The sequence below is a fragment of the Lactuca sativa genome, chromosome 5 (genome assembly GCF_002870075.4).
Source record: "Lactuca sativa cultivar Salinas chromosome 5, Lsat_Salinas_v11, whole genome shotgun sequence".
NCBI lineage: Eukaryota > Viridiplantae > Streptophyta > Magnoliopsida > Asterales > Asteraceae > Lactuca > Lactuca sativa.
This window is the reverse complement of record NC_056627.2, coordinates 96929821-97001909: the sequence shown is the minus strand read 5'-3', so window position 1 is coordinate 97001909 and position 72089 is coordinate 96929821. Positions and strand designations below refer to the sequence as shown.

The window sequence follows — 72089 nt, the reverse complement described above, 5'->3', positions numbered from 1 at the left end:
GAGACAGTGGGAGGCAAATTGACCTTGAAGAGCTTCAAGAGTCAAGCGGTGAAAGAACCTTAAACACTAGCGATCAACCTGAGGAGGAAACTCTTGTTGAGCCGATTGACAAGTCTGTACCTCTGAGGCGTTCTAGTAGAGTTAGGCTTCCACCTGAGTTTTATGGTTTCCATATTACTGCGGAAGGTGATACATTTATCATTGATAGAACACTAGTAAATTTAGATGAACCTAACAACTACAAGGAAGCCATGGCAGGCCTCGAGTCTGCAAAATGGAAAGAGGCTATGGACAGCGAGATCCATTCCATGTATGACAATCAAGTTTGGAACTTGGTTGACAATGTACCGGGTCGTAAGACAGTCAGGTGCAAATGGATCTTTAAGAAGAAGACTGACTTGGATGGGAAGGTACACACTTATAAGGCGCAACTGGTTGTGAAGGGCTTTACTCAAACTCCGGGAGTTGATTATGATGAGACCTTCTCGCCAGTAGCAAAGATTAAGTCTATTAGGGTTATGCTAGCCATAGCTGCATTTTATGATTATGAAATATGGCAAATGGATGTCAAAACCGCTTTACTTAATGGAAAGTTGGCTGAGGATGTTTACATGAGTTAGCCAGAGGGTTTTGTCGATGAAAAGTACCCTAGTAGAGTGTGTAAGCTTGAAAAATCCATTTATGCGTTAAAACAAGCATCTTGTAGATGGAATCTTTGTTTCGATGAGAAAGTCAAAGAGTTTGGATTTTCGAGAAGGGAGGATCAGTCTTGTGTATATGTCAAAACTAGTGGGAGCATAGTTAGCTTTCTGGTTTTGTATTTGGATGACATACTACTCACAGGAAATGACATCCCAACCTTGCAGGAGGTTAAGTCCTGTCTTGGGAAGTGTTTCTCTATGAAGGACCTCGGAGAAGCTGCATATATTCTTGGGATAAGGATATCGAGAGACAGGAGTAAGAGACTAATTGGACTTAGTCAAAGTACCTACTTGGATAAGGTGTTGAAAAGATTCAGAATGCAAAATTCCAAGAAAGGTGACTTACCGATGCAGAGTAATGCCAAAATGAGTAAAGCTCAGAGTCCGAGTACAGAGGCTGAGATAGCTGAGATGAGTCGAATACCATATGCTTCCGATGTTGGCTCGATCATGTATGCTATAACTTGTACTGGCCCTGATGTGGCCTTTGCTTTGAGCATGGTCAGTAGATATCAAGGGAATCTGGGTAAGTCTCACTTGAATGCAGTAAAGAACATTCTCAAGTACTTGTGAAAGACTAACGATTGGGTCCTTACCCTCGGTGGGAGTGATGACTTGAGGGTTGTGTGGTATAGTGACGCCAACTTTCAGACCGAAAAATATAATTTCTTCTCTCAGTTTGGCTGGGTCTTTACTCTGAATGGAGGAGCAATAACTTGGAAAAGTTCCAAGCAAGAGATAGTAGATGAGTCATCTTACGCATCAAAGTAGATAGCAGCAAGCGAGATGGCGAAGGAGGCAATATGGCTGAAGAACTTTATCGGAGACCTTGGAATTGTACCAACTATAAAGGATCCTATGGAGATTTTCTGTGACAGCTAGAGTGTAGTTTTGTTAGCCAAGGAACCAAGGGATCATGGCTGATTCGGGCACATCAACAGAAAATATCACTTAATAAGACATCAAATAGAACAAGGACTGCTCGTGGAAAAGAGGGTATTGTCTGAGGAGAACCCTACAGATCTCCTCACGAAGGGACTGAGTAGGGTTAAGCACTTACAGCATCCAAGGTGCATCGGGCTAAAGGACGATATTAGTTTTAATGATTATATAGCTTTCGAAACTTGTAATAGTTGAAATGTAATTGACATTTGATGCTTAAATAAATAGTGTTTTTTATTTACTAGTATGGTATTGTCTTATGTCAATTGTTTACTATTGATTCATTTTGCATGTTTTGAATTCCAAAATAATTATATTATTCAAACTATCCACAGTCGAGCATACGTTTGAAGTAGGTACTGAAGCAAGACTGTCGTGAATTTGGCTTGATGATTTTTTGAACTGTATTAAACATAACAAAGTTTGTTGCAACGTTCATGTGTTCTCATAAGGTCTGAGTATTAGATTAAACCCACGCTCACTTGTATCACTTCATTGTATTTATCTCGAGTGATCGTGAGATGATAATATCATATAAGTCTTCAAACCAAGAGATATGAGTTGTTGACAATGATTTGGTTGTGTATTGATAGTACGAAACCACTTCAGTAACTTGATGCTATAAAACCTATTGTTGTGTACAATTTGATGAGTAATTAGTACAAGCATATGAGTAGAAGTTTATCTATTCCTTTTAGTCGTTGGAGGATTAAGAGTGATATAATGGGCCCATCGATGATTTTGTTTTGACCTATGTGTCGGGCGCGGTCAGAACTAAATTGATGTGTTCGATTAAGTTCTATGTCAAACAAATTAGAGATAGAGAAACAAACTGTTGGACAATAAGTATGACGTTGTTCCATGTATTTGTCCGGCTAATATCTTGAGAACAGAGGATTATATTGTCACTTATCTAAAATTGAGCATTTCAGTTTGACAGAGGCTTTTAAGAGCTAGGATTGATAGTCGGTGTTCAGTGTCAAAGCCCATAACTATAATTGGTATGTACTTGACCCAAGAGTAGCATGGTCCATTTGGGTTGCATGGCATCAAAACAATTTGTAAGGATGAACTTTTGAGAAGAGGATATTCATGATTTATTAATATATTATAATTTCTAATATATTAATGTGAAATCATATTATTTAATTAGTATTGATCAAGAATTAATTTGGAATTAATTTTGTGATCAAAAGAGACTAATTAAGTATAAGGGGTTGATTTGGTAAATCATTCATTCTTATGGTGTGGGCCAATGATCCATGATTCCTTATGTTGGGCTAAACCCATGTGACAACCCATGGATTATCCATGGAGGTTTAAACCCATGGAGCATAAGGAATGCGGAAGCTTAGGCACATTAGGTTTTACATGGTGTAACCCTAGTTTTGCCACACTATATAAGAAACCCATCGCTCCTAAAATCGGCACCCTAGTGTTCTTGGAAGAGCCATAGCCGATTTTTTAGTACAAGTATTCCCTCTCAAGTCCTCCATTGTTGGTGGTGTTGTGTGATGCATTTGAGGCATCACATTTGGGGTGGGAGGCTCTTAAAGGTCCAAGGAATCAAACTACAAGAAAAAGGTATGTGTTCAAACTACTTTTTGTTATACTAGTACCCATGTTTGTATGCTAGTTAGGGAAATGCTTTGGAAAATCATTTTGCATGTATAATTAGAGATAACATAGATCCAAAGCATTTAGGGTTGTATGTGCACCTTAAGGTTGTTAGGATGCTCAAATCTCTTCGGGTACATGATCTCGCAATCATAATCCTTTGCCACATCCAACCGTCACTGCTGCCGCATATTCAGATTCGGTTGGTCCACCAAGTACCTTAAACTCTTATGGTCAGTATAGACGGTACACCAAACCCCATATAGATAGTGTCTCCAAATAATGAGGGGAAAAGCCACGGCCCCTAACTCCAAATCATGCGTAGCGTAGTTTGCCTCATGAGGCTTTAACTTCCTCGAAGCGTAAGCAATCACGTGACCCCTCTACATAAGAACAACTCCCAAACCCGAAATAAAGGCATCACAATAAACCATGAAATCATCCAAACCCTCAAGAATCGCAAGCCTCACACAATCTCTGCCTTAGAGTCTCAAAAGCAAACTGTTGATCAGACCCCCTTCAAAAAGTCACATTCTTCTTTGTCAAGCGGGTCAAACACGTTGCAATCTTGGAAAATCCTGGATAAATCTCTAATAATACCCTGCGAGACTTAGGAAACCCCAAATCTCAGAAGGGGTCCTCGGAACCTCCCATCGCATCATGACCTCGATCTTGTCGGGTCGACCAAGATACCCTTCTAATTAATGATATGCCCTAGGAACTAAACCTTGCATAACCAGAACTCACATTTGGAGAATTCGGCATAAATCCTCTCCCTCCGCAGGGTCTTCAACACCTCCGGAAAATGTTCCTCGTGCTTTTCCTTGGTCTTGGAGTAGAATAGAATATCATCAATGAATACTATCACATGCTGATCCATTATTGGCCTGTAGACTCGATTCATGAGATCCATGAACGCTACTGATGCATTGGTGAGCCCAAATGGCATCACCACGAACTCGTAATGACCATAAGGAGTTCTGAAGGTTGTCTTTTACATACCATCATCCCTGACCCTTATTTGATGGTACCCCGATCATAAATCAATATTAAAAAACCAAGATGCACCGTATATTTGATCAAAGAAATCGTCAATCCTCGGATGTGGGTAAGAATTCTTCATCGTTAACTTATTCGACTCCCGGTAATCAACGCATATTTTGTGTCAACCGTCCTTCTTCTACACAAACAGAATCAGTGCTCCCCACGGAGAACTACTTAGTTGAATAAAACCCTTGTCTAGCCGCTCCAGAAGCTGCATAGACAACTCCTCCATCTCTAGTGGTGCCAAGCGATATGATGCGTTGGCTATTGGAGCAACATCGGGAACCAGATCAATCTGAAACACAACCTGCCTCTCGGGAGGCACTCTGGCAGATCATCCGTAAATACATCTAGAAAATCCTGAACAATGGGCACTCCACTCAACTCCGCCTTACCCTCAACTCGAGTGTCTGCATCATAAGCTAGGAACCAAACACAACCCTGCTGAAGATATCTCCTGACCCTCGTAGTTGAACAGAGAGTTGGTCCATGCGAGGCTCGCTCACCCAGAATAACCATTTCTCCCCCACTTGAGGTTTGAACACTCACTAACCGCCACTCACAGTTAATCATGGCCCCATTGAGACCCAACCAATCCATCTTAATAATAACCTGCGATCCCCACAAGAGAATCGACACCAAATCAATAAAGTACCTCTCGCTAAAAATATTCAGAGCACAACCATGATGAGCCTTCGAAGCGCTCAGGATACGGACATCCGTAATATCAACCACCATCAAGAATTCCAAAATCCTAGGAACATCACAAAACTTCTTGCAAAGTGTAAGAGATTCAAAGGATCGGGTAGCACCCGAATCAAACAGAACATGAGCAGTCTTTCCATTGACTAAAAAGGTTCCTATACAAGATCAAAATAATCATAAGCATAAATAAGGAAAGCACTAAAAGATAAAGATAATGCACATACCGGTAACCACATCCGGCGCTGAACAGGTCTCATTGGTGGTCAACTAAAATGCCTTAATCTTCACCATAGATGCCTCCGCCTTTTGGTGGCCATCAGTAATCCTTGTGGTGGTTGGCGTAGGCGCAGCCATTGCTCCTTTGGACAATCTCGGACGATTGGCCTATTATGGCCGGTTTAATTGCAATGAAATCAAATTAGATCCCTCTTGGGGGAATCCCTACTCATGTGGCCAGACTGACCACAACCACCATCACTGCTGCCACATATTCAGATTCGGCTGGTCCACCAAGTACCTCAAACTCTTATGGTTTGTGTAGATAGTACACCAAACACCATATAGATAGTGTCTCCAAATATTGAGGGGAAAAGCCACGGCCCCCAACTCGAAATCGTGCGTAGGCTAGTTTTCCTCATGAGGCTTCAACTTCCTCGAAGCGTAAGCAATCACATGACCCCTCTACATAAGAACAACTCCCAAACCCGAAATAAAGGCATCATAATAAACCATGAAATCATCCAAACCCTAGGGAAGCGCAAGCCGCAAACAATCTCTACCTTAGAGTCTCAAAAGTGAACTGTTGATCAGGCCCCCCTCAAAAAGTGACATTCTACTTTGTCAAGTGGGTCAAAGGCGTTGCAATCTTGGAAAATCCTAGATAAATCTTTAATAATACCCTACGAGACATAGGAAACCCCAAATATCAGAAGGGGTCCTCAGAACCTCCCATTGCATTATGACCTCAATCTTGTCGGGTCGACCAAGATACCCTTCTAACTAATGATATGCCCTAGGAACTACACCTTGCACAACCAGAACTCACATTTGGAGAATTTGACATAAATCCTCTCCCTCCTCAGGGTCTTTAACACCTCTCGCAAATGTTCCTCGTGCTTTTCCTTGGTCTTGGAGTAGAATAGAATATCATCAATGAATACTATCACATGTCGATCCATCATAGGCATGCAGACTTGATTCATGAGATCCATGAACGCTACTGGTACATTGGTGAGCCCAAATGGCATCACCATGAACTCAAAATGACCATAACGAGTTCTGAAGGTTTTCTTTTACATATCATCATCCCCGACCCTCATTTGATGGTACCCCGATCATAAATCAATATTAGAAAACCAAGATGCACCCTAGATTTGATCAAACAAATCGTCAATCCTCAGAAGTGGGTAACGATTCTTCATCGTTAGCTTATTCAACTCTCGGTAATCAACGCATATTTTGTGTGAACCATCCTTCTTCGTTACAAACAGAATCAATTCTCCCCACGGAGAACTACTTAGTCGGATAAAACCCTTGTCTAGCCGCTCCAGAAGCTGCGTAGACAACTCCTGTATCTCTAGTGGTGCCAAGCGATATGGTGCCTTGGCTATTGGAGCAACATCGGGAACCAGATCAATCTGAAACACAACCTGCCTCTCGGGAGGCACTCTGGCAGATCATCAGTAAATACATCTAGAAAATCCTAAACAATGGGCACCCCACTGAACTCCGCCTTACCCTCAACTCGAGTGTCTGCATCATCAGCTAGGAACCAAACACAACCCTGCTGAAGATATCTCCTGACCCTCATAGCTGAACAGAGAGTCGGTCCATGCGAGGCTCACTCACCCAGAATAACCATTTCTCCCCCACTTGAGGTTTGAATACTCACTAACCGCCACTCACAGTCAATCATGGCCCAATTGAGACGCAACCAATCCATCCCTATAATAACCTGCGATCCCCACACGATAATCGACACCAAATCAATATAGTACCTATCGCTAAACAGATTCAGAGCACAACCATGATGAGCTCTCGAAGCACTCAAGATATGGACATCCGTAATATCAACCACCATCAAGAATTCCAAAATCCTAGGAACATCACAAAACTTCTTTCAAAGTGTAAGAGATTTAAAGGATCGGGTAGCACCCGAATCAAACAGAACATGAGCAGCCTTGCCATTGACTAAAAAGGTCCCTATACAAGATGAAAATAATCATAAGCATAAATAAGGAAAGAAATAAAAGATAAATATAATCCACATACCGGTAACCACATCCGGCGTTGAACGGGTCTCATCGGTGGTCAGCTAAAATGCGCTAATCTTCACCATAGATGCCTCCGCCTTTTGGGGGCCATCAGTAATCCTCATGGTGGTTGGCGCAGGCGCCGCCATTGCTCCTTTGGACAATCTCGGACGATTGGCCTATTATGGCTGGTTTGATTGCAATGAAATCAAATTAGATCCCTCTTGGGGCAATCCCTAATCATGTGGCCAGACTGACCACAACCATCACATACTGAACCTGATGCTCGACACGCCCCAATGTGCGACTTGTCGTACTTAAATTAGTGGCTATGACCCTTCGAGCCTCTGTCAAGACAATCAGAAGTCTTTGGCCTCTTGTCCTGACCCACCTTTGTTTGTACTTGCTCCGACTTCTGCTTTGTCAGGAGCTCCAACTCAATCTCCTGCTCATAGGCCTTCTCGATCATATCATTCAAGGTCCTTCACCTCGAAAAGCTAACGGACACCCTGATATCCTGTCTCAACATTTCATGGTATCTCATCTTACTCCTCTCCTCATCTGCAACGTATTGCGGAGCCAACAAAGTGCTCTCCCTTAATTTAGTGGTAATCTCCGATATAGTCTCAGTAGTCCGACGGAGGTCCTGGAACTCCCTCGCCAACTGTTGCACATAAATAGCCGGTACAAACACCCTCTGGAACCTCTGAACCAAATCGTCCCAGGTCATGACCGCCACTTTTGCTAAACCTACAACTTGGCTAACCTCTTCCCACCAGTCTCGCGCTCGGTCCCTCAGTATGTTGGATGCAAATCCCACCTTTGCTCCCACAGGGCCAAAATTTGTCCAATGCGCATTACACATGTCAATTACCCAACGTCGACTAGCATAATCCAAAAATCTCTCATCGCCCACCGACTATGCTCGGGGTCAACTACCTGTAACATAAAAAGCTGAGTGGGTCAGGCTTTGGAGCCTGGTGAGCATATCAGGTTTTCAACCCATAGTAATAATAAACTTATTAAGTTTACCAATCAACAATAACCCTGATTACCCGTTCCTGTCGCCTCCTGATTGGACCGCGGTCTAGTCCGAGGCTTCGGACGTGGCTCGTCCTACGAGACTCGGACACGAGGAATGGGACACGTGTCGGACTCCTACTGGACCCCTTCGGATAACTCAGCAGCTCGGATGACTCAGCAGATTTCAGACACGTGGCGCGTTTTGAGCGAGGGTGACGTGGCAAAAACGTGACTATGCGAATTTTCTCGGTTTTTGTGCAAAAATTTCTAAAATCCATAAGTTTCGCATACGAGCTCCGTTTTTGACGTTATTTATATGCACGCGTAGGTAAAATTACGCTCTACAACTTTCTCTTAGAGTTCGTCAGCTAATTTTGAATTTAATTTTTATATTATTATTTTTAACAGACCGGGACAGGAAATCTGTTAAAAATTCATAACTTCTTTATCCGACGTCCGTTTTTGTCAGTCTTTTTACCGTTGTGCTGCTAATGACGAGACCTTCGATTCTCATTTAGGTCGTGTCGGCTAAAAGTCACTCGATCTAAAATTCAAGTTTTTTAGTTGTCTACTGCTAAGCTGAAACTTTGAAAAATCATAGCTTCCTCATACGATGTCAAATTTGGGCGTTCTTTTTATACATACTCTCGGTTTAATGAACACTATGAGTTTCGTTTAGATCACTAAGGCTAAAAGTAGTTTATCAAAAACTCACTTTTTACGACATTTAGTATCGTGTTGGTTTTGTCGCGAAACTTCGACACGTCATAACTTATTCGTTATAACTCGGATTTTGGTATTCTTTATATATTTGTAATCCTTGTCACGCACACTACAAGTTTCTTAATAGATATCGGATTTATCTAATAATTAATTTTGATGCTCATTTTTATTCTTAATTAATTAAACCCTAATAATTAAGCATAAAACATATAATTCACATAATATTCACATAATTCCTTTTCATTTCTTCAAAATGAGTTACAAAGGTTAACCTAGACTATAATGTCAATATTAATGCCTAGCCTAGAAACACGGGCATTACAATTCTCTCCCCCTTAGGATGATTCCATCCCCAGAATCACACATCAGCAAACAAATGCGGATAGCGACTCATCATGTCACTCTCTGTTTCCCAAGTGAGATTTGGCCCATTCGTATGTTTCCAACAAGCAAGAACTAAATCAACCATCTTGCATCGCAACCTTAATTCAGAAATAGGAATTATGTCCGGCACATATCCCGTAAACTTTCTTAAATAACACACATGAAAGGTGTTATGAATACCCTCCAGTTCTTCCAGTAATTCTAGTTTGTAAGCATGATTCCTAATCCTCTGAAGAACTTTAAATGGTCCAATAAACCTTGGACTCAACATCCCCCTTTTACCAAATCTTATAAGTCCCTTCCACGGCGAGACTTTAAGTAAAACCGAATCTGCAACTTCAAAGGATATCGGTTGTCTTTTCTTGTCAGCATAACTCTTTTGTCGATCTTGAGCAGCTAACATCCTCTCTCTAATTACTTTCAACTTTTCAGCAGTCTGATGGACTATTTCAGGTCCCATAAACTGCGTTTCCCCAGCTTCCAGCCAACATGACTGTACTCAACACTTTTCCCCACACAAAGCGTGATAAGGTGCCATCTTGATGCTTGAGTGGAAACTATTATTATTGGAAAATTCTACTAGAGGTAAGTGTTCATCCCAGTTACCTTAGAATTCTAGGGTACATGCTCTCAACATATCCTCCAATGTTTGAATTGTTCGTTCGCTTTGACCATCAGTTTGTGGATGGTAAGTTGTACTCAAACACAACTTGGCACCCAATTCCTCTTGTAGACTCCTCCAAAACCATGAGGTAAAACAGCTGTCACGATCGGATACAATCGTTAACGGAATGCCGTGAAGCCTCACAATTTCCTTCACGTAAGATTCGCACGTTTATCCATAGACCATTTCTCGTTGGCAGCTATGAAATGCGCACTCTTAGTGAAGCGATCAACGACCACCCAAATCATGTTGTGGCCGTTCCTTGTTCTGGGCAGTTTAGTCACGAAATCCATGGTGATGTCTTCCCATTTACCTATGGGTAGGGTAAAGGTTTTAAACTTCCATACGGTTTCTGATTTTGTGCCTTAACCCTAGCACAAGTCACACACTCGGCCACATACTTAGCAACATCGAGCTTCATCTTCGGCCACCAATAATAGGGTTTTAGCTCCCTATACATTTTTGTACTGCCGAGATGAATCGAGTACATGGTCTTGTGAGCTTCTTCCATCAGAAGATCTCCTACTCCTCCCATCTTAGGTACCCAAATCCAATCTTGGAATACCTTCAACCCTTGGTTGTTTGTACCGAATGCTAACATTTAGCCCAAACGTTCTTCCTTTCGGTCATTTTTCTCTAAAGCTTCCTCTTGAGCTTTCTTTATACTTTCCACAATTGTCGAGACAACTTGAATATCTTTAAGGCGAATACTACCGCTGCCAACTCCATATCATGATTGGGTTAGTTCTTTTCATGCACTTTCAATTGCCTCGATGCAAACGCTATCACTTTATCCCTTTGGGTAAGAACACATCCTAACCCAACTCCAGAGGCATCACTATAGACTACGAAGTCATCAACTCCTTCAGGTAACAAAAGAATCGGTGCTTCACACAGTCTCTTCTTTAACATTTCAAAGGCTTCCTTATGCTTTTCATTCCAAGCAGAAATAGCTCCTTTGTGGGTCAAAGCTGTTAATGGAGTAGAAATCAAAGAAAAGCCTTGGATAAGTCTTCGATAATATCCAGCTAATCCTAAAAAGCTTCTAATCTCCATATGACTTTTTGGTTGTTCCCACTTCATCACAGCTTCAATCTTCGATGGTGTTGGGTAGCGTAGCTTTATTTTGTATTGCGTCATTGGGCTCGGTTAATAGTCCAAGTTTTGCACTCCGGTTTGGGCCTGTCCAACCGTGAGCTTGTAGGGTTTAGTATATAATAATGTGCTTGCATGCATGTTAGGTTAACGATTTTAGAGTAACGATTGATAGTTTTACAGATTTCCTTCATCGTTCTTGTAAACCCTAATCCTCTAAAGTAGAAGTTCTTTATCGAGCTCTTCTGAGGATTGTTTATTAATCATTCGACATCGTTTGATCCATTATTGTGTTCTTGCTGTTTACTCGTTTATTTCTTTACCTGTTTTATAGATCTAATCGATCTTCAAGTTAGTTTTTAACTTATCAATTGGTATCAGAGCTGGAGGCTGTGTAATCGATACACTTCTGTGAAAAAGGTTTCGATTAGGGTTATTCCGCAATTACTGATATTTATTGAGCCGTCATCTCATTATTGACGTATCTCGATATTTATTGTTTTGCCCTAATTTGATTTATTACAAGTCTGATCTTTGAACAGGTTATTCGATCAATTATGGACGAGTCGCAATCGAATCCCATCAATATTTCGAACAGCATTGGATCAACAACGAAGATTCCCATCCTGTACACCCATGATTATGAAGTCTGGGCGCATCACTTTGAAGATTACGTTATAGGATCTCAGGATAATGGATACCTCATCTGGGAAGCAATCATCTCTGGACCCTTTTCTCATTCTGCAACTTCAAGGATTATTAAAACTCAAAAGGAGTATAATGATCTTCTGAAAGATGTTAAAGATATTGCGCAAGATGAAAAAGATAAATTTCAGTGCAATATCAAGGCGTTAAGATTGATCAGATTCGCCCTTCAGTCCGATACTTTCAGGCTGGTGAGTTCATGCATGACGGCAAAAGAGATATGGGACAAGCTACGTGAATTGTACTCTACAGACGAAGATCTTGAACACTCTATTCAAACCTTACTCTTATCTGAGTTCGGTGAATTCAAGCAAGGAGCCGAAGAAACGGTGACCCAAACGTTCGATCGCTTCAATCATCTTCTTAGCAAGATGATCAAGCACGACATCGAAAGGAAGCTTATTGAGCAGAAGGTTACGTTTTTAAACGGTCTGAGATCCGAGTGGAGAGTAGTTGTGTCCACAGTTAAAGCGCACGAGCAATTTAAATCCTACTCCTTAGCGAAACTGGTGGGCATCTTGAAATCTCAGGAGAAGATCGTGTTGCAGGAGAAGAATATGGTTTCAAGCCTAGGTTTGTTGGCTCTCCTGTCCAAAAGTAAAGCTGTGATGGATGACGAAGACCTCAACTTGGAGGATTATGACCTCACTTCTGAGGATTATGCTATGATGGTGTCAAACCCCAAGAGGTTCATCAAGAAGAGATTTCCCACCAACAAAAACCGAAATTGGCAGGGGAGTTACAGTTCTGAAAAGGTTAAAGATGAACCGAAGGCTGAAGAATCAAAGAAGGAACCGAAAGCTGAGGGTGATTCTGGAGTAAGCTGCTATTATTGTGGTGGAAAGAACCACTATGCAAAGGATTGTGTCCTCAAAAAGATGGCAGAAAAGGATGAGGAAAAGGATGAAGAAGCTTTATTGCAGAAAAAGCTGGATGAAATTAGGAAGAAGAAATCTACCGCTAACCCTTCTATGAATGCTCTAATTGTGCAGGGTTCGGTTGCTGATGATGAGTTCGGTGGCGTGGAGGTTTGGTCAACCGACTCTGAAGATGATGAAGTGAGGAAGCCTTCTCATGGAAAGGCTTATGTGGCTAAAGCAGAAAGCAGTGGAGGAAGGTTCTTGATGGTGTCTGACGTATCTCAGATGAGGGGATATAATATTGATGGTGGGAATGATGAACCGAAGGAGCAACAGGATTTGTGCTTTACAGCTAAACCGCTCAACATGCAGTTCAACGAACTTGACGAACTGATCAAGAAGGTACAATCCATCTTTGTCTCATTTAAAGTACCACAAAGCTCATATGAAAAAGAACTAAAAAGTGTCAATTCAAGAATCTCTCATCTAGATACTAGTCTAACTCAAACTCGACTCACCAATTCTAACCTAACTGACCAATTAAGAAGGGTGTCTTCGAAGAGTGAGGAACGACGCATGTGGATCGAACTGAAGGAGTCGGAATTAATCAAAACAAAAGATGAAAACATTTATTTACAAAGAGACAATTTAAAGCTTTTGAAACAGCGAAATGTTTTTTGTTTGATTGTCAAACGTCTTTACACTAATATTACTCAGCTTCATTTGGATTGTGAAATAGGATAAAAGATTCATCGCATGATTTTACCCTTCCTTGAGTTTAAGGAAGATGAAATTGATGCTGAAGCGTATAATTGTGAGAGTGTTATTTCATCTGAGGACGTTAATCCGATGTACATGTATGGAATGGACAAAATTGAATCTTTTATTAAGTCCAAGGACCATAAGGACATGCTTAAAAGTCTTTTGGATGAAAATGATAAACTGAAACTGAGAACCGAAACCATACAAAAATTTGACTCTTTAAACGCCAACTTGAGCTCAGAAAATAAAATTGATGTTGAAAATGCATCTGAGCTTAATGAGGACGATAATATGAGTGAAATTTATGTAGAGGACACGGTTGACTGTTCAGAATTTGTCAAAAGCGAACCTGAAAACCACAAGAATCTAATTTCAGAAAATTCAGTGGAGTTCGCTCGTATGTCCCAACAAAAGTCCCCGATTCTTGCAGAGAAGGCCATAGTATATCAAAAGGTTAGAACCACTCCAAATCAGGTGTACAAGGTCACAGGTGTAACCGAACATCAGACTGCTGAACTCACAGCTATTGTAAATGAAGACAATGCTGACGGCTGTGATGAGTTCTTCTGGTCTGCTCCTATTGATAATGCCGATGAGACGGTAGGCTTATCTGAAAGGACCTCATGGAAAAGCAAAGGGAGATACGTACCAGAACCCTTGAATAAACCTGATAACTTCGATGTGCCAAGCACTAGCGGTACGAAAGACATTCCTCAAGAAAAAGGAATTCCAGCAAAAGAAGTCACATCTTCAAGTGAAACTTCCTCAGTTCAGAGTGAACCAGCTAAAGAAAAACCGAAATCGAAAGCTAATATCCATCATCAACCGAAGCAGATGAGAAATCAAAAACGGCAAAGGAATCAGAGATACATGAAGAATCTCTCTGAAAGAAAACAGTTTTGGCAATCTCAGAATGCCTATTTCTCACATCAAGACAGGAACTTAAAGTCAGAGAGAAATCCTGTTGAATCGCAAGAGAGCAACAATAACCGAAAGCAGAGGTTCGGTTCGGAGAGAAACATCAACCGAAAGCAAAGGTTCGATTCGGAGAATGATTCCAACCGAAAGCAAAGGTTCGGTTCTGAGAATCACTCCATCCGAAAGCAGAAGTTCGGTTCAGAGAAATATATCAACCGAAAGCAAAGGTTCAGTTCTGAAATCAAAAGAGATCAAAACTCTAGGGTTGGTCCAACTGATGATCAAAAGCAAAAGGGTCACCTAGAGTCTCCAGTCAAGAAGTCATCTCAATCTAAGCTCTCTCATTCTAATTCTTCAAACCCTTCTAACTCTTCTCCACCTCGTTCTAAATTCCATTCTGTTTCTTCTCAAAAATCTCAATCATCAGCTGAACAAAAGGGAAAACAGAAGGTTTCAATGGTTAAACCAGAGTCAAAACCGAAAGCATCGAATCCCAATAAAATTAAAGTTTTTACCATCAAAAAGAAAGATGAAACAACACCAATAAAAAGAACATATTTAGTTGACATCTCTCTTACTATTCCTGTTCCTGTGAAAGGCTCACGTGGACCCAAGAAACTTTGGGTTCCTAAATCTGCTTAATTTTTGTAGGTTATCAGTGACGAAAAGTTTGACGAAGAATGGTACATTGATAGTGGCTGCTCACGTCACATGACAGGAAGGAAGGAAGAGCTAAGGGAATATAGGTCTCTTTCAAATGGTGGAAATGTCAAGTTTGGGAACAACTCCTTCGGCACCATAAAAGGCTATGGAATGATTACAAATGGTGATTTCACGATAAGGAAGGTTGCATACGTGGAAGGGTTACAACACAACCTCATCAGTGTATCTCAGCTTGTTGGAGGTACCGGTCTCAAAGTCTCATTCGACGATGAGGGTTCTGAAATAATTGAGAAGAAGACGAAAAGAGTTATTCTCAAATCGGAGCGTAAAGGTGAAATGTTTCCTCTAAACCTCAAGCCCATCAAAGGAAACCCAGCTATCTGCCTGTTATCAAAACCACAATCTGATGAAAGCTGGTTGTGGCACCGAAGGCTCTCTCATCTTAACTTTAAGGACATCAACAAACTTGTCACTGGAGGTCATGTTCGAGGTCTTCCACTGCTCTAGTTCGATAGAGATCATTTGTGTGCTGCATGCGAAATGGGGAAGCAGAGTCGTCAAAGTCATCCTTCTATAATAAACACTAAAGTTGTTGAACCACTAGAATTAATTCATATTGTGTAACGCCCCGGGTTTTCTCGGTACGTTTGGTTATTTTAATTTAATTATCCTTGTAAGCTTGGGTTAATTTATTTAACCAATGTCTAATTTCTTATGTTATTGGACTCTTTTGATCATCTTGTAAACTCCTTTTATTGAAGTCCATGGGCTATGGGCCTATTTGCAAAGTCCATCTAGTTAATAGTACTTAATGTGTAAATTGAATCATTTGGAACACACACAAGGAAAACACTCTAAACCCTCCCTCTCTCTCAAAAATCGTCCCTCTCTCTCTCTCTCTCTTTGGGATCAAGAGCAGCCAAGGGGCTGTTTGGAGCTTAATTCTTGTTCATTTCCAGCCTTGATTCGTATTGGTATGAACCTCCTTATCCTTTCTTACAACTTGATTCATAACCTTGTTCTAGTTTTATGATTTCATCTTCACCTCTTCTCCTTCTTATTTTATTTGTAATTGTATGTTATACATCATCTCAAGATCCTATCTTCACCCCATATATGGTGGATGATGGATCTAGGGGATTACATGTGGAAAAAGATCATGGAAACCCTAAAAGGGAGAATGATGATTTTATGTGCTTATGTTTATTTTCATGTTGATTATTATTACATCCTTGAGGCTAAATGAAATCCTAATGATACCTAACCCTTTTTAGTACCACCATTATCATGGGGACTGAATTGGGATGATGAACACATCTTAAAATGTGTTTCAAAAGGAGAAGGATGGATAAGCCAAAAAGGAATCACGGGTGGCTACGATTCTGTTTTCCATCAGATCTGTAGTCATTTTGTAAAAATCATACCTGGAGCTCTAGAACTCAAACGGACCCCAAACCAGTTCCAAAAGTTCACAAATTGAGTTGGCTAACTTTCTTAAGAAGGCCAACATCACTGATAAGGGCTTTATGTATGTGAAAGAATGGCATCTTTGCTGTTAGGTCTGATCCGGGTCTATTCTGATATGTCATTTTGTTTTCATCATTTCTAAGGCTTGGAAAAGGATCCGGAGTGATTCCAAGTTTCTATATGTTCCTTATATTATGAATTTAAGATCTGGAGAATATGGGATGTTATTTCCAATTATAAATTGGTTAGAATGGATCCACACTCCAGGTCAGTGGGCAGTCACCAGCTTTTGCTAGTGCTGTGATTGTCCACAATGTGAATTTTATATCTGGAGTTTGAGAGATGCTTTTCATTCAATTCCAACTCTGAGACTTTCACTTGTATGTCCTTTACTTCTCTTAATTTTCTTTTGGACGAATTCTACTCACAAGTTGGGTAGAATTGGCCAACATCACTTGACTGTATTGTTGGAGACAGAAGTGATACACCATTTTGTAAAATTCATATTTAATTCATCTTTTGGAGTTAGAATGAGTTCTTTATAGTTATGGAATCCTGAGTAATCATAGTTTCCTATAAAATTTAGTTAAAGCTATGTTTCTGTTTTAGATTTTGGAGTAAATCCGTTTTGAACAGCAGGTCTGTTTTAGAGACCTTGCTGTGATTACTCTTTTCTCAACTCATAGCTTCATTACTTCTCGTTTCTAACCTTTAGTCCTTCTTAGGCGAGGTTTTGAAGTTTGCTCAAGCTTGGTAGCATTATTTGATTGTTAGCCATCCTTAATACTCACTCAAGGTGAGTTCTCTCACACCGTTGTATTGATGATTGTGTTTGCTAGTTAGCTCGTGTGTGATTATTTGAATTTATTATAAAAGCATGCTATATAAGTATTGTTTTAATTCGTACATGTGCACTGTATGTAACTAATTATGGATATGGGGACACCACCAAAGGATACGGATTTACCGGTGCGGTGGGTAGGTAAGATCACCAACGTAATACTCTTCGTGAGGTGCGGTGATTAGGGCCAAATGATACGGGATCTTCCCGGTGCGGTTCAAACCTACAAGTCCTTCTTGTAATATAGACATTGATTCGTTCTTTGCCTTTATCATTATAATTGGAAAATGGATTAGGGCTAGTAAATATGAATGTTAGTACAATGTCTGTGTTTGAATTCACTAAGCTTTGTGCTTACGTTTTTCCCTTATAACTTTTCAGGTGCTAAGATTAAAGAGGCTAAGGCTTGACATGGAGCATCGGGACATCGCTACTAGTTATTTTGTTGGGACCTTATTATTATTATTACTTCCGCACTTATTTTATATGATTATTAAGTTGATGGATTATGTTATGACTATTTCAGTTGTTTTAATTTAACTTAAGATGGGTTTTAAAAGTTTAAAATTTTTGCAAAAAAAAATTGGGTGTCACAAGTTGGTATCAGAGCCACAGTTTGAGGGAACTAGGCATCCTTGTGGATGTTCTAGACTCAAATTTGAGGCTCTATAAGAGTTTATTTTCTTTTTAAAATATTTTTCATACTTTCTGAAGACTAGTAGTGAAAGATGTCGCGGTGTACCAGTCAGCCAGCCAAGTAAGCCTTATTTCTTATGTTAAATGTTTATGTTAAATTGTTGACGATGAATTGGATTCTACTAGCCTTAAAATATTAGATTACACACTTAGTTAGTGTTAACATGTGAGAGAGTTGTAAAATTAACGGCTAGAGCGAACTGGAAATTTTGAAACTAGACGCGAATGCGAAATTGGAACTTGTGTGGAAGGTAGTAGAAGGGCCCCTACTATTTGAAACATCGGTGCCGGTTTCGAGTCGGGGCAAGGTTGAAAAATTTTCGGCAAGCTGAGTGTTTTGTCTTCCTAGAAATATCTAGACTGAATTTTTTCTAAGATTTTCCTTCTTCTGTGGATACCAATGGCTCCGCCTGCTCGACTTAATCAGCTCCAAATGGAGCAAGTTAGGGATATTGTCGTTGAGGAATTCAATAACGGTTTCAACGAACTAATCCCGGGTGTGACCAACGACATAATCAACCAATTCGGTGCTCTTCTGGATGAGCGGCGTTACTGTCTCTGCCTGTTCAGGATTCGGCATACTACTTCGAGAAGTTCAACAAGTGTAGCTCTCCTCTTTGGAATGGTGAATCCGACCCAGTTGCTACTAAGCCCTGGGTGTCAGATGTTGAGGGCGCCTTCATAAGTGTTGGGTGTCCGAACTAGTACAAAGCAGTGATCGCCATGAATCAGCTGTGAAAAAGGGGAAAGACATAGTGGAACACCATCACCGCCCTATTGAACGAAGACTAAGTGAGGGCCATGTCTTGGGCCCAATTTGTGGAGAGGTTCGAGGCACAATATGTGCCTAAGGTGGAGCAGCAGCGGATGCAGCAAGAGTTCATGGCCTTACAGCAGACTACTGAATCCGTTAGTGACCTGTACGCCAAGTTCTTGGAGATGCTATATTTTTGCCCCTCGTTTGCTGGGAACGCGGCCTGGTTAGTCAGCCGGTACACGGCCATCCTACGTATCGAGATTCGGGAATTCGTTAGCATGCAGGAGTTCCCGACTCTATCCGCGATCATGGATGCAGCGAGGAGGAGGGAAATCGAGTTGCAGACCCAGACCAAGAGGAAGGCCAATGACACCTCCTCCAAGACATCCGGAGATGCCCAGAAAAAGCAAAAGCAGGGTGGTAAGTCAAGGTATGAGTACAGGCCGTCTTCAAGTCAGGGCGAGAAAAATCCGTTGATATGCTACAACTGTAAAAAGCCAGGGCATAATTGGAAGAATTGTAGGGCTCACCCTGCGAGTGCAGTTCCTCATATTACTTCTGCAGTTCCCGTCTGCTATCACTGCAACGAGACGGGACACAAGAAGCCTGAATGCCCGAAGTTGAAGACTGGTAAAGGAGACAGGGGTACAAATCCTGCAATTGCATCATCCTCTAAGGGAACCACTATGGTGACACGAGGTCGTGCTCACCAGATGACTGTGGAGGAGCCGGTGATTACAACGACACTGGCAGACACTTATTTGCTAGATTCCAAGCCCGATGTTGTTATGTTTGATAGCGGTGCTACCCATTCTTTTGTATCTCACACGTTTATTAATCGTTTGGGGCGTAGTATCGGAAAATTGGCTCACCCAATGGTTGTCGATGTTGTCGACAACCGCACTATTTCTGTCACCGATGTCTATCGGGGTTGCACTCTCGAGTTTTCTGGAGTTGAATTCCCTATTGATCTTATCCTTATTGCGATGCGAGAGCTCTGCATTATCGTAGGCATGGATTGGCTTGATGCGTTTGATGCGGAAATCCACTGTCGTAAGAAGCAAGTTCGTGTTCGAAACCCTAGAGGTGGAGAACTTATTATTCAGGGGGACATTCCCCGCCTGGCTATGGCTTCTTGCTCTTCTGCTATAGCACTAGATGACGTTCCTATCGTTTCCGACTTCAGCGATGTCTTTCCGGAGGAACTCCCTGGCTTGCCACCTGTTCGGCAAGTGGAGTTTCGCATTGATTTGGTGCCAGGTGCGACTCTGGTAGCGAAATCTCCTTACCGCTTGGCACCACCTGAAATGAAAGAGCTCCAAGATCAACTTCAAGAACTAAGTGATAAAGGGTTTATACGGATAAGCTGCTCGCCTTGGGGTGCTCCTATTCTCTTTGTGAAGAAGAAAGATGGATCCCAGCGAATGTGTATTGATTATAGGGAGCTAAACAAGCGCACGATAAAGAATAGGTACCCGTTGGCACGTATTGACGATCTTTTCGATCAACTTCAGGGAGCATCTTGGTTTTCCAAGATTGATTTACGTTACGGTTACCATCAGATGCGGGTTCGTGAAGAAGACATTGAGAAAACAACATTCCGTACTCACCCTCTAACATTGAGAAAACGGTATTAAGGTCGATCAAGCCAAGGTTAATGCGGTTAAACAATGGAAGATTCCAAAAACACCTTCTGAAATTCGCAGTTTCTTGGGTTTAGCCGGTTATTACCGGAGGTTCATTGAAAATTTCTCTAAAATCGCCTTACCACTCACCCGATTGACCAAGAAATCAATGAATTTCGTTTGGGGGCCAGAGCAGCAGCTGGCGTTTGATGAGCTAAGGAAACGATTGTGTGATGCTCCGATTTTGGCCTTACCTGATGGGGTTGAGGATATGGTGGTTTACTGTGATGCATCGCTTCAAAGTCTTGGTGCCGTGTTAATGCAACGAGATAGGGTGATAGCCTATGCCTCCCGACAGCTGAAACCCCACGAACGAAACTACCCCACTCATGATTTGGAGCTTGGGGCTGTTGTTTTCGCTCTTAAGATTTGGAGATACTATCTCTATGGAGTGAAGTTTATCATATACACTGACCATAAGAGTCTAAAATATTTGTTCGAGCAGCGGGATTTGAATATGAGGCAGATCCGAGGGTTGGATATGGTAAAAGATTATGATTGTGAAATTCACTACCACCCCGGTAAAGCTAATGTGGTAGCTGATGCTCTCAGTCGTAAACAATCTGCCGAACTGATTCGAGCTAAGTGTCTCCGGATCATGATGGTGTCGTCTTTGTTAGATCTAATCCGGGACGCCCAAAAGACGACAATACTGGAGGAAAACATCAGGCGTGAGAAGATTGGGAAAGAGTTGCCTAAGATGGAATGAGACGGGCGGGGTTTGCTGACTCGCTACGGTAGGGTTTGGGTCCCATATACCGGGGGAAATCAGAAAACCCTAATGGATGAGTCTCATAAGTCAAAATTTTCTATCCATCCTGGTGCTACTAAAATGTATCGGGACCTTCATGAGGCTTACTGGTGGCATGGAATGAAGAATGATGTGGCTCGATTTGTGGAAGAATGTATGACCTGTCGGAAGGTCAAGGCGGAACACCAGAAACCGCATGGGAAGTTGCAACCATTGGAGATTCCTGAATGGAAATGGGAGCATCTAACCATGGACTTCATTACAAAACTTCCTAGAACTGCCCGAGGATCAGATACGATATGGGTGATTGTTGATCGTTTGACTAAGAGTGCTCACTTTCTGGCTATAAAGGAGAGCTCATCGGCGGAGAAATTAGCCGAGATCTTTGTTCGGGAGATTGTCTCATTACATGGGGTGCCCGTTTCTATCGTCTCCGATCGAGACACCCGATTTACCTCTCGGTTCTGGAGGAAGTTTCAAGAGGAATTGGGCACACGATTACATTTTAGTACCGCCTTCCATCCGCAGACAGACGGGCAGAGTGAGCGGACGATTCAGACCTTGGAGGACATACTTAGGGCGTGTGCGATTGATTTTGGGGGTAGTTGGGATGACCATCTACATCTAGCTGAGTTTTCTTATAACAACAGCTATCACTCGAGCATTAAAATGCCTCCGTATGAAGCCTTGTACGGGAGGAAGTGCAGGACGCCCGTTTGTTGGGGCGAGGTTGGACAGAGGGTACTTGGGAGTACTGATATCGTGCTACAGACCACGGAGAAAATCCAGGTGGGAGATTATGTGTTGCTTAAAGTTTCCCCCTGGAAAGGTGTGATTCGATTTCGGAAGCGGGGAAAGCTCGGACCCCGATTCATTGGACCCTACAAGGTCATAGCTCGTGTGGGGAAGGTGGCTTACCGTTTAGAGCTTCCGGACGAGCTTAGTCTAATTCATAATACGTTCCACGTGTCTCAGTTACGAAAATGCGTTGTTGATGAGACCGCTGTGATACCACTGGAGGACATACAAATTGACGAGCGTCTCAATTATGTTGAGAAACCAATCGCTATTTTAGAACGAAAGACGAAAGCTCTTCGCAACAAGACTATAAACCTGGTTAAAGTGCAGTGGCAACATAGGAAGGGTTTGGAATGGACTTGGGAACCGGAATGCGAGATGCGGGCTCATTATCCGGATCTGTTTCTAGGTGTTGACTTCGAGGACGAAGTCCGTTCTTAGTGGGGGAGAGTTGTAACGCCCCGGGTTTTCTCGGTACGTTTGGTTATTTTAATTTAATTATCCTTGTAAGCTTGGGTTAATTTATTTAACCAATGTCTAATTTCTTATGTTATTGGACTCTTTTGATCATCTTGTAAACTCCTTTTATTGAAGTCCATGGGCTATGGGCCTATTTGCAAAGTCCATCTAGTTAATAGTACTTAATGTGTAAATTGAATCATTTGGAACACACACAAGGAAAACACTCTAAACCCTCCCTCTCTCTCAAAAATCGTCCCTCTCTCTCTCTCTCTTTGGGATCAAGAGCAGCCAAGGGGCTGTTTGGAGCTTAATTCTTGTTCATTTCCAGCCTTGATTCGTATTGGTATGAACCTCCTTATCCTTTCTTACAACTTGATTCATAACCTTGTTCTAGTTTTATGATTTCATCTTCACCTCTTCTCCTTCTTATTTTATTTGTAATTGTATGTTATACATCATCTCAAGATCCTATCTTCACCCCATATATGGTGGATGATGGATCTAGGGGATTACATGTGGAAAAAGATCATGGAAACCCTAAAAGGGAGAATGATGATTTTATGTGCTTATGTTTATTTTCATGTTGATTATTATTACATCCTTGAGGCTAAATGAAATCCTAATGATACCTAACCCTTTTTAGTACCACCATTATCATGGGGACTGAATTGGGATGATGAACACATCTTAAAATGTGTTTCAAAAGGAGAAGGATGGATAAGCCAAAAAGGAATCACGGGTGGCTACGATTCTGTTTTCCATCAGATCTGTAGTCATTTTGTAAAAATCATACCTGGAGCTCTAGAACTCAAACGGACCCCAAACCAGTTCCAAAAGTTCACAAATTGAGTTGGCTAACTTTCTTAAGAAGGCCAACATCACTGATAAGGGCTTTATGTATGTGAAAGAATGGCATCTTTGCTGTTAGGTCTGATCCGGGTCTATTCTGATATGTCATTTTGTTTTCATCATTTCTAAGGCTTGGAAAAGGATCCGGAGTGATTCCAAGTTTCTATATGTTCCTTATATTATGAATTTAAGATCTGGAGAATATGGGATGTTATTTCCAATTATAAATTGGTTAGAATGGATCCACACTCCAGGTCAGTGGGCAGTCACCAGCTTTTGCTAGTGCTGTGATTGTCCACAATGTGAATTTTATATCTGGAGTTTGAGAGATGCTTTTCATTCAATTCCAACTCTGAGACTTTCACTTGTATGTCCTTTACTTCTCTTAATTTTCTTTTGGACGAATTCTACTCACAAGTTGGGTAGAATTGGCCAACATCACTTGACTGTATTGTTGGAGACAGAAGTGATACACCATTTTGTAAAATTCATATTTAATTCATCTTTTGGAGTTAGAATGAGTTCTTTATAGTTATGGAATCCTGAGTAATCATAGTTTCCTATAAAATTTAGTTAAAGCTATGTTTCTGTTTTAGATTTTGGAGTAAATCCGTTTTGAACAGCAGGTCTGTTTTAGAGACCTTGCTGTGATTACTCTTTTCTCAACTCATAGCTTCATTACTTCTCGTTTCTAACCTTTAGTCCTTCTTAGGCGAGGTTTTGAAGTTTGCTCAAGCTTGGTAGCATTATTTGATTGTTAGCCATCCTTAATACTCACTCAAGGTGAGTTCTCTCACACCGTTGTATTGATGATTGTGTTTGCTAGTTAGCTCGTGTGTGATTATTTGAATTTATTATAAAAGCATGCTATATAAGTATTGTTTTAATTCATACATGTGCACTGTATGTAACTAATTATGGATATGGGGACACCACCAAAGGATACGGATTTACCGGTGCGGTGGGTAGGTAAGATCACCAACGTAATACTCTTCGTGAGGTGCGGTGATTAGGGCCAAATGATACGGGATCTTCCCGGTGCGGTTCAAACCTACAAGTCCTTCTTGTAATATAGACATTGATTCGTTCTTTGCCTTTATCATTATAATTGGAAAATGGATTAGGGCTAGTAAATATGAATGTTAGTACAATGTCTGTGTTTGAATTCACTAAGCTTTGTGCTTACGTTTTTCCCTTATAACTTTTCAGGTGCTAAGATTAAAGAGGCTAAGGCTTGACATGGAGCATCGGGACATCGCTACTAGTTATTTTGTTGGGACCTTATTATTATTATTACTTCCGCACTTATTTTATATGATTATTAAGTTGATGGATTATGTTATGACTATTTCAGTTGTTTTAATTTAACTTAAGATGGGTTTTAAAAGTTTAAAATTTTTGCAAAAAAAAATTGGGTGTCACAAGTTGGTATCAGAGCCACAGTTTGAGGGAACTAGGCATCCTTGTGGATGTTCTAGACTCAAATTTGAGGCTCTATAAGAGTTTATTTTCTTTTTAAAATATTTTTCATACTTTCTGAAGACTAGTGGTGAAAGATGTCGCGGTGTACCAGTCAGCCAGCCAAGTAAGCCTTATTTCTTATGTTAAATGTTTATGTTAAATTGTTGACGATGAATTGGATTCTACTAGCCTTAAAATATTAGATTACACACTTAGTTAGTGTTAACATGTGAGAGAGTTGTAAAATTAACGGCTAGAGCGAACTGGAAATTTTGAAACTAGACGCGAATGCGAAATTGGAACTTGTGTGGAAGGTAGTAGAAGGGCCCCTACTATTTGAAACATCGGTGCCGGTTTCGAGTCGGGGCAAGGTTGAAAAATTTTCGGCAAGCTGAGTGTTTTGTCTTCCTAGAAATATCTAGACTGAATTTTTTCTAAGATTTTCCTTCTTCTGTGGATACCAATGGCTCCGCCTGCTCGACTTAATCAGCTCCAAATGGAGCAAGTTAGGGATATTGTCGTTGAGGAATTCAATAACGGTTTCAACGAACTAATCCCGGGTGTGACCAACGACATAATCAACCAATTCGGTGCTCTTCTGGATGAGCGGCGTTACTGTCTCTGCCTGTTCAGGATTCGGCATACTACTTCGAGAAGTTCAACAAGTGTAGCTCTCCTCTTTGGAATGGTGAATCCGACCCAGTTGCTACTAAGCCCTGGGTGTCAGATGTTGAGGGCGCCTTCATAAGTGTTGGGTGTCCGAACTAGTACAAAGCAGTGATCGCCATGAATCAGCTGTGAAAAAGGGGAAAGACATAGTGGAACACCATCACCGCCCTATTGAACGAAGACTAAGTGAGGGCCATGTCTTGGGCCCAATTTGTGGAGAGGTTCGAGGCACAATATGTGCCTAAGGTGGAGCAGCAGCGGATGCAGCAAGAGTTCATGGCCTTACAGCAGACTACTGAATCCGTTAGTGACCTGTACGCCAAGTTCTTGGAGATGCTATATTTTTGCCCCTCGTTTGCTGGGAACGCGGCCTGGTTAGTCAGCCGGTACACGGCCATCCTACGTATCGAGATTCGGGAATTCGTTAGCATGCAGGAGTTCCCGACTCTATCCGCGATCATGGATGCAGCGAGGAGGAGGGAAATCGAGTTGCAGACCCAGACCAAGAGGAAGGCCAATGACACCTCCTCCAAGACATCCGGAGATGCCCAGAAAAAGCAAAAGCAGGGTGGTAAGTCAAGGTATGAGTACAGGCCGTCTTCAAGTCAGGGCGAGAAAAATCCGTTGATATGCTACAACTGTAAAAAGCCAGGGCATAATTGGAAGAATTGTAGGGCTCACCCTGCGAGTGCAGTTCCTCATATTACTTCTGCAGTTCCCGTCTGCTATCACTGCAACGAGACGGGACACAAGAAGCCTGAATGCCCGAAGTTGAAGACTGGTAAAGGAGACAGGGGTACAAATCCTGCAATTGCATCATCCTCTAAGGGAACCACTATGGTGACACGAGGTCGTGCTCACCAGATGACTGTGGAGGAGCCGGTGATTACAACGACACTGGCAGACACTTATTTGCTAGATTCCAAGCCCGATGTTGTTATGTTTGATAGCGGTGCTACCCATTCTTTTGTATCTCACACGTTTATTAATCGTTTGGGGCGTAGTATCGGAAAATTGGCTCACCCAATGGTTGTCGATGTTGTCGACAACCGCACTATTTATGTCACCGATGTCTATCGGGGTTGCACTCTCGAGTTTTCTGGAGTTGAATTCCCTATTGATCTTATCCTTATTGCGATGCGAGAGCTCTGCGTTATCGTAGGCATGGATTGGCTTGATGCGTTTGATGCGGAAATCCACTGTCGTAAGAAGCAAGTTCGTGTTCGAAACCCTAGAGGTGGAGAACTTATTATTCAGGGGGACATTCCCCGCCTGGCTATGGCTTCTTGCTCTTCTGCTATAGCACTAGATGACGTTCCTATCGTTTCCGACTTCAGCGATGTCTTTCCGGAGGAACTCCCTGGCTTGCCACCTGTTCGGCAAGTGGAGTTTCGCATTGATTTGGTGCCAGGTGCGACTCTGGTAGCGAAATCTCCTTACCGCTTGGCACCACCTGAAATGAAAGAGCTCCAAGATCAACTTCAAGAACTAAGTGATAAAGGGTTTATACGGATAAGCTGCTCGCCTTGGGGTGCTCCTATTCTCTTTGTGAAGAAGAAAGATGGATCCCAGCGAATGTGTATTGATTATAGGGAGCTAAACAAGCGCACGATAAAGAATAGGTACCCGTTGGCACGTATTGACGATCTTTTCGATCAACTTCAGGGAGCATCTTGGTTTTCCAAGATTGATTTACGTTACGGTTACCATCAGATGCGGGTTCGTGAAGAAGACATTGAGAAAACAACATTCCGTACTCACCCTCTAACATTGAGAAAACGGTATTAAGGTCGATCAAGCCAAGGTTAATGCGGTTAAACAATGGAAGATTCCAAAAACACCTTCTGAAATTCGCAGTTTCTTGGGTTTAGCCGGTTATTACCGGAGGTTCATTGAAAATTTCTCTAAAATCGCCTTACCACTCACCCGATTGACCAAGAAATCAATGAATTTCGTTTGGGGGCCAGAGCAGCAGCTGGCGTTTGATGAGCTAAGGAAACGATTGTGTGATGCTCCGATTTTGGCCTTACCTGATGGGGTTGAGGATATGGTGGTTTACTGTGATGCATCGCTTCAAAGTCTTGGTGCCGTGTTAATGCAACGAGATAGGGTGATAGCCTATGCCTCCCGACAGCTGAAACCCCACGAACGAAACTACCCCACTCATGATTTGGAGCTTGGGGCTGTTGTTTTCGCTCTTAAGATTTGGAGATACTATCTCTATGGAGTGAAGTTTATCATATACACTGACCATAAGAGTCTAAAATATTTGTTCGAGCAGCGGGATTTGAATATGAGGCAGATCCGAGGGTTGGATATGGTAAAAGATTATGATTGTGAAATTCACTACCACCCCGGTAAAGCTAATGTGGTAGCTGATGCTCTCAGTCGTAAACAATCTGCCGAACTGATTCGAGCTAAGTGTCTCCGGATCATGATGGTGTCGTCTTTGTTAGATCTAATCCGGGACGCCCAAAAGACGACAATACTGGAGGAAAACATCAGGCGTGAGAAGATTGGGAAAGAGTTGCCTAAGATGGAATGAGACGGGCGGGGTTTGCTGACTCGCTACGGTAGGGTTTGGGTCCCATATACCGGGGGAAATCAGAAAACCCTAATGGATGAGTCTCATAAGTCAAAATTTTCTATCCATCCTGGTGCTACTAAAATGTATCGGGACCTTCATGAGGCTTACTGGTGGCATGGAATGAAGAATGATGTGGCTCGATTTGTGGAAGAATGTATGACCTGTCGGAAGGTCAAGGCGGAACACCAGAAACCGCATGGGAAGTTGCAACCATTGGAGATTCCTGAATGGAAATGGGAGCATCTAACCATGGACTTCATTACAAAACTTCCTAGAACTGCCCGAGGATCAGATACGATATGGGTGATTGTTGATCGTTTGACTAAGAGTGCTCACTTTCTGGCTATAAAGGAGAGCTCATCGGCGGAGAAATTAGCCGAGATCTTTGTTCGGGAGATTGTCTCATTACATGGGGTGCCCGTTTCTATCGTCTCCGATCGAGACACCCGATTTACCTCTCGGTTCTGGAGGAAGTTTCAAGAGGAATTGGGCACACGATTACATTTTAGTACCGCCTTCCATCCGCAGACAGACGGGCAGAGTGAGCGGACGATTCAGACCTTGGAGGACATACTTAGGGCGTGTGCGATTGATTTTGGGGGTAGTTGGGATGACCATCTACATCTAGCTGAGTTTTCTTATAACAACAGCTATCACTCGAGCATTAAAATGCCTCCGTATGAAGCCTTGTACGGGAGGAAGTGCAGGACGCCCGTTTGTTGGGGCGAGGTTGGACAGAGGGTACTTGGGAGTACTGATATCGTGCTACAGACCACGGAGAAAATCCAGGTGGGAGATTATGTGTTGCTTAAAGTTTCCCCCTGGAAAGGTGTGATTCGATTTCGGAAGCGGGGAAAGCTCGGACCCCGATTCATTGGACCCTACAAGGTCATAGCTCGTGTGGGGAAGGTGGCTTACCGTTTAGAGCTTCCGGACGAGCTTAGTCTAATTCATAATACGTTCCACGTGTCTCAGTTACGAAAATGCGTTGTTGATGAGACCGCTGTGATACCACTGGAGGACATACAAATTGACGAGCGTCTCAATTATGTTGAGAAACCAATCGCTATTTTAGAACGAAAGACGAAAGCTCTTCGCAACAAGACTATAAACCTGGTTAAAGTGCAGTGGCAACATAGGAAGGGTTTGGAATGGACTTGGGAACCGGAATGCGAGATGCGGGCTCATTATCCGGATCTGTTTCTAGGTGTTGACTTCGAGGACGAAGTCCGTTCTTAGTGGGGGAGAGTTGTAACGCCCCGGGTTTTCTCGGTACGTTTGGTTATTTTAATTTAATTATCCTTGTAAGCTTGGGTTAATTTATTTAACCAATGTCTAATTTCTTATGTTATTGGACTCTTTTGATCATCTTGTAAACTCCTTTTATTGAAGTCCATGGGCTATGGGCCTATTTGCAAAGTCCATCTAGTTAATAGTACTTAATGTGTAAATTGAATCATTTGGAACACACACAAGGAAAACACTCTAAACCCTCCCTCTCTCTCAAAAATCGTCCCTCTCTCTCTCTCTCTTTGGGATCAAGAGCAGCCAAGGGGCTGTTTGGAGCTTAATTCTTGTTCATTTCCAGCCTTGATTCGTATTGGTATGAACCTCCTTATCCTTTCTTACAACTTGATTCATAACCTTGTTCTAGTTTTATGATTTCATCTTCACCTCTTCTCCTTCTTATTTTATTTGTAATTGTATGTTATACATCATCTCAAGATCCTATCTTCACCCCATATATGGTGGATGATGGATCTAGGGGATTACATGTGGAAAAAGATCATGGAAACCCTAAAAGGGAGAATGATGATTTTATGTGCTTATGTTTATTTTCATGTTGATTATTATTACATCCTTGAGGCTAAATGAAATCCTAATGATACCTAACCCTTTTTAGTACCACCATTATCATGGGGACTGAATTGGGATGATGAACACATCTTAAAATGTGTTTCAAAAGGAGAAGGATGGATAAGCCAAAAAGGAATCACGGGTGGCTACGATTCTGTTTTCCATCAGATCTGTAGTCATTTTGTAAAAATCATACCTGGAGCTCTAGAACTCAAACGGACCCCAAACCAGTTCCAAAAGTTCACAAATTGAGTTGGCTAACTTTCTTAAGAAGGCCAACATCACTGATAAGGGCTTTATGTATGTGAAAGAATGGCATCTTTGCTGTTAGGTCTGATCCGGGTCTATTCTGATATGTCATTTTGTTTTCATCATTTCTAAGGCTTGGAAAAGGATCCGGAGTGATTCCAAGTTTCTATATGTTCCTTATATTATGAATTTAAGATCTGGAGAATATGGGATGTTATTTCCAATTATAAATTGGTTAGAATGGATCCACACTCCAGGTCAGTGGGCAGTCACCAGCTTTTGCTAGTGCTGTGATTGTCCACAATGTGAATTTTATATCTGGAGTTTGAGAGATGCTTTTCATTCAATTCCAACTCTGAGACTTTCACTTGTATGTCCTTTACTTCTCTTAATTTTCTTTTGGACGAATTCTACTCACAAGTTGGGTAGAATTGGCCAACATCACTTGACTGTATTGTTGGAGACAGAAGTGATACACCATTTTGTAAAATTCATATTTAATTCATCTTTTGGAGTTAGAATGAGTTCTTTATAGTTATGGAATCCTGAGTAATCATAGTTTCCTATAAAATTTAGTTAAAGCTATGTTTCTGTTTTAGATTTTGGAGTAAATCCGTTTTGAACAGCAGGTCTGTTTTAGAGACCTTGCTGTGATTACTCTTTTCTCAACTCATAGCTTCATTACTTCTCGTTTCTAACCTTTAGTCCTTCTTAGGCGAGGTTTTGAAGTTTGCTCAAGCTTGGTAGCATTATTTGATTGTTAGCCATCCTTAATACTCACTCAAGGTGAGTTCTCTCACACCGTTGTATTGATGATTGTGTTTGCTAGTTAGCTCGTGTGTGATTATTTGAATTTATTATAAAAGCATGCTATATAAGTATTGTTTTAATTCGTACATGTGCACTGTATGTAACTAATTATGGATATGGGGACACCACCAAAGGATACGGATTTACCGGTGCGGTGGGTAGGTAAGATCACCAACGTAATACTCTTCGTGAGGTGCGGTGATTAGGGCCAAATGATACGGGATCTTCCCGGTGCGGTTCAAACCTACAAGTCCTTCTTGTAATATAGACATTGATTCGTTCTTTGCCTTTATCATTATAATTGGAAAATGGATTAGGGCTAGTAAATATGAATGTTAGTACAATTTCTGTGTTTGAATTCACTAAGCTTTGTGCTTACGTTTTTCCCTTATAACTTTTCAGGTGCTAAGATTAAAGAGGCTAAGGCTTGACATGGAGCATCGGGACATCGCTACTAGTTATTTTGTTGGGACCTTATTATTATTATTACTTCCGCACTTATTTTATATGATTATTAAGTTGATGGATTATGTTATGACTATTTCAGTTGTTTTAATTTAACTTAAGATGGGTTTTAAAAGTTTAAAATTTTTGCAAAAAAAAATTGGGTGTCACATATTGATTTATGTGGTCCATCATCTATCGAAAGCATCGGTGGTAGCAAGTATATTCTTGTTATTGTTGATGACTTTTCGCGTTTTACATGGGTGTTCTTTCTGAAGCTTAAATCTGAAGCGACTCAAAAGCTAAAGGTGTTCATCAAGCAGATTGAAGTACAGCTGAAGAAGGTCGTTCGCAACATCAGGAGCGACAATGGTCTGGAATTCAAAAATAGAGAATTCGAAGAATTCCTGGCAGAAAAGGGAATTAATCACAACTTCTCAGCTCCCTACACACCTCAACAAAATGGGATTGTCGAAAGACGAAACCGATCTTTGTGTGAAGCAGCCCGAACTATGCTAAGTTTCGCTTCCTTACCTCTTTATTTTTGGGTTGATGCTATTTCTGCTACTTTTTTTACACATAACAGGTCATATCTCAACAAACGCTTCTCTTTCACTCCTTATGAGATTCTCAACAACAGGAAGCCAAATGTGAAATTTTTCCATGTGTTCGGTTCACGGTGTTTCATCTTTAACTATAAAGAACACCGCAACAAGTTTGATGTCAAAGCTGACGAAGGAATATTTCTGGGCTATTCTCTCACTTCTAAAGCGTACAGGGTATTAAACAAGCGTTCGAGGAAAATCGAAGAGACTTACCACGTGACTTTTGATGATAGCTATGTCAAAAAGCTAAAGGCCAATGAAGACACAGCTGGGGAAATCTTTCCTCAAACTGGCCAAGTCACAGTCTCGAGCGTTAATCTATTCGAGAAGTTCATGGAGCTCTTTGATGAACCAGAGAAAGCCACTCTCTTAGAAGCAGGCGCAATAGACAACAAGGTAGATCATATGAAGCAAATTGTCGAAGATGCTGCAAGAAGAATGAATGAAGGAGGATCAAGTTCTGACGATTCTCCACCACACAATGCTTCAGTCGAGGGGGAGGATCAACCATCGTCAACTCAGCCGACCTCACATGTTGAGGGGGAGCCAAGGTCTCCAACTGCTCCCGAAAGCACTTCACCAACCGAAAGTGCCTCACCATCCGAAGGTGCATCAACGCCCGAAAGCTCCACACCACAAGAAACCTCTGAAGCTCAAGATTCTCAAGACATTCCTGAAAGCTCATCTATCGAGGGGGAGCAAGCTGATATGTCTTACGACTACGAAATCCAGTCCGAACCAGAAGAAATGATAAATGCTGAATTAGATCCAACCTTTGATCCAAACTATCCTCCTCTCACCAAATGGACCAGAGATCATCCTGTCTCTCAAGTTGTTGGTGATGTATCTGAAAAAGTTCTAACTCGATCACAACTCAAGGCAAAACAGACCTCCTTATTTTCCAAAGTTGAATTCTGCATGTTTAACTCCTTCGTATCAAAAGTTGAACCAAATACAGTTAATACTGCTCTTGATCACTCCGATTGGGTTCAAGCCATGCAAGATGAACTGAACGAATTCGAGAGGAACAAAGTCTGGCGTCTTATTCCAACTCCTCCAGATGCCTCGGTTGTTGGTCTTAAATGGGTCTTTAGGAACAAAATGGACAAGGAAGGAAACGTAATTCGAAAGAAAGCTCGTCTGGTCGTGAAAGGATACTGTCAGGAGGAAGGGATTGATTATGAAGAGACTTTCGCTCCTGTAGCTAGGCTGGAATCCGTAAGAATATTTCTAGCCTATGCTGCCCACAAAAACTTTGAGGTCTACCAAATGGACGTCAAGTGTGCATTTCTCAATGGAGAACTCGAAGAAACTGTGTATGTGGAGCAACCTCCTGGATTCGTGAATGAAAAATATCCTAATCATTGTTACATTTTGGATAAAGCCATGTATGGACTGAAACAAGCTCCGAGAGCCTGGTATGAAACGCTGACTAAATTCTTAAAGATGTCCAAATTCAAACAAGGTTCGGTTGACCCAACCTTCTTTCGCAAGAAGGAAGGTAACCACCTTATGATCGTTCAAATTTATGTCGATGACATCATCTTTGGCTCAACGAATCCTAGCCTAATAGTTGAATTCAGAAAACTGATGGAGACTAAATTTGAAATGAGCTCAATGGGTCCTATTAACTTTTTCCTTGGTTTAAACATTAGACAGGGACCCGAAGGCATCTTTATTAATCAGGAAGCTTACACGAAGACTCTCCTAGCAAAATTTGGCATGATGGGAGATTCCAAAGTCAAAGTTCCAATGGCGTTCGGCACCAAGCTCACCCCATCCCTGGACAAACCGGCTGTTGATATTACGCTTTATCGTCAGATGATAGGCTCACTAATGTATCTCACTGCTAGCAGGCCTGACATAATGTTTTTTGTTTGTTACTGTGCAAGATTTTAGGCAAACCCACGCGAACCTCACATGCTTGCAGTGAAGAACATTCTACGATATCTCAAGCGAACTACCTCTTTAGGTCTATGGTATCCTTCCAACTCAGGCTTCTTCATTCAAGCCTACTCAGATGCAGACCTTGGAGGTTGTGGACTCGACAGAAAAAGCACCACTGGTGGCTGCCAATTCCTTGACGGGAAGTTGGTTAGCTGGCAGTCAAAGAAACAAACGTGCGTGTCTTTGTCTACAGCTGAAGCAGAATACATTGCAGCTGCATCCTGCACCTCGCAAGTGATTTGGATCCAGAGTCAACTCCGAGACTATGGACTCAATATGAAAAAGATCCCACTATATTGTGACTCTGAAAGTGCAATTAGGATCTGTCATAACCCAGTGCAACACTCAAAGACCAAGCACATAGCACTGAGGTATCACTTCATCAAAGATCATGTGGAAGATGGAAACGTTGAAGTACACTTTGTTAGAACCACTGATCAACTGGCTGATGTCTTTACCAAAGCTCTTCCTGAAGCCTCATTCAACAAAATTCTACAAGGGCTAGGTATGATGGAATCAGAGTCAGTACCACAAACTACCTCTCAAACTCAAACGTCAGAAGCGAAATAAAGCGAACGTTCGGGTTCGGTTGAATCATTTAAACTCGCTCATTATTTCAAAGGTAGTTTTCTTGGTTGTAAATTTCATGTACAAAGTTGTTTATTTATTTTTCTAAAGTATTTCCTATTTGAAAGTCTAAATTCCTTGGTTTTTCAAAAATTTTCAAAACCGAAACCTACCGAAGGTTCGGGTTCGGTTTTTCAAAATTTTTCAAAACCGAAACCTACCGAAGGTTCGGGTTCGGTTTTTCAAAAATTTTCAAAACCGAAACCTACCGAAGGTTCGGGTTCGGTTTTTCAAAATTTTTCAAAACCGAAACCTACCGAAGGTTCGGGTTCGGTTTTTCAAAATTTTTCAAAACCGAAACCAACCGAACGCTCGGGTTCGGTTTTTCAAAATTTTTCAAAACCGAAACCAACCAAAGGTTCGGGTTCGGTTTCTCAAAAGTTTTCAAAACCAAAACCAACCGAACGCTCGGGTTCGGTTTTTCAAAATTTTTCTCAACCGAAACCAACCGAACGCTCGAGTTCGGTTCCAAAATTTCAAAAGTTTTTTTTTTCCTTCCAATGTTTTTCTTTTCTTTTCCAAAGTTTTTTTACTCCTTTTTATTTTCTTTCTGAGTCTTATTTTTTTTTTTTTACTTTCTTATTTTTTTTTATTTATTTATTTTTTTTATATCGAAAACTCCAAAAACATTTTTTTTCTCTCTATTTATTTACTTTTTGTCTTTCATTTTATTTGTGTGTTCGTTCGCTTTTGGGAAATTTGTTAGATTAGTTAAGTGTCCCTAGAAGCATGCTGCTGTATGTGTCCAAAGCCTCATCAGATTCTGAATAATAGCGTTAATGACTTGGTATACACAAACCTTGTCTTCACAATTAGGCTATCACATTTATTCTAATCCAGAGCTACCTAACTCTCTTCTCACATGAGATAAGAGTTTTCTGCTTGGTCCCTTTTTTCATAGCAGAGGTACTTTTCTTTCTTACAACATCTCCATTACATTCGTTTCATCAACGTAACCCTTGAGACTCTCAGAAATTAACACTGAGGTTTATGGTTACTCAAAAACTGTGTTTATGATCTAAGTTTCGTGCCACTACGAGCTGAGTGAAACCCAAAATTCAATACCAAATCTGAATTGACGGTGAACAATTAATTTGCTCAAGTTTTCACTAATGAATTGACGGACGTATCCTCATGAAATCTCAAGTTTTTTTTGTGTGATTCCTATGAAATTGTTAAACACCATAACATTTCTTCCCTTGGGATCCAGTTTTATTTTTTTTGAGATTTTATATTTTCCAAGCCACTTTAAAATTATTTCATGCCTACTTGTTCAACAGACTACACCGGTCTCACAAATACTTTGTTCACTTTCTATCTTATTTCAAGATTAGGACTGCTGAATCAAAGCTAAAGCCACCCTAAGGAACCTAATTAAAAGAAGCCTTTCAACACTTCTTAATAAGTGTTTGATCGTTATTCAACGGGAAACCACACTAACACTTTAAGGTCTCTCTAGACTTTGAAGGAAGAGATTCGTGCCCAGGATCATTTGTTTCGTGTCTTTATTGACATCACAATTATTCCTAAAAAGATTTGCTTTATTTCTTTTCTTTTTACACCCTTAGCACGAAAATCTTTGATTTTCCAAAATTCTGGTACTAATAATTACAGGCTTTTTCTTTGGATCGGTGATTAATTATAAAGATGTGGTCAAAATTAATCCACGTGGGAGTATTATTCAAAAGATGCTGTTACAAGGATAAGATGAAGGGTTGCTGACTCAGGCGGGAGTCTAATTGATTTGATTTCAACCGGAGGTAAAAAAAAAGGGGGGAACGCATGCGAATTTGAAACGTCCAATCTTTAACTAACGTCGCAGACGCGTGTGCGAATTTGAAATGGTTCCTCTCTGGCACAGAAAGGCACGTGTGTGAATTTGAAACTGTTTACCAGAAACGACGCTTGATGGGAGGCGTGCTCCAAGGAATCTGACACTCACTCTCATGCGTGATCATCGCTTACCTTAACTGTCACGCATCAGTCAAATTCCGGGAAAACCTTTCGTATTTCGATAAGAAGATTTGGGAAGATATTTCTCTCTCCTTAAACCCCGGTATAAAAGGTGACATCATCTCCCTTTTACCTCTTTACTGCATCAAAATTCCCAAGAGAGCAAAAATTCCCTGAAACCCTTACTGTTCATCATCTTCTTCCCAACTTCAACAATGGCAGAATCATCTTCCGTTCACGCTACTTCCCACATCCTTCCCATTCGCCCTCAACAGTGTCTGGTAATCGATTTAACCCCTCAGGCATACGACTCCTACATGTTCCCAATCATCGAGTGCCTGAAGTATTCGCCAATAGCACCTGCACTTTCTAGGGTGGAATCGATGCCCATGGAGCTCTTATCGCAGATTTATGCGACTGCACATTATGATAAAGCGGTCGACAGGATTTTCTTCGAGATTTCTGATCACAAAGCCTCGATCTCCAAGCAACAATTTGGCTCATTGCTAGGGTTTGTTGCTGACCCTTCAAGGGTTAATCCGGAGACGATTCTGATAGGGCACCTCTACAATATGTTCTACAATATGGGGTACACGGAGGCGCTCACCTCCGTCGCAAAGTTTAAAAAGTCGTGTTTGCCGCCACAGTGGAATGGCATGTTCACTGTACTCTTCAAGGGTCTCTCAGAAAGGAGCTCAGGTTCAGACGGCTCCAGTCGACTCTTCCTCTCCATCATGTACGGAGTTTACAACGGCGTCAACGTCGACTATGGGTTGGTTCTCTGGCAACAACTCATCCAAAGTTTATCCTCTTCTTCACGACATTTTGAGGTGTTGTATGCAAGGTTTTGGACCCTTATTACTAAGTGGGCGATGGATAAGCACGATGTTTCCACTGTTGCCGGCGCATCGATGTCTTCGATTGGTACATTCCATACCACGAAGATCATCGTCTCAGATGCATCGAAATTCCCTTTCATTGGTTCCATTCTGGAGACCATGTACGCTGATGTTCCAGCTGACAGCAGGATCATCCAGACCTACAAGGAGTTCAAGCAGTCTGGTCCGAGGGATCTCACGTAGGAGATGCTCAAGTCCATTCATGATGCCGATAAGCCTGTTTCAAGAGGCAAAAAGGCAGACAAAGGGAAGCAAGTGGCGAAAGGGGCTAAAGGCCCTTCTCCTAAAAATAGGAAAGCTACTAAAGCTCCTCAGTCCCCGCAGCTGAAGAGGCGAAAGACTCAACCAAAGCGAAAGCTCATTATCGCTTCCTCTTCAGGTGAGTCGGAGGGTGAGTGTTCGGATTCGGACGGCTCTCAAAGAGGCGACACCCCTCCAAGAGGCAACACCCCACCCAGATCACCTACCCCTGACATGGAAATCCATAACTCACCAATTCCCTCTCCCACTCAAACAATCCCCACTTCCATTCCCACCATAAACCCCTCTACCAACATTCCTAAAACCTCTTTCCCTATACCACTACCCATTTTCACCAATGCCACAACAACATCTACTGCAAAGGTTACAACCAACGTATCTGATACGGGGGTTCATATCGATGCAACCGAACCACCGCCAGCAACCGAACCCATACACACAACCGAAACCCAACAACCACCCGAACCTACCCCAGCTCAAACTCAACCTGAACCTACCCACACCACTACACCTCCAGCTTCTCCACCACCACCATCTCCAGGTCATGCCTCTGACGGAGATAACCCTTTCCTTGGTGGGGAGAACATGACATTTGATTCAGTCTATTTTAGTCCGTTTCAGGTGCAAAGCGACGATGATGAGGATGCTCCAGTAACAAAGAAGCACCTTAAGGAGTTGCACGAGAAGGTGGACTTGCTCATTGCTTCCTCCTCCAATTCTCAATCCTCTCTCTCTGAAGCTGCTCTTCAGAAGATTGTTGATGCCTTCTCCAAGGCTCAGCATGATTCGGTCGCTTCTGCCACTGCCGCCATAGATGCCTCGACAAAATCTTGTGAGGCTGCGACCGAAAAAGTCGATAAACTATTCTCAGACGCCTCTACCCTGTTACAATCTTTACAGGAGAGTGCCCATGCTACCAAGACAACGTTGGAACCAATTGTTCAACAGTTGGCCACGTTCGTCTCCACAGAGTTGAAGTCCTTCGCCACCCTTCGTCAAACTTTAACAGACGACAACTCTGCCCTTCGGACCTCTATCGACGAGCGCCTCTCTAAACTCCAAGAGGATCTAGCCTATGACAACTCGTTGATAGACGCTCTCGCAAGGAAGACCACTGCCCTAAAGGTCAAGAGTGCTCAGCTTTCCAACTCTCAGCAACAAATTGACGCTCTTCGATCCGAACAGGAGGTAATCAGGACGTGTGTTTCGGATGTACACTCAGCTATATCCAACATCCTTGAAGCGCACGATCCAATACTGAACCATTCTGTGAGGCGAACCCTTGCAGAGAAACTCGCTCCTGCCCTAGACCTGCTCAGTAATATTGAAGGGCTACCTAGTTTCGTGTCCACTCCGAAACAAGGGGGAGAAAAGGAGTCCGGATCGCAAACTCCTCCTTCCTCAAAAGCTGCTCACACAACCGAACCTCCTCCTACAGGTCAAGCCTCTGGTTCGGGTGTGAAGGATAAAGGCAAGAAACTTGCTGATGATGAAGAAGAAGATGATCAAGAAACTATTGTCGACTTGCTGAAACGCAAAAGTCATCGCAATACTAAAGATGATAATATTCGTGTGGCGCGAGAAGCTGAAGAAGTTGAACGCAAACAGAAAGAAGCCCATGACCTACTCGAGAGCAGGAAGACTCTTTTCCCTGCTTGGACTCTCGAGAGGATGATTAAGGAGGCAATCGATACTCCGAGCATTTTATGGCTCGAACCGGTAATCTCCTTCGACTGCTACAACTCTGTCGACTCTCAGTTCGACATGCCCTTAACCCGAAAGGCGTTCATCTTTCACGCCTTTGCCAACATTGCCGAGGTCCCTCATCCTCATCCAGAGGTTGATCGGGAATTGATCGAGTTCTATCTGAAGGCCGCTCAACCACAGTACCAAACCTGGAGCGCTCAGAAGATCATCAACGTTCGGGTTCTGAAGCCATATACTGAAGGGAGATTTATCAACGTTCGGTTCAGGGTGATCAGAGGGTCTGCAAAAACCGAACATCTCATCTCTTTAGCAGATCTACCGAACCTCAACCCCCATGACTGGATCGTTCTGCACAACATCCTCTTGACTAATGGAGCTGGATATGGTCCGATCATAGACCATCTCAAAAGGATGTTGGTGTGCTATATCATGGAGGTCGCCCTGATGGATTAGGAGATTGCAAATGTCTTCAAGAAGAAACCGAAGATCTCTTCTGTTGGCTCGGCCAGTGATCTGAACCAGATGAAGATGGGAAAGATTGACCCAAGGCGAAACTCGGTCATGTTCACTAGGGCTGAAGGACAGAAATGTCTCTTTGCCTTAGCGGATAAACATCTTTATACCACTGCTTGTCTTGAGCATGTGCTGGGGATCATCCACAGGTGTAAAGAAAATACAACGGATGATATCAAATACTTTGATGACATGATTCAGTGGTACATCCGATTCAGACAGACGATCATCGCCCTTATTTCTCGTCTGTTTCAGACTGTAAAGAAGAAGGTTCATGCTGCTGCTGGCCCAAGCAAGAAGTAATGATCTCGCTCCAATTGACGCAAAGGGGGAGATTGTTGGGTAGCATAGCTTTATTTTGTATTGCGTCATTGGGCTCGGTTAATAGTCCAAGTTTTTCACTCCGGTTTGGGCCTGTCCAACCGTGAGCTTGTAGGGTTTAGTATATAATAATGTGCTTGCATACATGTTAGGTTAACGATTTTAGAGTAACGATTGATAGTTTTACAGATTTCCTTCATCGTTCTTGTAAACCCTAATCCTCTACAGTAGAAGTTCTTTATCGAGCTCTTCTGAGGATTGTTTATTAATCATTTGACATCGTTTGATCCATTATTGTGTTCTTGCTGTTTACTCGTTTATTTCTTTACCTGTTTTATAGATCTAATCGATCTTCAAGTTTGTTTTTAACTTATCAGATGGGTCAACCATTATTCCTTCTTGGTTAACCACATAACCTAAAAATTGGACTTCTTGAATCCAAAATTCACATTTGGAGACCTTTTCATACAGCTTCTCCCTTTTCAAAACTTCTTGCACTTCATGTAGATGCTTTTCATGCTCATGCTTGATTTTCGAATAGATCAAGATATCGTCTATAAATTCTAGCACGGATTTATCAAGGTATGGTTTACAAACCCTGTTCATCAAATCCATGAAAGCTGTTGGGGCATTGGTTAGTCTGAACGACATAACCAAAAATTCATAGTGTCCATATCTTGTTCTGAATGCAGTTTTTTCAATATCCTGCTCTCTCACCTTTAGTTCATCGTACCCTGACCTAAGATCGATCTTCAACAAATAGCTCAAACCTTGCAACTAGTCGAACAAGTCATCGATCCTCGGCAACGGGTACTTGTTCTTTATTGTTGCTTTATTCAGCTCTCTGTAATCGATGCACATTCTCATGCTCTCGTCTTTCTTCTTTACAAATAACACAGGGGCTCCCCAGGGTGATGAACTAGGTCGAATGAATCCTTTGTCCAATAACACCTGAAGTTGTGTCATAAGTTCTTTCATCTCTGTTGGTGCTAATCGATACGATGCTTTTGCTATCGGCGTCGTTCCTGGTAACAAGTCGATACGGAATTCTACTTGTCGATCAGGGGGCAATCCGAGAAGATCTTTGGGAAAGACTTTCGGATAATCACACACCACCGGAATATTCTGCACCTCCTTCTTCTCCTTCCTTGCATCGATCACGAACGCTAGATATGATGTATATCCCTTGGCCAAACACTTTATGGCTTTCATTAGGGAAACGATTCCAGAGTTTACTCTGCGTTTATCTCCATACACCATAAACGACTCTTTCCCTGGTGGGTTTACTTTTACTATCTTCTTTCTACACAATATTTCGGCACCATTGGCGCTAAGCCAATCCATTCCTAAAACTATGTCGAAACGTTTTAACTCGATAGGCAATAATTCCTCGTGGAACTTATTCCCATCCAAGTCAATGAGGATGGTTTTCATACGATGGCTAACAGGTACAAACTTTCCACTAGCAATCTCGGCTGTTATAGCATTAACTAGTCTATCTACAGACAAAGCTAGTTTTCTGCCAAATTCATGCGATATAAAGGAGTAATTGGCTGCAGAATCAAACAAAATTTTGGGCAGGCAATTTGTTTACGAGAAAGGTACCTGAAGCGACATCGACTTCTTCTTTTGCAGCTTCAAGTGTCATCTGAAAGGCTCTCGCCTTCGGCTTTGGTGGAAGATTGGGCTTTGCTGCATCCTTCCTCTTTGGACAGTCTTTAAAAATATGCCCTTCTTAATGGCACTCAAAACATACCCTCTTGTCGGATGGGCACACGTTGGCATAATGCCCAATCTTTCCACATTTGTAGCAAGTCACCCCCTCACTACATTTCCTAGAGTGCTTTTCCTTGCACTTCTCACACCATTTCACTTCGGCTCCTCCTCCGAATTTTCTCGAACCAGTCTTCGAGAACTTGTTCTTTTTATTGGAACCTGAAGTTCCTTCAAACTTTTTCTTGCTACCAACTTCTGCCCTCTCCACACTCTTCTCTCTGATCTGAATCTCAACATTCTTAGCAGCCCAGATGGTGACTTTCAAAGTGGTTGCTTGTTTAACCATCGGACAAAAGTCCGCTGGTAATCCGAGGGCAAACTTGTTGACCTTAGAGAGTTCAGTTGGAACTAGATGAGGAACAAGCTTCATCTTTTCCGTAAAACTAGCAACGTATTCAGTAACGCTCATCTTTCCCTTCTTCAAATTTTGGAACTCATTATTCATTTCCAGAAGATCCTTCTCTGAGCAGTATTGTAATTTCAGTTGTACCACAAAGTATTCCCAAGACAAGTTGCTAGCTTCTCCCTAGGGCATCGAATCAGCTAGTAACTTCCACCAGCTCCATACACCAGATTTTAACAGAGGAATTACGAGTGCGGTCTTCTGTTTGTTATTGCACTCACAACTTTCAAACATCATCTCTATTTCGGTGATCCAATTCATGACTTCCACCGGTGTCAGACTTCCAGCTAGACACAGTGGTTTAGATGCCATGAAATCTTTGTATTTGCATCCGCATCCATCAACTCCTCCATCCTGGTTGTTTTTGTCTAACTATCGGTGCGTTGGCTCGACCAAGAGTCCCACTGGAGTTCCTTCCTACTGATTGCCCTTCATTCATTTTGGGTTGTTCAACAGGTATCGTAATTTCTTCCCTATTTTGTTGTAGTAATCGCCTGGTCTCCTCCATTTGGCGATCTAACATCATCTGCATCATTGCTTTTACCCCAGCCATCGTTATTGGCTCAGGTGGAGCTCCTACAATAGGTACTTGCTCAACTACTTGGGGTTGAGGTTGTTGATTCCTATTTCCATTTGCATTTACAACTCCACTACGAGTTCTTGTCATTGCAATCTATATACTGAATAAGGCAAATTTAGGTCTTTATCCTCAATAGGTATTTAAATTCCCTTATCACTCCGAAACGTTTACATGTTATTTCTGATACCGTAATCATACGCTTAGAATCCTACACACATAAGGTTTCCAGATCAGGTCGGCAATAGACCATAGATCCGAACAAATAATGGCATATATGGCAAACATATAGCATTTAACACATAAAAGCATTTTAGGCATCTTTCCTAAAATAAACTAGTTCTCGTGTCTAAAATATGGTAGAAACTCATCTCACAATCATCACTTAGCATTCTAAGTTTAAGTCTAGAAATCATAAGATATTTCTTAGTTCACTTAAACTAATGCTTCGATACCAACTGTGATATCCCCTAATTTCTCGGTCAGAAAAGACCGATTTAATTTATGCTTTTTAAAATAAAATCAGAGAAATCTGTTTAAAAGATGTTGCGGAAATGGTCCCTAAAACAAAACATGATAAAAGTTTATCAAAACCTTCTTTGAGAAATGTATATTTTCATTTCATATCAAAACATCGGGATGTCATGTTCCAATACAGATCAAAACCATAAACAAGACATTATAAGCCTTTCAACAGTTATTTATAACTACTAGCCTATAATCCAAAAATCTCTCGTCGCCGACCAACTATGCTCGGGGTCAGCTACCTGTAACATAAAAATCTGAGTGGGTCAGGCTTTGGAGCCTGGTGAGCATATAAGGTTTTCAACCCATAGTAATAATAAACTTATTAAGTTTACCAATCAACAATAACCCTGATTACCTGTTCCCGTTATCCTCACTTTACGTCCCTAAACACTTATCACAAGGGACCTAGCCTAAAGAATATCATCGGGATGAACACTACTGCTAAGGTGTTTCCTCAGCCATACATGCCCTAAAGGCAACCATGATGGGGATGGAGTACAGCGAATGAACACTCTAGTTATTACACCTACAGGTTGCGGGCCTACCAGTGTTCCACTGGACTGTCTAGAAAGTCCGTGGTCGTCATCCAAACTCTGCTAGATGACTAGATTTCAAATCACATCGAGGCCTCTCATCACTTTTATTTTATCACACATCACTATCTACCCATGTTTTACCCAACATATTTGTAAATAAAAATACATATACAATTTAAAACTTGTATAAAACATCAATTCAACAGTCACCTCTGTTAAAAAATTAATATAATTACACATAGCACGTATTTCATATAAAATACTTCATATCTAGGTGTACGATGAAGGTGACTATACACTCACTTGATTTGATGAAAATCGGGTAGCAATTCGTTTCCTAAAACGTTCGTTTCTAATAAAACCGTGAGTTTTATTCAGAAACCGGGCTCTGCGAGGGTCGGACTTCGAAATCGTAAAGATAAATTTTCCTGGATTCTCGGGCACTTGGAGGCGTATTCCGGGGGTTATAATCGATACCAGGGCTTTAGGGAATGTTAAGATGAAGAAAATATGAAGAAAGGGGCTAAATATGGAAACATTCCAAAACTAACCGGGAAGGCTCGCATACCCCCTTCTATTTATAGGGTTCTGAAGTCGGCTTAAGGAGGAGAGGAGTTCGCATGCGAGTGCAGGTGGCATCAGGAGCGAAGGCCACACGGCAGCAGCTGGGCGAGGGTGTGCAAGTGGCTCGCACGTGATCTACGCATGCGAGGGGCTCGTTGTCGCCTCCTGATTGGACCGCGGTCTAGTCCGAGGCTTCGGACGTCGCTCGTCCTGCGAGACTCGGACACGAGGAATGGGACACGTGTCAGACTGCTAGTGGATCCCTTTGGATGACTCAGCAGCTCGGATGACTCAGCAGATTTCAGACATGTGACGCGTTTTGAGCGAGGGTGACGTGGCAAAAACGTGACTACGTGAATTTTCTCGGTTTTTGTGCAAAAATTTCTAAAATCCATAAGTTTCGCATACGAGCTCCGTTTTTGAAGTTCTTTATATGCATGCGTAGGTAAAATTATGCTCTACAACTTTTGTTTAGAGTTCATTGGCTAATTTTGAATTTAATTTTTATATTATTATTTTTATCAGACCGGGATAGGAAATCCGTTAAAAATTCATAACTTCTTCATCCGACGTCCGTTTTCGTCAGTCTTTTTACCGTTGTGCTACTAATGACGAGACCTTCGATTCTCGTTTAGGTCGTGTTGGCTAAAAGTCACTCGATCTAAAATTCGAGTTTTTTAGCTGTCTACTGTTAAGCTGAAACTTCGAAAAATCATAACTTCCTCATACGAAGTCAGATTTGGGCGTTCTTTTTATATATACTCTCGGTTTAACAAACACTACGAGTTTTTCTTAGATCACTAAGGCTAAAACGTAGTTTATCAAAAACTCACTTTTTACGACATTTAGCATCGTGCCGGTTTTGTCGCGAAACTTCGACAAGTCATATCTTGTTCGTAATAACTCGGATTTTCGTATTCTTTATATATCCGTAATCCTTGTCACGCCCACTACAAGCTTCTTAATAGATATCGGCTTTATCTAATATTTAATTTTGATGCTCATTTTTATTCTTAATTAATTAAACCCTAATAATTAAGCATAAAACACATAATTCACATAATATTCACATAATTCCTTTTCATTTCTTCAAAATGAGTTACAAAGTTTAAACTAGACTATAATGTCAGTATTAATACCTAGCCTAGAAACACGGGCATTACACCTTAGCCCAAAAGAAATCAGGAGCTCTATAGGCCTTGAACTCCCATAATGAGGGATTCTGGGCTCATATCTGACCTGTAGCAATCCGAGCTCGAAACGAACTGAGCCTCTCATCTATCATATCCGTAACCCCATCCTTGATGGCACCGAACATCATAGGGGTAGCATCCAAGATACTTAGTGTAACCTCATACAAAATGAACTCATGCAGTCTCTCATCAATCGGTTATGTGCCTGAGCTAGAACCTAAACTAGAACCAAAGCTAGAACCTCCTTAATTAATCATCACCATCCTCAAACTGAAACAAAACATATAAACAATTAACATATGACTTGAGGGGATTTTCACTACGAAGGCCTCCTTAGAGTTCCCATGCCTGGGAACATATTCTAGACATCCAGGATATGTATGCTATTTAGCTCAATACTACCTTTCACACCTACGTGTACCTTCCTCAAGAGCATGCCTAAGTCCTCTAAGTCACCAAACAAACCATATACCAATCTTATTCTAAATAGCATCCATATCCTAGACTCTCCTAGGAAATCTCAACTCTCACCGCTCGCAATACCAAGAACCTCAATCAACATCGTTGCTTCTCTTATGCATTCAAGTTATAAAAAAATAGGATCACATAGACTATCAAATAATAATTTCCACCCTAAGTCCACAACCAAACAAGGAACATGAAATGAGGCTAAACCGATCATTCTCGGGCTTTACAATCCTAATCGTATACAACTTTGAAAGCATACATTTAGAAATTAACTGAGCCATTATCAATTTCAAGTAATACATAGCATTAAGCTCCATTAGGCTATAAGGCATCACGCAAATCAAGTAATTATATCATATGATTCCCAAAGGTATCTTTAGCCCTAATCTAGCTTGCAATTCTCATATCAAGCATACTACTCCTAACACATAAGTATAGGCAATCTTGGGAACCATTTACTTGAGCTCGACTGATAGCACAGATCACACCCCCTTTTCTTAATATTAAATTAAAAGTTCAATTCCATTTATCTTTAAAAATATTATCATTTCCTCGGTTTGAGTTCTAACACGCCCAAAAGTGTGTCCGGATCCATCAAACCAAGGCTCTGATACCAATTTGTAACGTCCCAAAAACAGTAATAAATTTTTTCATTTGGAATTTTATCAATTCATTTATCGATTGTTCAAAATCAAACACCAAGTCATAATATTCAAAAAATCATAGTACAATTGTTCAGAATGCGGAAATCGTGAGTGGAGGATACTGTGCCATTACGTTGGGCCCTTCCCTTTTCAACCGGAAGTACCTAAAACCATAAGCATAAATTGTAAGTACAAATCTTAGTGAGTTCCCCAAAGTAGCACATACCCCTAGACACCTGAAAGGACAACTTAACCATCTTAGAGAATTCCATGCTCACAAAGGTCAAGATTTGGGATAAAAGGGGACCAAAACTTTAATCTAAAACTCTATCTAAAAGAAATGTTCATCAATGTTGGAGATTTATACCTCTAGAAGATGCACAATGGAAATTATTTGTTGGATCCAAGGCCTTGAGTGAGACACCACAACCTCAAGGTTCTTTTCTCTTCTCCAAAAGCTCCAAAATTACACTAAAAGGCTCTTCAAGCTTCACAAGGCACTCACACACTTTAGGGTTTCGAAATGAGGAAGGAGACTGGATTTACGAGGGTGCATGAGGCCATAAAGATGTTTAAATAGGATTAAAATAAAAATTAGAGGGTTTGCACCTTGTCGACGTATGCCTAGCATACAAAGAGTACGCCCAACATACTCATGCATGGCCAATAATTACGAAAATGCCATTGGGGGCCAATTTTGCAAAAAAATCACAACTCAAGGGTCTAAAGAGGATACCTAAAAAATTAAGATGTTACCATATATCACCAATAACCCATACAAAATCTACCCTTCGCGTTGTCATAGGCAACTTTGTAATAAAATCCATAGTGATCTCTTTCCACTTTCACATAGGGATGAGTAACCTGTGCATCACTGTCTCGACCTTGGCCAGATCAAACAATATACCATTATGGTTGACAATGTGCCCCTAGAACTGCACCTCACGCAACTAGAACTCACACTTATAGAACTTTGCATAAATCTTCTCCCTCCTCAAAGTCTCCAAAACCTCCTATAAATGCTCCTCATTCTGCTCCTTGGTCTTGGAATAGACCAAAATATCATCAAATAACACAGGCACAGATCAATCCAACATCAGCCTACACACCCTGTTCATGAAATCCATAAATTCCGCATGTGCATTGGTGAGCCCGAATGGCATCACTACAAACTCATAATGACCATAACGAGTTCTGAAAACCGTCTTCTGAACATCCTTATCTATGACCCTCATCTGGTAATAAGTCGATCGCAAATCAATCTTGGATAACCAAGATGCACCCTGAAGCTGGTTCAATTAATCATCGATCCTTAGGAGCGAATATCGGTTCTTCGTCGTCAACTTGTTCAACTCCTGATAATCAATACACATCCGGTCTAAACCATTCTTCTACTTCACGAAAAGAATCGGTTCTCGCCTTGGAGAACTACTCGGTCTAATAAATCTTTTGTCTAATAACTCCTATACATGTGTACACATCTTCTACATCTCTGGAGGTGTTAAATGATAGGGCGCCTTGGCTATCGGTGCCACACCCAGAATCAGATCAATATGAAACTCAACCTGCCTCTCAGGAGGAACTCCCGACAGCTCCTCAGGAAATACATCGGGGAAATCCTAAACAATGGGAAAATCGTACACCATTCTCTTACCCTCCTCTCACATATCCACCACATAAGCAACGGATCCTAAGCATCTCTGCTGAATATAGCTCGTAGCCCTTGCAGCTGAATAGATTGACGACCCACACTAAGCACCCAATCTACAAATAACTAGTTCTCACCAACTTGAGCTTCTAACTCTCACCAGATGGTCCTCAAAACCAATCATATCCCTATTAGGGCCCAACCAATCCATACCCAAAATAATCCACTACCCTCACAGAGGAATCGAAACTAAATCAATCGAGTACCTATCACTAAACATGTTCAGTGCATAACCCTGATGAACCCTCGAAGAACTAAGTGAACGGTTGTTGGCGATCTCTACCTCCAAAGGGTAGTCCAGAGTCCCTAGAGTGTCGCTAAACCTCTTACTGAGAACAAGGGGCATAAAGGATCGAGTAGAACCAGAATCAAGCAAAACGTCGACAGTCATACCATTCACTAAAAAGATCCTGGGAACCATATTTGGAGCTGCCCTTGCCTCATCGGCTGTCAACTGGAATACCCTGCTTGAAAGATATAGTATGCTCAAGAATCATATTAGATTTTTATTTCTAATTAATATATGATACTAATGTGTCACACTAACAACTTGATATAATTGATTATTTATTAGAAATTTATTTAATAAATATTCAATAAACTCTGATAATTACATTGGAAATTATTTATTTCTAGGAAATAATTAATTTTCATTATCAAGTAACATTACACAATTCATATGGTATGAAATAGTAAGTCATGCACAACATTTTGGAGTAGATAAATTTTTTTGTCTTTTACCAAAAAGTTGAAGTTTATATTTTATAAACTAGATTATAAAATTTATAAACTTTATCATCTTCTTTGTCCTTATTTTTGAAATTAGGCAAGACAAAGAAGGTATGGCATTTTTATTATCTTAATGAAAAGAATGGATAGTCTTACACGCATGGGGGACATGTTTGTCTAAAGTGATAAATTGTTATATGGTTAAATACTTATGGACTTTGTTCTTACTTTAAATACTAGAACCAAAAGCTTTCATTGTGTTCTTAGAGTTTACCAAAACCATAACATCTGAGAGTGAAGAGAGTTCTCTCTATTTTTTTCATTCCTTGAAGATTACTTGCATATTTCTTTTGCTATCTTGAAGTTCATATTGGTTTTGAACTTTAAGCTTAAGAGTTAAGAGCTTTAGACTACCACTTCCATCAAGTTGGCTTCTTGTTAGTGTCTCTAAATTTTATCATTCTTCATCAAATTCCAATCCTCCCAAAAGTATCCAAAGAACTACAAAGCTTGTTCTTTTGTTCTTCTTCTTCTTTGTTTGTGTATAAATATTTCTACAACTTGCATGATGATCCTTGGAGGATTTAACTTTTTTATGTTATTCAAAAATAATCAAGTCTTCCGTTGTCAAATATCGTGTTTTTGAAACTAGTTTTCAAATAAAACCTAACAATTGGTATCAAAGCCACCTTGCAAGATTGGTTAGATTTTTTGATTTTTGAAAATTTTAGTTTTTGAAGAATATGGATAACTTAGTTTGTATAAAAACAAGTGCATACATATTTCTATGACAACTTTATAGTTATTATTTTATGTGACAAAAGTTTTCATGCATCTTTTGTCATTTTAATGTTGTCTTAGAAAAACAAAGGTTGTTTAACGTGTATGTTGATATGTATGATGTACATAAACTAGCCAATGACCATTATCTTTGTTGTGTTTGATGGTTTTATTATAAAATGATTGTAATAATTTATTTATTCATATGGTATGTAATAAATTAAATATATTAGTTTTCTTGGTTTATTTTTGTAATTAATAGATTCGTTGTTAGAAATAATTGATTTGTACAAAAATGTAACAAGAAATGAAATTAGCGCTATTTTTTGAAGACCAAAGTGCAATTTTTGCAAGTATAATGTGTGCAAGATTTTCAGTGACGATTTGCAAAAAATCAGTAAATGGTGTTGCTGTTGCTATTGGCAGATTTCTCATAGGGCTGTTGAGCATTTGCGACACTTTCTGCAACACTTTCTGAAAGTGTTGCATATTGCTGAAATATTGTTTTAAAGTTGTTTTTTCAATCTTTTGCAAGCAAGGGGTGTTTTTTCAAGTGGGAGATTCTAAAATAACATTATAATAAGGTTTTTTGGTCCCTTTAAATTTTCCTTTAGGAATGGACTTTACATTTTTGTGTTGGCTCACAAAAATATCATTAGTTGGTTATGTTTATGCACATATAATTTAAGCATGTTTGTGTTGTTTATTTTATGCAATTATTATGTGTGCTTGATAAATTATTTTTTCACATGATAAAATAATTTTGGACAAAATAAACAACACATGGATTTTGGTTTTCAAAATTTATAATGTGGACATAAGATGTAACAAGTTATAGTTTTAAAATAAAATATGTTTTATAAAAACGTTAATAACGTCAAATTTTGAAATACTCAAATATAAGTTTTAAAATGGTGATTTTTATAACTTCGACAAACTCCAAATATATAAGTAATAATAGGAAGTTTTATTAAAGATATAAAAGGTTCAAATACACTCAAACTTAATACTGGTTATTAAAATTGAATCGTGTTAAATTATATAAAAACTAGCTTTTTATATAGAACCTTTAGAGTGATTTTCTTTTGAAAATTGTACAATGGTTTATTATATGGATGTAATAACCATGATATCATATGTTTTCACAACTTGAATTATAAAACATATAAAAGAACCTTTTACAAACCTCAAATCTATGCAATCCATTTTGAAGAACACTCGCAGATCTCTTGTCTGCACTAGTGGGATAAATGATACCTAAACGCTTAGTGTTATCTTTTGGTGGTCGGTGTGTCTTCATGATTTCTCCAACCAAGTTATAGACCAATTAAACAAGCTTTTTCAAATTGGATGGTTTGATCGGAAATCTATTGTGATAAAGGATACCTAAGCAAGAGAGTTCTGAGACATAGATGGTATCAAACATGTCTAATTAAATTTGTTATTAGTGATCCCGTAAATACATGAATTATATAGTAAGATATAACAAATAAACGATATCTACCGAGTTGAATTCAAATGGATGGGATAAACGATACCTAACCATTTATTTATTTTGCAACTTAGATCCTAAACTTTGATAATTAATGGTTATTGGAAACTAAAAGGGTATTAATTATTAAAGAGTTTAAAACTAAAAAAATACTAAATGAATTTTGTTAAAATTTTGTAGTTAAATAATCCATTCTCATTACCATGAAATTATTATTTTCTTTAATGACTTGATGAAACAATACCATCCAATAGATACAACTTCAATGAATGGGTCCATGTCTTAAGTGACAATCTCATGAGAGATATGAAATTATATACACTTAAAGGTCCTAGTCTCCAACTATTTGCTTTCAGAAATAAGCCTAAACATGACACCTAGTAAAGTCATCACTGTGACGATAAAGATGTTTCTAACATCAAACTAGGAATAGTTCAAGACCCAAAAGAGTCACCTTGTGTGATCTAGGAGGCCCATGTTTTATGGCAGGACACCTTTTAGCTCAAGAAATCCAATAAGGTCGACATAGATGGATCTTGTTTCTTTTGTGGAGAAACTGGACACTAGAAGGGGATCTTCTCCTCTTATCTGTAAAGAAAGTCTGGAAGAGACTAGTACTTAGGGTATCTTACTAGATAAAACTCATACTTTTCATATAACACCTTAGTACTTGTTACATAAATGTTAATCTAATATTTATAATTAGATTACATATATTTACTAAATAGTAACTAGATGAGCACAATCAAGTTGGAACTACACTCTCGGAGTTTAGTTTATTAATTATTCTACGAACATAATGCACTTGTATTATGAAACAATGTTTGTTTCGGAACAATTCATGTTTTAATTTAGCTTTCCTAAATATATGTGTAAATTTAATTTATGAATGATTTACTATTTATTTAAATCATTTTTCATAGCGATCACCTTCATATTCGGAAATGCTTACAATTCTTTTTATGAGACTAGTTCTCTTAATAAGAGTTATAAGGTAAATATCAATATTTTATAAATAACAAGTTCTATATGAAAAATACTTTTGACTTAAACTTGTTTTAAATCAAACTCATCTTTGACATTGTTATCTTTATTATATAAATAACATTCACATATTCCGACTTTAAGAAAGGGATCTTTGAAGGCAGATAATGTAGTTTATTTTACATATGTGAATCTTATTTATATATAAAAGATTCCTAACGATATTTTTACTAAGTAGTAGAGAAAATAAATTATTATGGAACGATACACTATGGTGTACGACTTCCTTTCTAATAAATGTCTAAGATTTAGCACACAATATCAAATCAGCTTTATTAATAACTATAGTAGCTTCAGTTATATTTAACATGGTAAAGCATAATTGTGAAACCTTTATTTAAGTTTTCAAATATAAAGTTGAGATACAAATCGATAAAGAGCTATCAAAGGCCTTAATTATAATAAAGGATGAATTAAATCTTACTTGGTTTGATTTACTTTCTAATTTGTAGAAATGTCCTCCTTTTATTTACTTAGGATAATGCCTAGAACACTATCGATTGTACCTTGAGTACAAACACCAACTAATTAGTAGATATAACATTTGTTCATAAGAGTTTGTATGGAAAGGCACTCTCCCTATCTTATTAAATGTTTTGTGGATTTGAAACCTATGGTGGACTAAAACTTCTAAACCCAAAATCTACTAAATACATATTTGCATATTTGTATATAATACTAAAAATGTGGCTTAGATTATCATATGCAAACCCACTAATAATAAGTTCTCTTATTCCTCTGACATCTAAGTTAGTAGAAAGCAAGCTTTTAATGATAAGGCAAAGTGGGAGGTACATGGAACTTGAAGCAACTCAAGAACCATAAACTTAAGTAGTAATAGTTAGCACTAGTTTTTACAAAGGATTGTTAAACTTAGATAATAGCTATTCATAAACACAAATTGTTCGCACTAGTGATAGAAATCATCTATGACTTGAGAAATGTGGCATCTCTCGTTGATGAGCTTTTATTAATGGTTTCTAACAAATCCATTAAATACCAAGATGCTATGTCAGATCTTGAATATGATTAATGACTTAGAGTCCTGAACATGAGATGTAATCCATGTACGATAATCAAATATGGTCTTATACATTACACGGGTAACCATACACATTTAAAGCAATACTTGTTATAAAAAGATTTTTCTCATACTCATGGCATTGACTATGGTCCTTATCATACTCATGAAATTGACTATGATCAAACCTTTTTCACAAATAACAATGATTAGATCAACAAGGATAAGGATTACTACAAATTCATATTCTCAATATGAAATATAGCAAATAGATTTCAAGAAAGACCGCTTTTATTAATAAACATCTACTATATGATATATATATATATATATATATATATATATATATATACACATATACAGATTAGCCTGGAGGTTTTCTTAATCCATGTTATCCTAAAAAATGTGTAATGCTTGACATCCACTTATGGATATAAAGCATACATCTCAATGTTGCAATCATCATTTGAATGTAAAACCACATGATATGTTTTTATATGAATTTGAATAGAAATTATGTGTATACTATGAACTAATGGGAGCAAATTGATATTCCTAATCTCGTGTGAATAAAACATACTGAATCATGAGAAATTAGATTCTGACCATGTCGGGCCTTTTCACCTTGACTCGGAATGTATTTCTAAAATAAAAGACTTAGGAAGGACAAGATACATTCTTGGAATGTAAAATATATAGAGAGAGAAAAAATGAATGTTAAAATTTTTATATACTTATGCATATATTGATAATAACTTGAAAGTGATCAAGATAGAAGACTCCTTTGAAGGAACCTTAGCATTTTCACATGGTACTATGTTTAAGACAGCCTCAGAAGGACCTATCTTATAGGTTTAAACTAGATGAAATGATTTATATTCTATTTGGTTGGCAACTGAGTCCATCATTTATGTCATATTATGCATAAGACCTGGTATATGATCATATTATGAGCATGTCATAATATACCAATTTAATAAATCATTAAGTCACCAGATGACTACAAGAACATTTTATGAGTACTTTAGAAGAACTAAGATAATGTATATGGGACAATTAGTTTAGAATAAAAATCATTATGTAAAGAGCTACATAGTTATGAATTATAATTAAATTATGACTTAATTGTGAATTAAAGAGTAAGTTTAGTTGGAATGAGGTATAAGCAAAACAAAATGACATAATCTACTACAAAATAAGAGTATACTACTTTTGAAGTTTAAATCTAATATGATTGGATGAACGAGTTCATTGAAAAACTATGTTGATCTCTACCATTCAAGGATCACATAGAAATCTTTGTTACTTCGAAAGTATACTTAATCAAGCTAAGAGACTCTATATCACGATCGAACACCAATCATATACTCCAAGATATTTGACTACACCTTGAGTAATGTCAAATATGGAGATGGTAGTATTCATAAAATTCACACAGATTAAGTTTAGTCAAACCCATTAATAAAGCATTTCTTATAAGCTAAGTGTGAATGGTCACATTTTAGTTGTGAGACTTTATTATTCTAGAAATGGGATTTCGATTTGGATTTAGTATTTGATATTGGAACATTGTAACAACAACTATTATATAATGTTTTGATATATTGGGATATGATCATAACATCAATACTTTTTGTGTTCTAAATTAACATGTTTAACCCATGAATAATCTTATTATTCTAAAGCTTCATAGTCAATTATACTTATGAGAGCAATTATAAAGTAAAACTAATATGAATTGGATTGGTTGACCTTCACCAGATGAAGGTAGGCAATGGGTTGAAACTAGGTTTCACATGTACCTGTTAGGGTGCTGGTATTGAACTGAACCGCATCAAGATCATCTCATGGATCACTATCATGAATGATACATGATTAAAAGGTACTATCTGTATATCCATAACACATAAGATGCATAGTGGGACTTATGTGTAGGGAGTATTGTTCTTAGATATGGTCAAACGTTGGTCCTTAACCGGGTAGTTATAAAATCCATTTTTAGGTATGGTGTGAACTATGCAAGAGGCTTATGTTCTCAAGATGGGATTTGTTCCTTTTATGTTTTGAAGGTTAGAAATCTAAGGCACCTTACCAAAAGTTGAACACAATATGAGATTGATTATGATCTGTATGTCATGTTTAACATGATGTCTTTCACAAAGGGAATTACGCGTTGATAGAATGGCACAAAGTTGTATGTTGATGGGGCAATGAAATGTTCCTAGACATTCACCACTATCTATATCAGTCTAATATGAATCTTACGCAAGTGGAAGATTGAAAGATTTAGTATACTCAAGAATCATATTGAAGTGATATTGCTAATTAACATATGATACTAACAGGTCACACTAACAACAGCTTGATATAATTGATTATTTATTAGAATTTGATTTTAATAAATATTCAATAGACTCTTATAATTAAATTACAAGTTATTTATTTCTAAGAAATAATTAATATTCATTAGCAAGTAACATTACATAATTCATATGGTATAATTAAATAAGTCATGCACAACATTTTGGACTAGATAAATTCTTTTGTCTTTTAACAAGAAGTTAAAGTTTATATTTTATAAACAAGCTTATAAATTTTATAAACATTGTCTTCTTCTTTGTCCTTAATTTTGAAATTACGCAATACAAAAGGAGGTATGGCTTTTTTATTATTTTAATGAAAAGCATGGCTAGTCTTAAAAACATGAGGGACATGTTTCTCTAAAGTGATAAACTGCTATATGGTTAAGGACTAATGGACTTTGTTCTTACTTTAAATACTAGCATCAATGGTTTTCAATTTGTTCTTCATGGAGTGTACCAAAACTGTAACATTTAAGAGTGAAGAACGTGTTGTCTATTTTGTTCATTCCTTGAAGCTTACATGCATATTTCTTTTGCTCTCTTGAAGTTCATATTGGTTATGAACTTCAAACTTAAGAGTTAAGAGTTTTAGACTAGTATCTACATCAACTTGCCTTCTTGTTGGTGTCTCTAAAGTTCATCAACTTCCAAGCCTCCAAAGAGGATCCAAAGAAATACAAAGGTTGTTATTTTGTTCTTCTTCTTCTTTGGTTGTGTTTAATTCTTTAGTTATCAGATTTGGTTTTCATTTTGTGCTTCTATCTAGTTGTTTTAGTTTTGAACTTAATGAATGTTTGATTTTAAATTGTAGTTAGTCTGATCACCTAGCTAGGGTTTAATCATTCCAGTTAATTAGTTAATAGAATTTGTAATTGTTCCTGTCAACTGGTAACAAGTAACAGGTATTAGATTGGTTCCGTGTTAGGGATTTAACACTGATATAAAAAGGAATTTCATACATTTACACTACCGAGCTTGTTAAAAGTATTGGGTATTGTTGGGAATTTTACATAGATCTTAATGCAACTTTTCTGATCTTAATTAAGAACTTCTTGAATTAGACAGTAAAAACTTAGGGTTAACTGAAGAGCTTATTTTGGTTAATTAATCTAGGTAAAAGAGATTATACTAGAGTGTAACACCCCAAATTCTGGTATGTTATTTAAATATTTATCTTTCAAGTTTTCAAGAGGAACTCGACGAGTCAGTAGCCAGACTTGTCGAGTAGAGTCGGGATTTTGAGCACGTTTAAGTTGGCTACTTGGCGAGTCCACCAGTCTGGATGAAACACTAATTTCAAGGGTTTGCACCCTATTTAAACAACTTTTTGGGACCCCAAGTCAGCCCCCAGCACCCCCAGAGCATCCTTCTTGAAACCCTAGAACTCTCTTAGCTTTTTGTGTGTTTTGGTGTGATTCTTTGAAGATCATGAGAGAAGAAGGAAGGTAGATCAAGAGGAGAAGAAGAAGATCCAAGATCTTTGTGGCATTTCAGAGTATAGTGAGGTATAACTCGACCCTTTTCTGTTTCTATGCTTTAATCCCCTTTGGAACGCCATTAAAGCTATTGTTGAACCATTTCTTGGCTTGGTAGTAGCATTGAGGACTCATTGAGATGAATAGCCTTCGGATCTAGCTAGGTTTGAGTTCCAGAAGATTAGATCTAGTACCTTTATGGAGTCATTTTGCATGAAAGCTCTAGATCTACTCTTATAGTGTGATTTAAGCCTTAAAACCTTCATTTGATGTTATTTACATGTAAAGTTGGAAACTTTACGTGTTAATCAAGCCCCAAGAACCCAGATCTATGAATGGAATGAACTGGTTTCAAGCATAATCGAGTATATAGTGATTGAATGTATACGACTCGGCAAGTCGTTCTTCAGACTCGGCGAGTCGAGTCGCGAGTCCCCTGTTTTCCCTTTTTCGAGTTATTCCGAGTGGAACCAGTGAGTGAGAGATGGACTCAGTGAGCTAGAGGTTAGACTCATTCGTGGAAGAACTCGACGAGTCAATGCCCTGACTCGGCGGGTCCAAGGCAATTTTCATGCCTCAAGAACAGACTTGACGAGTTGTTCATACAACTCCGCGAGTCACAGCCAGAGTGTTCATATGTTGAAGGAGAACTCGACGAGTTGTTCATACAACTCGGCGAGTTGGATGTAGATTGACTAGGTGATAGTTTCGAAGAGGAACTCGTTGAGTCTATGCCAAACTCGACGAGTAGTAACGGGCAGAAGCAAGAAAGTGAGAGTAAGGACTCGACAAGTTGGTGACCCAACTCGATGAGTCAGGTCAACTGAATGTTGACTTTGATTGATAGGTTGACTTTGACCAAGGGTAAGATAGTCTTTTTACCCTCAGTGTTATTATCAGTATTTGATTGAGGGTACTTATGGAAATTGTAGTCGGGGTGAAGCCGGAGCCGCAGCAAACAGATTCCGAAGCAGTTCTTTCAGCAGCTACGCTACGAGGTGAGTTTCCTTCCAGTAGGAACGGATCTAAGGCCACAATGTCGGCCCGATTAATTAGTAGTAGTTTTTGGACATCGGTCCGATGCAGTAATTAGAATGTTTGATGCCTTCGTGGCTCAGACAGGTTTGTGTGTTATGTGTTTTGGGTATGGCCCGACTTAGTATGTAGTCCTTGTTGTTATGCTAGTTGACATGTGTATGCTATGTTATGTTCAGTAGTTCTGGACTTCGGTCCGATGCAGTCAGTTCCGGGCTTAGGCCTGATGCATTTAGTTCCGGACTTCGGTCCGATGCAGTTAGTTCCGGACATCGATCTGAGGCAGTTAGTTCTGGACTTAGGTCCGATGCAGAGGGTAGGGCCCTGGTTAGTTCCGGACTTCGGTCCGACGCAGTTTCCGGGCTTCGGTCTGATGCAGTGGTCGGGGGCCCAGTAATTGTTTATATGTTTGTTTGGTATGAGGTAGTTTGGGGGAGCTTACTAAGCTTTGTGCTTACAGTTTTAGTTTTGGTTTCAGGTACTTCCGCAAGTAAAGGGAAGAGCTTGGGATGATGGCATCGCACACACCATAGCTTCAACTTTATTCCTGGGAGTTTTGTTCAGATACTTAGACATTATTTGATACATTTTTTGATATGAAATTTTATTATGTCTTTTGAGATACCCGACGTATGGTTTTTATTATATAACATTTAGTGGTATGACGTTTAATATATGTAAAAACAAAAAATTTTGGTTCGTGTTTTTGGGATGTTTCATAGAGTTTGTATGATTTATCAGTACCATCTTAGATAGAACACATTCTAAATAACCAGATTTAGGCTAATTACATGAACAGGAAAGTCGCAGCAAAACTAAATTCGTTTTTATTACTATTTTTGTTTAGTTAATTTCACTGCAAGTTTTAGTTTAGTGGTTAATTGAAAACAACCTATTTATTATATTCTGTGAAATGAATAGTACATGCCTTACTTAAAGAGGCATTAACCATTAGGCTATGTTCCTGAGGATAGAACCCTGCTTCCCTTTGCTACCCATTAGTGCAAACAGCACTGATATTTTATTTGCTTAAATCCTGTGCGACAATTGTTTAAAGAATTAGCGTCATTTCTAGGGACACGGTGCTTCTAATAGTTTGTATGGCAAGAAATTTATGTACATGTATACCTCTATTTTTTAATCTAGCAATTGAAACGAATACAAGAAAAACTGAAGAAAGAAACAGCAAAGTAAAAACAATCAGTTGGCTTCTTTGGTTCATCATCTTCCTTACCTTCAGTAATCACCACATCACAAGGCAGTCCCTTGTGGAATGAACCAGATCCCAGTTTTTCATCATACCCAAAAGGACCACCATCTTCTCCTTCTAACAACCCATATAAAAAATACTCACCAACACACTCAATTAAATCCGAGAAAACAAACTCTTTTGAAACCCAATATGAAAAACATGAAACACCATAACCTTCAAAACCCAACTCCCCCAAAATCAGCCATGCATAGAGATGAAGCAAAGAAAAATCTTAGAGAATGGGAAACACAAGAGGTTAATCAACAATCTCTCTGCATCACTTATCCAAAAGCCCATAACTTCCCCTATTTCAAAGATGGGTGAAAAATGTCAATACGTTGACAGCTGAGGGATTCAAATCGACACTATTTGTTTCTTCTTCATATGTACTTCGCTGTCTATATCAAGTATCGGCCCTCAATGTCTAGTAATGAGTGATGAGAAATCACACATCGAAGGTTCAACATCACCTCTACCAAATCACCAATAGCGAACATACCTTCGACCATCGACCTCGAGTACTCGATTTTGAGGCCTTTGACATCAAATAAAAATTGGTCATCCAAGGTCATTTGTCATTCCAAAGTAAAGTCACCAACACCAAAGGTAATTTCAACTACCAAACTCTTGTTAATCATACATTCCCAATCGAGCATTACCAGACCACAGCACAAAATTACCTTTTCACTTCCATTCGATATCACTCCAATATAACCTTCCCAATCATTCCTATGGTATCAGGCTTTGTTCTCTACCTTGCACCTTCGACATTAACCCAAAATTTAAATCATTTTCGATCGACAAATCTTTTCATTCGACCTCAATATTGACTACGAACACAGATTTTCGTTCCAAACCATCATCGGTCCAAATAAGTTCGACATCAAAACCTAATTCCTCACCAAATAAACCTTTGATTCCAAGAACCGATTTCACATTAGAATTGACCTTCAATGTAAAAATTTACTCCTTTCAACATCAAGTCTTCTTTATTCGACATCAATATTGACCACAAATGCATCCAATTTCAAAATCGATTTTAAGAGTCGAACAAAAACCCATCTACTTCGATCGACACTAGGAACTCCAAGCCAAGCAAATTTCGAAATTAAACCCCATATCAACCTTGATTTTCACATCCATAACCCAAAAACAACTTCTAGCTTCCAATTTCAACCTCCAATTCACAAAATCAACACTTGAAAATCGAGTTTGACTTTTTTGAGTTTGAGATTTTGATATCAAAAGTCAACAAACACGAAATTGATGAATCTAACATCAAATTTCAGATCAAAATGTCATAGTTTCACTGTTCTTCAAAACATTCAAGTGTTCTTGATCAATTTCATCAAAATCAAAAGATCAATTTGGAAAATTCTCAAGTTCAAGTTGAACAAAGTTGACTCATCATAAAACAAATCGTATAAAATCGATTCATAACAACCAATACCAATCGATTATTAAAGATGATGAAACGAAAATGAATATGAAAGAACAAGTTGAACGAAACAATCAATAGATGTACTTTAGAAGATACGACAGTGTTCAACGACGAACCAAAAAAATATGAAGTCGGATACATTTAAAGAATCAATGGGCTCACAATATATTGATATCGAATTAAAAGAAAAATGATTGTGCTCAAAAAGTCATGAAAACTAGTGATTTCGATTTTGGGCTCAAGAAATGACATGAACAGTAACATATACTATAAATGGATCAAAATGATTTTTGGGCTAAATCTTGATTCAAACGAACAGTTGCAATTTGAGAATCAAATCAAACAAAAGAATAGGATTGGATCGGTCTTGATCAATGAAAAGTTATTGGATCATAACAAATGGGATTTTTTTTTAAAAAATGATTCAATGAGTCCAAATGATCAACAATTTAAAAAACGTAAGCACGAATCAAAGAGATTTAGAGAGATCATCGAGAGACTCACCATAAACGTTCCAATTGTGTTGAATGTAGCCAAACCAAGAACCGTTTCTTTAAAAATTGCTTTGATCTTCGAAGACCCGCTCCGACCATAAAATTCGACACCTCACTATAAACTTCCAACTCTAAAATTTGTTAGAAAATGACTAATCCCACTTACATGAAATAAGATTTAATATGTATAACATTCCAGTATCTTCGAAAGATATTTCCATCGAGGGTAGCTAGCCAATATGCCCTATATCTTGCTTCAGCATCTATAAGATACGGTCCTTCACATTTGGGTGCTAATTTACATGCACTAGGATCCTTGGTATTTTGGTCTACTTTCCTTAAGACCAAGCCTCCTATCTGGAATCTTCTGACTTGGATATTCTTGTTGTATGCTTTGCTGATTCTTTGTTGATGGGCAGCGATGCGGATCTTGACAAGATTCCTGAGTTCGTCGATATTATCAAGATCCTGAGCTAGGATCCTATCGTTGTTCTCTTGATCTTGAAATAGATATATTGGTGTTGGGATCAAAACTTCATTGGGGATCATCACTTCTACTCCAAATACTAAAGAGTATGGATTTTGGCATGTGGCTACTTTGGAAGTGGTCCTATATGCCCATAGGACGAAAGGAAGCTCTTCTACCAATATCCCCTTTTTTCATCTAGACTTATCATCAAGTTATTGACTATGACTTTGTTGTTAGATTCTGATTGACCGTTGGCTTGAGGGTGAATAGGGGCGGACATTATCATTTTGATTCTCCAACTTGTGCAAAAGTTCCTAGTCCTCTTGCTTATGAACTGGGATCCATTGTCACATATAATTTCGGCAGGGATCCCAAACCTGGTGACGATATTACTATTGATAAACGACACCACCTCTTTATCACTTACTTGAACAAAATCCCCAGCCTCGATCCACTTCGAGAAATCGTATGGTATTACCAGCATGAAGAATTTTCCTCCTGGTGCCTTAGGTAAGTTTCCTACTATATCCATCCCCCACTTCATGAAGGCCAAGGGGAGATGATAGGATGTAAAGGTTCTGCTGGTTGGTGTAGGATGTTGCTATGTCTTTGACAAGCATCACATCTTTGAGCATATAAGAAGGAATCTCACTTTATGGCTTGCCAGTAGTATCTCGTCCTCAACACATTGGATCACAAGGATCTACCCCCAGTGTGGTTACTACAATCCCCTTCATGTATGTGTTTTAATACTTCCGAAGCCTTGTGATCTTCTAATCATCTAAGGTATGGACCTGCCATGGGTTTTCTGTATAGCTTACCTTAGATCATCACAAAACGTGAGACCCTCATTTTGAATGACTTGTCGCTTTTTTCTTCTTTCGGGATGGTACCATTTTGTAAATATTCCACAATGGGTTGAATCCAGGATCTTGAGCTTAGGGAAGGATCTTTGTGTTAGGTTAGGTGTCTAAGCCCATAACTATAATTAGTATAAAGTTGAATTGATAGTAGCACAGTCCTTTTGGGTACCCCTCAAACCTAGCAATTGGACTAGATATTTTGGAGAGGGATGTTGATTTATTATTTGATTAATAAATTGACAAAAATAATTTTTTAATATATTATGGAAATAATATATTAATTAGAAGTAGTAATATTTAATCAGAAATTAATTGGAATTATGTTTGTGATTAAAAGACGTAATTAAAAGCTCATGGACTAAAGTGTAATTGTTCAATACTTGAACAAGAGGCATTCTAGAACCTCCTTGGATCCTTGGACGGCTTTGAAGTGGCTTTAGGCGTTCTAGAATTATCCTTGGTGGATAATTATGAAGTTGGACAATTACCCAATTCAATATAATACTATTGTAGGGTTTTGGCTTATCTATGGTTTCCTTTCGGCGCTATATAAAGGGGCTAACCAATAGCAATTTTGGAACTCATTCCTTAGAAAATCTAGGTCGGAATTCTAATATCCTCCCCCCTCTCTCCTCAATATCCTTCTTGCTTGTGTTGGGTGTGAACCACTAGAGGCACGACACTTGTCGTACTTGCTTCCAAAAGATCAACAAAAGGATTCTTGGTTGTTTACTTAAAGAATCAATAAAGTAGGTATTCTTAGTACGGAATTTAAGTTTCAATAGGAAAAATTTTGTAGTTTGATAGTTCATAGTATGTTGCCTTTATGTGAAAGTCATAGATCCTTCTTACGTTGCATGTGCCCTAATCTGTTAAATGTTTTTCTTCTTAGAGCATTATGTTTTTAACCTCCATAACTCATCACATTGATGCTAGGATCATGATGAGGAAGTTAAGCATGAGGATCCTCAATTGTAGCGACGCTGCTTGTTACCTTGTCATGGTCGGGATCCCTCGGTCTTTTGGCATGATCCACGACTGTTGGGATCATCACGTGGACTATTAGGATCCTGGTTTTTGGTGGGATCCTAAGGGAAGATCCTAGATTGGCTAAGGCATCATCTTCAACATTGTCTTCTCTAGGAACTTACTATAGGCTAAATGCTTTGAATCCAGAGGCTAAATTTTTGAGGATGTAGAGGTATAGTGCCAGTCTTTCTCCTTTTATTGCATATGATCCATTAAAATGGTTAGTTATTAATAAGGAGTCGATAAATAGCTAAAGATACTTGATATGAAGATCCTTGGCTAGTTGTAGTCCCATGATTTGTGCCTCGTATCCGACCTCGTTATTTGTTGCATCAAACTCACAACTGACTGCTTGGCGTATGATGTCCTCCTGTTACTCTTTGGTTTGATGATCCATCTGTGAATAACGTCCATCCTCTTATATTTTCTTCTAGTAATCATTTAGTTTCTATCTCTACTTCAGCTTGTAGATCATTACTGAAGTTAGCCACTAAGTCTGCTAGTGCTTAGGAATTTATCGTGGATTTTGGCTCATACTTGATGTTTTATGTGCTTAGCTTCATGGATCACTTTTCCATCCTTCCCAACATTTCTGGTTGTCTCATAGCATTCTTAATAGGATAAATAGTTCTTAGGATTATACGATGTGTTTCAAAGTACTATCTTAATTTCATGGAAGCAATTACTAGTGCAAGTATAAGTTTTTCAAGGTGAGAGTACCTGTTTTTAGGATCCAATGGACTTTTACTTACATACTAGATGAGATGTTGGTCCCTGTTAAAATCCTTAGCTAAGACTGCACTCACTGCGTTTGAGGATACTGAAACATAGAGAAGAAGTGGTTCCCCATATAATGGTTTCACCAATAAGGGTGTTAAACTTAGGTATCTTTTAAGTTCATGGAAGGCATATTCATTCTCCCTAGTCCACTCGAACCTTTAATTTTTTTCTTCAAGATGCCGAAGAAAGGTTTGCATCTTTCTGAGGATCTTGAGATGAACCTGTTTAAGGCTGCCACTCTTCCAGTTAGTCTTTGAATATCCTTTTCCGAGGATGGGGATCTTAGATAAATGATTGCTTTGATTTTCTCAGGACTTGCTACAATTTCTCTTTTGGTCACTATGTACCCAAGGAACTTGCCTGATCTCGTTCTAAAATGACACTTTTAGGGGTTAAGTTTCATGTTATATTCATCCAGCATGTCGAAAGCTTCTTCAAGATCCTTGAGATGGTCTTCAGCTTTCTTCGACTTGAGCACCATGTCATCAATGTAGACTTCCATGGTGTCCCCCAGTTTCTTTTTGAGCATCCTATTGACTAGCCTTTGATATGTTGCACCTTCATTTTTAAGACCAAATGGCATCGCAGTATAACAATATACACGTGTTGGGATTATGAATGTTGTATCCTCTTGGTCAGATGGTTCCATTTGGATTTGTTGGAACCCTGCTGATGCATCCATGAATGTTATTACCTCTTGACCGGTTATAGTGTTTATCATGGAGTCTATGTGTGATAGAGGGAAAGGATCCATGGGACAAGCCTTGTCAAGATTCGTATAATCCATATACACTCTTTATTTTCCATTATTCTTTTATACTACAACCATGTTGGCTAGTCATCATGGTAACTTCACTTCCTTTATCATTCATGTTTTAAGAAGTTTTTATATTTCTTCTTGTATGATTTGGTTTCTCTTTGATGTGAATTTCCTTCTCTTTTGGTGTACTGGTCTAAAGGAAGGATCAATATTAAGTTTATGAGTTATTATATTTTTGTCTATAACTGTCATGACCTCGTGCTTCCATGCAAATGTCTTTCGAGCTTTGAGGAACTTTCTTAGTTCTTGTTCGAATGCTTCTGGTATTGAGGATCCTATGACAAATTTGGCATTAGGATCCCTAAGGTTCAAGGGCACTTCCTTTACATATTGATCTCTTGTTCCTAGCACATCTTCTGCCCGCTGCTTTTAATTGCTATGCCTGTTGTGGTATTATTGATGATTTCATCAAGATCTTGCAGCACTCTTTAAATTCTTGTTGATCACATGTGATCTTCACTGTTCCCCATGGGGTGGGCATCTTCACACATTGATGATATGTTGATGGGACTGCCTTCATGTCGTGAATCCATGTTCAACCTAGTATAACATTATTAGAGGATAATGTATCTATTACACAAAAAACGTTGCATAGAGTTTACCCCCTCAATGTAGATAGGTAGTTTTATTTGGCCAACAGTATGTTCTGTTTTGCCATTGAATACTATTAATAGTGAGGATCTTTGGATTATTTTGGACTCCGGGATCTTTATTCTTTTTGAAGCATCCGAGATTATAATATTGACTGAGGATCCTCCACTGACAAGGATTCTTCTGACGAAATGGTTGGTGATGTAAAGAGTGATCAGCTATCTGTCGTAGTGAGGATCATGGATGTCCTGTCTACCTACTTCGTCGAAGGTGATCTCCTTCTCGTTTGTGATTGACATATTCTTCTGTGGCCTTTCATGTTTTTCTGTTTTTGACACCTTGGCATGCCTTTTTGCTGCAGAATAAGATGTACCATAAATTTCAGTTTTTCTGAAGATAACATTGATTACCTTGGCGTCAACAGGAGGGGATTGTGGTTTATCGAGGGCCTTCTAAGGATCCTGATTTTTCTCTTTGGATTTTTCCTTTCTTCTTCCAAGGATTTATTTGAGGTATCCTTTGCTTAAGAGGTAGCTGATCTCCTTCCTGAGAGCTATGTAATCCTCTGTGATATGACCAAAGTCTTCATGGTACACACACCATTTGTATTTGTCTTTCCAAATGGTGGATTTTTCACCCTTCCTTGGCCATTTTGCTTTTTCGCCAAGATCCTACATAGCAAATATTATACCTGAAATATCCATAGAAAAGCAATAATCAGTAATCGTAGGAAATTCTTCTTCCTATCCTTCATCTTCAAGGGTATTAACCCTATAATGATCAGGTTTGGAATATGGTTTTGACTTTAGGATCTTTGTATCGATGAGTCATCCTTCCTATTGGGGTGATCTTATAGCTTGGTGGGTTGCTCCTTTTTTGGATCCCCTTGTCTTATTCGAGCCTTATGAATCTTAATGCTCTGCTTCGGACCTCATTCGTTCTCTTGCATGGGGTCATTAGAAGGTCTTCGTAGTAAGGAGATTCCTTTTTAAGCCCATTTAGAAGGCTTCAACTGCAGTAGCCATATCAACGATGGGGATACTTACAACTTCCCTGCCAAACCTATTCACAAAAGTCCTAAGGGATTCCTTAGGATCCTGAATCACTCGATAAAGATCACTAGTGATCTTCATGAATGTTCTGCTATAAGAAAATTGATGGTTAAACAAATTAACTAGGTAAGCAAATGAACTAACAGAATAAGGAGGAACTTTAAGGAGCCATTTTAAGGTTGATGTTGTGAGGGTCAAACCAAAACCCTTGCACAGGCAAGCTTCCTTTAAGTGTGTGGGAATGGGGATGATCATCATTCTTTCCCTATACTGTGAGACATGGTCCTCGGGATCTGTGGTCCCATCGTAAGGCTTCATGACGGGTGTTTGGAAGCACTTTGGGACCTCGTTGCTAGTGATTTAAGGAGCGAATCTTGAGATCTTATGCCTTGTACGGGACACTTCCAATATAGGTTGAACTACTCCAGGCACGCTCAAGATCATTTGTCTTAATTATTGAAGTTCCTTAGATATCATTGGGCTTAAACCTGTATCAAGATTTATAGAGTTCGTAGTAAATATATTATTATTGACGAAGTTACCAGTATCCTTGTTATTGGGATTAATGAAGGTTTCGTTCGGATCCTAGGTCGTATGGGCTTGCTCTCTTGGAATTGCGCCCTAAGCGGGAACTAAGGACGGTATTGAGGATCCTATCTCGCGGCAATTCGTTGAGGATCCCATATTATCAATACTTAGGATCTTAGGCTTCAAAATCGAGGGTGATGCTTCTTGAGGCTTGTGGGTTTTGTCCTCATTCTCTCCACTTCCTTCATTATTGTATTGTTATCCTCCTTTTGTTAAGTGACTTTTCGTTCCAATCTCTTCATCATCACGTAGATTAAATTATTTGAAGTCAACACAGGAGGATCCTGAAGTCCTTGGGTAGTGACCGAAGAGGTGTTTTTCTTCGGTGCCTCAGAGGCTTTCTTAGGAGCTCCCCTTGGGGGTGGAGGAAAGTTTTTATAGGAAATGGGTGGAATGAAGGAGGAAGATATGGTTTGTTGTGTGGACATGATTTTATAAAAGGTTTTAAACACCACGGCCCCATGGTGGGTGCCAAATTGTTTTGATAAAAAATCAACTAAGTAGAATCTAATCAAAGTGTATGAGAGGTTGTGATATTCATGATAAATCAAGTAATAAATGATAATCAATGTGACACAAGTGAGTTACAAGGAAATCCCTTGATTCTTGACATCATCTCAGGCATAAAACCTTGGGAGGTGATATTGATCACCTGTCTTGATGATTTTCTTGATATAAAATGTTGAATACATAAATAAATGTGTAAATGTAAGTACAAGTATCGTGGATGAGCTTAGTGTGTCCCTAGTGTGCTAATTACATGTGTTATTTATAGTCTAATGCTAATAACAAGAAATTTGATGATTCGGGGATCTTCCAGAATCATCATATGAACGTTATTTGACTTGGTATTATGAGTCTTTCGCATGGTTGAGATGAATCTCCATTGAGAATGGGTCGTTGTGTTGAGTCGTTCCGTACATGTGAGAAAAATAAAGAAAATATTGTCGTTACAAGTGTTAGAGTTATTAGTGGTAATAATCACGATCCCGGGATATGATTAAGGATCCTGAGGCTTTAGTAATATTTGAGGATCCTGAATATGAGTCAAGGATCTTGCCCCTAACACGTAAAATCAAGTATTCAACTGTCTATGGGATACATTGTTATGTATAATTAACATGTATGAGCGGTTACAGGGTTTCTGGAAGTTTCATGAGTGAGAATGTGGGTGTAGTAGGCTAGTTGAGGAACAATTAGCGACTCTCAAGAAAGTGAGGAAAGGATGTATGTGTATCCTAGATATGGGTTTCTTTTCGGGTAGTTTGTGATGAATCATTGAGATAAATATGGGTTGGTGTGCAAAGTAGTATGGGCCCGTACTACTGAAAGCATAGGACCCATACACGTAACAAGGAAGTCACAAACCCCGAGGGTTAGTCTTGTTATGTTGGTTATAGCAGTATGAATGATGGCCTTTCTTATTTATATCTTGGTCTATTTTCATTATTTTGATGACGAGAGGTTCTGGTTCTGGAGTTGGTGGCTAGGATAGCCCGGGATTAACAGATGATGACATTCGCGAGTTAATAATTACTCAGGTAGTTGTTGCTGTCCGGAGCTATATTCTGGATCTATTTGGGTCTATCAAGACCGCTATGATTGAGCAATTTGATGATTGCTATGTTGCTCTGACCGAGGTTGTTGCTGATGTACCTACCACAGTTGTTGTTGTTACGGGGATTCGAGGGGAGAGATCATTCCAGTATCAACACTTCAACAATAAGAAGCCCCTTGAGTTTGATGAGGTCAATGAACCTATTGTGGAAATGAGGTGGTTGTATAATGTGGAGGGTTATTTCTTCAAATGTTCTTGCCCAGATTTCCAAAAGTTCAATTGTGCCTTGAACCTTCTCCGGTTAGGGGCGAAGGATTAATGGAGATTGGTGAGCGGTTCATATATACTCCTAAGAAGAGGACTGTTGTTCATAGATGCTCCATACGAGATATGTTCCCCTAGTGGAGAGGGATAGATTGGCTCAAGAGTACCTGGATCTCAGACAGACAACTGAGACAGTAACGGAGATCACCAAGATGTTCACAAAGAGGGCTATTTTCTTCCCGGAGTTTGCTACTTCGGAGCAGGCTCGGATGACTAAGTACTTGATCATGCTCAAGATGGATATCCAATAGTTCATGTCCACCCATCATTATGGTACCCTCGCCAAGCTTTAGGATGCCTCGATGATGTAACATCCCGAAATATCAAGAGTAGAGTTGAAGGGCTAAAAGAGTAAATTAGGAAAGAGTGACTCGACGAGTCCATGGGTGGACTCAGCGAGTAAAGTCGCGACTTGGTCGCGAGTTAAGTAGCCGACTCGGCGAGTCAGTGAGATGGACTCGGCGAGTAGGCGCTGAGTGGAGAAAACCCTAATTCTCGGGGTTGAACCCTATATAAAGAATATTATGTTTCCTCCCCAACCTCCTTATCACCCCTTGAGTCCCAAAAACCCTAATTTCGTGGAGAAACCCCATTATTGAGCAAATTCGAGCTTGGAGAGGTGGTTGTTGAAGAGATTCTAAATAAGAAGTGGCTTGGATCAAAGGGCTTTGCAAGGATTCGGGATAATCATCTCTTAGAGCTTCCTTTTGAGGTATCTTTCCATTGTTTGAGCTGCTATTGTCTAGATTCTTCATTTTGGGGGTGTTGAGATCATATCTTTTGGTGTTGTGGAGTTTAGAGGTTAGATCTGAGGTTGCTACCTCAGATCTGGAATGGAGAAGGGTTGGAATGCCTGAAAGTCCCTGTGTTTGAGTATGTAGTGAAGCTATCATGTCCCAAACCTTAACCCTAAAGTGTAAAATGCATAGATCTCTTTGGATTCACGTAAAGTTTGCCACTTTACGTGATGGATGGGTTGTAGGAGGCTAGATCTATGTTTTGGATCAATTGCATGGCCTGGAATGCTTCTGTATGGATTCAGACCATTGGTACTCGGCGAGTCACATGGGTGGACTCGACGAGTTGCTTGCAGATGAGCTAGAACTCGACGAGTTGGAAGAACAACTCGGCGAGTTGGATGAAGATGGCCTGAAACTCGGCGAGTTGTATGAACAACTCGGCGAGTAGGTTGAAGATAGCCTTAGACTCGACGAGTCTGTTCTTGGACTCGACGAGTCTTGTCTAAGAGTCCCAATATTTTCTGGTTGAGTCAAGAATCGGTGAGTCAAGGGATGACTCGATGAGTTGTGTCCGAGTGGACTCAGAATTGTTGGACTCGGCAAGTCTCGGGGTGACTCGGCGAGTTAGGTCGCAGATTGAGGGAAGTTCTGATTATGGGGACTCGGCGAGTCATCGGGTTGACTCGGCGAGTAGAGTCAATTAGGGGTTGACTTTGATCTTGTCTTTGACCAAGGGTTGACCAGTGGTTTGCAGGGGCATTTTGGTAATTGTTGATTATCGTTTTGAGTTCAGTGCATTGGTGGTTGTCCAGTGGTGGAGATCGTATCAGTGATCGGAGCAGCTTGGGTTGTCTGTTCAGTCGGCAGTTTCGAGGTGAGTTATCCTCACTATATCAATAGGGTCTAAGGCACCAAGGCCGGCCCTTATTGGATTGAGATCCGGGTAGTTGTTGTTGTGTTGTTGCTATGATATGTTTTCATCCTGAGAGCTAGGATGGTATATGCTAGAGGCCTGATTGAGATCGGTATCCTGAGAGATAGGGAGGTGCTATGCTAGTGACCTGTTAGGTTGGTATCCTGGTTAGGATGATGATATGTTATGTGATTTGTTTGATCTGTTTGTTGACTGTGAATTTATATATGATTGTATGTATATGTGCACATGGTTGTTTGGACTGGAGTTGGGTTGAGGCGGGTCCTGCTGTGTACTGTAGGCCAAGATACCCAGGGCGGACCGGTTGTTCCGAAGGCCTAGCGAGCGGTCCGGATAGGCTGTAGGCCCCAAGAGGGCGGACCAGACGTGCCGAAGGCTCGGAGACTGGACCAGACAGACTGAAGGCCCGGTGTGGGCGGACCAGTCATACTGTAGACTCAGAGAGTGGACCAGGTGGATTGAAGGCCGGGGAGCGGGCGGACCAATCACACTGTAGACTCGATGTATGTGGATAGACTCAGAGGGTGGACCAGGTGGACTATAG

The 72089-nt window shown here is 39.7% G+C and overlaps 2 protein-coding genes across 2 annotated transcripts; both read left to right on the top strand.

Moving 5' to 3' along the window:
* The first annotated feature begins 19127 nt into the window (after positions 1 to 19127).
* Positions 19128 to 24972, top strand: LOC128134175 (uncharacterized). Its single transcript, XM_052771651.1, has 2 exons — positions 19128 to 19826; positions 24907 to 24972. Exons 1-2 carry the CDS (start codon positions 19128 to 19130, stop codon positions 24970 to 24972), a joined length of 765 nt encoding a protein of 254 aa, XP_052627611.1.
* A 981-nt stretch (positions 24973 to 25953) lies between these two features.
* On the top strand, positions 25954 to 50690 carry LOC128134174 (uncharacterized). Its single transcript, XM_052771650.1, has 2 exons — positions 25954 to 26652; positions 50607 to 50690. The coding sequence occupies exons 1-2, from the start codon at positions 25954 to 25956 to the stop codon at positions 50688 to 50690; spliced, it is 783 nt and encodes a 260-aa protein (XP_052627610.1).
* Positions 50691 to 72089: the final 21399 nt, after the last annotated feature.

What these genes read in the sequence shown, in the direction of transcription:
- LOC128134174 (XM_052771650.1), top strand. Translation starts at nt 25,954, where the DNA reads ATGGATGCAGCGAGGAGGAGGGAAATCGAGTTGCAGACCCAGACCAAG. An exon ending in TGCGAGAGCTCTGCGTTATC is followed by an intron (nt 26,653 to 50,606) that starts GTAGGCATGGAT and finishes TGCTATTGGCAG; the next exon opens with ATTTCTCATAGGGCTGTTGA.
- LOC128134175 (XM_052771651.1), top strand. Translation starts at nt 19,128, where the DNA reads ATGGATGCAGCGAGGAGGAGGGAAATCGAGTTGCAGACCCAGACCAAG. An exon ending in TGCGAGAGCTCTGCATTATC is followed by an intron (nt 19,827 to 24,906) that starts GTAGGCATGGAT and finishes TACTTTCTGAAG; the next exon opens with ACTAGTGGTGAAAGATGTCG.